The sequence below is a fragment of the Salvia miltiorrhiza genome, chromosome 6 (genome assembly GCF_028751815.1).
Source record: "Salvia miltiorrhiza cultivar Shanhuang (shh) chromosome 6, IMPLAD_Smil_shh, whole genome shotgun sequence".
In the NCBI taxonomy this organism is placed as follows: Eukaryota; Viridiplantae; Streptophyta; class Magnoliopsida; order Lamiales; family Lamiaceae; genus Salvia; species Salvia miltiorrhiza.
The window spans coordinates 41,275,583-41,347,671 of NC_080392.1; the positions used below are offsets into that span (position 1 = coordinate 41,275,583).

General features: G+C 35.3%; 5 protein-coding genes across 14 annotated transcripts; 3 read left to right on the plus strand and 2 right to left on the minus strand.

Moving 5' to 3' along the window:
- The first annotated feature begins 8,306 nt into the window (after positions 1–8,306).
- On the plus strand, positions 8,307–15,339 carry LOC130989596 (CSC1-like protein HYP1). Of its 4 annotated transcripts, none has more exons than XM_057913579.1 (11): positions 8,307–8,508; positions 8,914–9,342; positions 10,193–10,345; positions 10,925–10,988; positions 11,081–11,290; positions 11,759–11,947; positions 12,694–12,992; positions 13,196–13,472; positions 14,218–14,496; positions 14,587–14,820; positions 14,944–15,339. In XM_057913579.1, exons 2-11 carry the CDS (start codon positions 9,062–9,064, stop codon positions 15,103–15,105), a joined length of 2,148 nt encoding a protein of 715 aa, XP_057769562.1. In that variant the 5' UTR covers positions 8,307–8,508; positions 8,914–9,061; the 3' UTR covers positions 15,106–15,339. The 4 variants fall into 4 exon arrangements, with proteins under 4 accessions (XP_057769562.1, XP_057769563.1, XP_057769564.1 ...); XM_057913580.1 differs by having other exon boundaries at positions 8,361–8,508; positions 8,920–9,342; XM_057913581.1 differs by having other exon boundaries at positions 8,364–8,508; positions 8,970–9,342.
- Positions 15,340–17,982: 2,643 nt separating this feature from the next.
- LOC130989598 (CSC1-like protein HYP1) lies at positions 17,983–25,048 on the plus strand. 5 transcript variants are annotated; one of them, XM_057913586.1, is made up of 11 exons: positions 17,983–18,185; positions 18,728–19,163; positions 19,873–20,025; positions 20,908–20,971; positions 21,065–21,274; positions 21,683–21,871; positions 22,415–22,713; positions 22,879–23,155; positions 23,294–23,572; positions 23,725–23,958; positions 24,511–25,048. In XM_057913586.1, exons 2-11 carry the CDS (start codon positions 18,880–18,882, stop codon positions 24,667–24,669), a joined length of 2,148 nt encoding a protein of 715 aa, XP_057769569.1. In that variant the 5' UTR covers positions 17,983–18,185; positions 18,728–18,879; the 3' UTR covers positions 24,670–25,048. The 5 variants fall into 5 exon arrangements, with proteins under 5 accessions (XP_057769569.1, XP_057769568.1, XP_057769572.1 ...); XM_057913585.1 differs by having other exon boundaries at positions 18,034–18,185; positions 18,734–19,163; XM_057913584.1 differs by lacking the exon at positions 17,983–18,185 and adding an exon at positions 18,216–18,412.
- A 5,285-nt stretch (positions 25,049–30,333) lies between these two features.
- On the plus strand, positions 30,334–32,117 carry LOC130989600 (ethylene-responsive transcription factor ERN1-like). The gene has a single exon (XM_057913593.1). The coding sequence runs from the start codon at positions 30,457–30,459 to the stop codon at positions 31,639–31,641; it is 1,185 nt and encodes a 394-aa protein (XP_057769576.1). The 5' UTR covers positions 30,334–30,456; the 3' UTR covers positions 31,642–32,117.
- Positions 31,954–38,714, minus strand: LOC130989599 (SNF1-related protein kinase catalytic subunit alpha KIN10-like). 3 transcript variants are annotated; one of them, XM_057913592.1, is made up of 12 exons: positions 38,344–38,714; positions 38,126–38,202; positions 37,249–37,439; positions 36,496–36,680; positions 36,228–36,410; positions 35,970–36,101; positions 35,183–35,368; positions 34,748–34,837; positions 34,422–34,505; positions 33,993–34,130; positions 32,662–32,883; positions 31,954–32,405 (listed from the first exon to the last, which is right to left on the minus strand). In XM_057913592.1, exons 3-12 carry the CDS (start codon positions 37,433–37,435, stop codon positions 32,292–32,294), a joined length of 1,521 nt encoding a protein of 506 aa, XP_057769575.1. In that variant the 5' UTR covers positions 37,436–37,439; positions 38,126–38,202; positions 38,344–38,714; the 3' UTR covers positions 31,954–32,291. The 3 variants fall into 3 exon arrangements, with proteins under 3 accessions (XP_057769575.1, XP_057769573.1, XP_057769574.1); XM_057913590.1 differs by having other exon boundaries at positions 38,120–38,202; positions 38,344–38,607; XM_057913591.1 differs by lacking the exon at positions 38,126–38,202 and having other exon boundaries at positions 38,344–38,598.
- Positions 38,715–62,529: 23,815 nt separating this feature from the next.
- On the minus strand, positions 62,530–64,979 carry LOC130990969 (uncharacterized). The gene is made up of 3 exons (XM_057915176.1): positions 63,567–64,979; positions 62,941–63,473; positions 62,530–62,869 (listed from the first exon to the last, which is right to left on the minus strand). The coding sequence occupies exons 1-3, from the start codon at positions 64,977–64,979 to the stop codon at positions 62,530–62,532; spliced, it is 2,286 nt and encodes a 761-aa protein (XP_057771159.1).
- Between the last annotated feature and the right edge of the window lie 7,110 nt (positions 64,980–72,089).

Sequence of the window (72,089 nt, forward strand, 5' to 3'; positions counted from 1 at the left end):
AGTACCCCGGTAAATGTAGCGGGGCACTGTTCATCACGTTAGTTTACTCTCTTTTTTTTTGCTTTTCTTTTATCTTTCTTTTTGTTGTTTTATTTTTACTTATTTTTGTTATTAATATGAAATACTTCTTATTTATCTTGTTTATGTGCATAATATATTTTTTTATTTTCTATATTATGAATTTATTTTTGCATGTATTATGTAATATTAGTGTGCTATTATCATGTAATTTATGTTTTTTTACAAGTATTATGTAATGTTATTTTATATGTTGTTAGAAGAAACAATGTAGTCAAATGACCATAATGAAGATTGAAAATCAATTTTTGGCCCATAATCTTAAAACATCAAAATTTGGCCATTAATTAGGTGGTATGCCTAATTTGCCCTTTTTACTCGGCCGTTGGGGTGATTGCGCGATCGCTGGAAGCTTATGGGTGAGTTGCGTGCTCGCGGGGAAAATCCAGCGCCCGCTGCGCGTATGGCACTTATAGTGCCATAAGTGTCATACGCATCATTTTATTACTTGGTTTTATTTTGGATTTCCATTGGCACTTATTACATTATCCATTTAGGGTTTAGATTATCCATTTATGATTTCTTGATTCTATTGACTTATTCAGAACGAAATATAGTTACTTCTTCATAGATCCCAACCCTATAAATATATATATATATATATATATATATTTATATATATTTATATATATATAATATGTAAATTGTTACATAAGAAATCATACTTACTAAGAGTACACTCTCCACGCATTCTAAAAAAAAGAGTACATGTGTGTGCGTGTTGGTCAAGCGTAATGGGTTAATGTCCAATGTCAAAGGTCTTGAGTTCGAGTCCTCTGTAATGCGGTCTTTAAATTTCTTTATTTAATACTGTTAGTTAAAAAAAAAAAAAGAATACACTCTCCGATCTCCACACTCACAACATTTTCCACTTTTCTCTTGTCCTTTTAGGCGGTTTAACGGTAAAATAAGTATTTATGAGATAAATGATTTCATGTTGGAATCTCATTAATATCTGTTTGGATTTGAGTCTTTCACATTTAATTTTGCAAGTATGGTTTCACATTGAATAAATTAAAAGCCATAAAATAAACGAAGTACGTATAAAAGATAGTATTGAAACTAAAATCCAAACTGCATCAGTAATTTTTACTGATCACTAGCCTCAAAATGTAACTTTCGTTTTCAATTTCTACATTCTTAATTCATACAGCCAAAAGTAAAGCTCACGTTAAAGGGAGATTGTAAAAGTCAATGGCACATTAAATTACAAAAATAATTAAGTTTGGATATCATTCAGACAAACCAAAAGGTTTAATTACTTGTTTGTAAATAACATATTCCAGTAGTTGACTTAGCACACAGCCTCCGATTGCCACTAGATTGTTTTGTGAATTGAATTGAATCGATAGAAATTAAAAATTCATGGATGACATTTATATAAATAAAAAGCTGTGTTGCAATTAACTAAAGATGTTGCCTCAAAACCTGCAATTTTATTAGTATTATTGAACACATGCATCTGAATCACAACTTGACTTTTTTCTTTTTTATGGCGAATCCCCCATTTGCATTTGGACTTGCCCAGCCAGCTGCTTCCACATTTTTGGAAGGGCATTTTTGACAAATCCCAGACATATATTCATTAATCGTATATGTAATATGATTACATGATTATTGTATTCATAATTACCACGTAGCGTGAAAATTGATAAACAAAATAATACAAAACTAGAAAAATGTAGAGAATTTTATGTTTAAACGAAATGTTCGTTTTCGTGAGATGCATGACGCAATGGGAAACAGTTTTTTACGCTAGAAATTGCACCATATTGGTATGAAATTTAATTAGAGATGGTCTATATGATCACTTACAATTAAGGTTATAATTGTAGGATGCTTTAAATCTTGACTAAAAAGTCTTATGTAAGTATTAAAAACTTTGCTACTATCCACATGCTTCATGACATTTATAGAGGCTCTCACTTATTGTGTGGCGATTTTCGGGAAGCTTTCGAGCATGCTTGGAAGTATATTAATATATTTTTTATTTTTGTCATGTTAGATGTGAGGCTAATCGAGTAGTTCATGAGCTCGCTTTTTTTGCTCTAATTTTTCATAATATAATAATCTGAAAATCTATAAATTTCTGATTTGACTCTTAGATATAATTGTTCATTCGAATTTAATTTAATATATTATCATTTTCCTCTCAAAAAAAAATCTAGCTACTACAAATATCAAATAATTATGATTGCGAAAATGGTAACTTTCATATGTCTGCTGTTTTCACTATTTTATATATATATATATATATATAGAAAGGTTAAACAGAGAATGCTAAATATTTAGAGGATAGAGAATTCGTGAAACAAAAATGAACAGATCTACAATTTTTACGAACAAATCAATGTACCGCATGAACAGCAATTTGCCCCGGGTTCGAATCCTGTTGGTGGCGAGTTTTTCTATTTTTTTACTAAATACGTATGTTCGTTTGTTATGTTGATCTGTTCGTAACATGTATAGACTTGTTTAAAATGAAATATATAATAATTCTCTGTTTAACTTGAACATATATATATATATAGGGGAAGACTAAAATAAGAACGCTTCTTAAAATATAAATTAGGAACCATTTTCAGCCCTTAGATCATCAAGATCTACGGTTGATTCATCACTTTGTTGGATAAATTCATGGTCCTGAGTTCGAATCCCAAAGGTAGCAAAAAATTATTTTTCGCAATTCATGCCTTTATACAGTTTATTCATGTGTGTTATACATAAAATTCATGCATTTTTGTTGGTTCATAATTCTTAAAATAAAGGTGGTTTATTGAATAACCGCCCCCTATATATATATATACATATATATATATATATATATATATATATATATATATATAGGGAGAGGTTCAAATAAGAACCACTAAATAAAATTAGAACAGAGAACCATTTTAAGTCATTCGATCATCAAGATCTACGGTGGATGCATCATCTTGGTGGATGAATGCATATCCTGGGTTCGAATCCTGAAGGGAGCAAAAAATTTATTATTTTCGGATGCATTAAATTTAACAGCGAATGCATTAATTTATATAGTAGATGCATTGATTTTAATGGTTCTTATGTTCTCACGATAAGTGTGGTTCTCACTATAACCGCACCCTATATATATATATATATATATATATATATATATATATATATATATATATATATATATATATATATAAGAGTGGATTTTTAAAATGGCCACTTTGAAATAGTAAACTTAAAAATTGTCCACTAAAATAAAAACATAAAAAATGGCCACTGTTACCAAAATACCCTTCCACATTAAAAATTAAAAAAATGGCCACTTTACATCACCCCTTTAAAAAATCCCGCAATTCACAACCAGTGTGAATTCACAACCAAAAATTTTTGGTTGTGAATTCACACTGAGTTCACAACCAGTCGAATTCACAACCAGAATTTTTTGTTTGTGAATTCACAACTAGTTGAATTCACAGCTAAAATTTAATTCACAACCAGTCGAATTCACAACCAAAAATTAATTCACAACTAGAATTTTTTGGTTGTGAATTCACAACAAACGAATTCACAACCAAAATTTAATTCACAACCAGATTTATGTTGGTTGTGAATTCACAATCAGTCGAATTCACAACCTGAATTTAATTCACAACTAGAATTTATTTTGGTTGTGAATTTGAGTTTTTAAAGTTTGAATTCACAATTAAAACTGTAATTTATTTTGATTGTGAATTTATAGATTTGGTTGTAAATTCAAGAATATTAAGTTATGAATTCATCGAGCTAGTTGTGAATTCATGACCTGGTTGTGAATTCTTAAATCTAGTTGTGAATTCTTAAATCTAGTTGTGAATTCATAAATGTGGTCGTGAATTCAAGAACATTAAATTGTGAATTCATAAATTTGGTTGTGAATTTAAGAACATTAAAAAAATAATTGATGTTCTGATATATGCAAATGTTTATTAGTAGAGATAATTAAAATTCGAAGACATATAATATACATCCAACTAATTATACATATACTTTCCTGATGTGAGAGAGAGAGAGAGGAGATACTTTCAAAACCACCATATAAGTTTCTATCGGCAACTACATAGAAATAGTAATCAAATCTTAAAAAAATGAAGATTGAATAGTTAATAGACAACAAATACAATTAAGCTCGAATCAATTCCTATTTGCCACATAAATCTAAAATGATCAAATTTTCTATCTCCACCGTCGTAAAGAGCACGACACTGAAATTGAAGACTGAATAATCAAATCTTCATAAACTTTTTTTTAACTCAAACTACTATATGCACAGATCTCCAATAATAAAATTGGGAGATGTTCCGCTACCAGCACAGATCAGTCTCCCACGACACGCCGCGCCGCGAGCAGGGGACGTTGTTCCTCTGCAGCGCTCCGTTGGACTCCGAATCGAGCTCGAACTCGTCGCTAGGATGCGCTTGTTGGACTCTGAATCGAGCTCGAACTCATTGTCTCCGCCAGCCAGGCACTCGGCGATGGTCCCCACTGCAGCCGGATCTCACTGTCGGCATCATCCATCCCGCGGCGGAGGGATCGTCGTCCCCAAATTCAAACAGATCTGCAGGCAGAAGAGGTGACGCGACGACGATCTGCGCCCAACCTGTCTTCCCCTAGATCTCTCTATCTCGTCTCCTTGCCGTAGCTGCCACAGCATCGCCGGCGTCACGCCATCGCCATCGCCGCCGCCGCTGCCTCCCAGCCAATCGCCTCGCCCTCTCCGGCCGACGGCGGAATCCGCTCCCAATTCTCGGATCTGAAGCACGGGAAATTGCAGCAGCAGCCACCGCCAAGGTCAGCGTCGCCGACGACGCCATCTCCCGCCGAAGCCTGGGACCGCGAGCCGCTGTCAACTCCGACGCCGCCACCGCCGCGTAGCTACTGGAGAGAGAGAGAGAGAGAGAGAGAGAGAGAGAGAGAGAGAGAGACAGAGAGAGGGAGAGAGAGATGAGCGTTTCTGGGAGAGAGAAGATTAGGGGTGAGAAGATTATGGGTGGCTAATTTTTTATATTTTAAAGTAAGGGGTAATTTTGTACTTTTACACAAAAACTGGCCAATTTTTAATGTTTTTATTTCATAGGCCAAATTTTAATTTTACTATATGAAATTGGCCATATTTATATATTAACTCTATATATAAAGTGCTATTTTCACTATTTTTGGTCTGAAAAATCATATTTATATGGTAATCTAAAACACTCATAACTTGATATAATCAAATACTATAATTGTATGAGGTAAGCTATTTACTATGATTACTATTTATTATTATTATTATTATTATTATTATTATTATTATTATTATTATTAAAAATACTATAATTTAAGATAAATATATTTTAGTTTAATATATAAATAATAAAGAATAATTCATATTAATAAAAATTGATATTGTAAAAAAAGAAAACAATATAAGTTAAAAGATAATTGAAAAAAATAGATTTATTCAAAAAAAAGAGGAGAGAGGAGAGAGAATTTTCTTAAGTTTTTATCTTTAAATAAACGTATTTTTTTATATTTTAAATCCAATATTTACATAACATATATCAAATTAAAGCTCTTGTCATGATCTTTAATTTGATATGCATATCAAATATTTAATAATTAGTCGAATTTTACAATTTTAAAGAAGAAATAAAATAGAAAAATAAGAAGTTAAAGAAAAAAAAGATGTATAGCTTATAAATAAACCTTCAATTTTATTCTAACTACAAAATTGCCACTCAATTTTCAAATTGAAAACTCCCTTTTTAACATGCATTTAATATTGCATGGATATTACTATATACTTATATGACATAATTAACACATATATATATATATATAGGGGAGGGCTAGAATAAAAACACTTTTAAGTGTATAAAATATGGATGAATCTCAGCCCTTAGATCATCAAGATCTACGGTTGATTCGTAACCCTCCTGGACGAATTCGTGATCCTGGGTTCGAATCCCAAAGATAGCAAATATTTATTTTTCATAATTCGTAATCATGTTGGATGAATTCGTAACACTGTTGGATAAAATTCGTAATTTGAAAAAACGTTTATATTTATACACTTAAGAGTGTTTTCATCCTAGCCCACCCTATATATATATATATATATATATATATATATATATATATATATATATATCCCCAAAATGTTACATATGTGCATGTGGGTCCATGCATCTGAAAATTTTCACAATTTTCATCACTATCTAATAATATTAATAGATTTAAAATTATTGGTATATATATATATATACATATATATATGCAAATTAAACTTAATTATAATACGTATAATGTAAATTAAAAAATGAAAGAATTTTAATTTAAGAAATACAAAACTATAAACTAGTAACAATTAATGGTGATTAGAGCATCCGCAATGGATTTACTTGATAGCCTACTTGATAGTGGGGGACCACATTGAGTAAGTAGTGCTGCATTGAGGTTACTTGATAGTCCACTTGATAACATTAGTTTTGATTTTTATGTTTTTCATTTAAATTTAATTGCTCAAATTTAAATAACATATGTTTCTAATAGTTAAATACGTCATTAAACTAAAACATCATTAAAAATTACATAAAATTTAAAAACACCTAAAACATCATAAAAAATTACATAAAAATTAAAAACACCTAAAACATCATAAAAAACCATCATTAAAATTACATAATTAAAATCCTAGTCTAGACCACGACGCCTGAGCACATCGGCGACCATGGACGCGTGCAATGCCCTTCGTGCGTCCGTCATGTGCGTCGTATCCGCGTTCAGGAGTTGCATATCGAGCTTCCTCTCCTTGATATCGTTCATCCGCGTGTACTGGGCGGTGAATGCCCTCATCTGTTGGTCGGACCTGTCCAACCTCTCCACTATTTCGGGTGGAGGCTCCGAGCTCATCTGCGATGCTGACGCCTTCGCCGCCTTGTTGCCAATGGGCCGGGAAGAAGAGATCTCCTCGCCCGACGCCGAGGTTGTAAAGCCGCCCTCTTCCGTAGTCTTTGTCCTCTTGGAGGCGGGCAAGTCTCCGGCGAGGTACATCGACTTGAACTTGGGATTGTTCCGGAGAACTTTCTACGCGTTCCAATAGTTGAATGCGGCCTTTTGTGGGCTTCGACCCTTGAAGAGGATTTGGGCCTGGTCCCGGAGCATATCGTCGGAATGGCCCGAAGGCCAATTGTTGCGCGTCTCCGTCCAAATAGCTTCCCAGAGACGCACATCCGCGCTCACTCGGGCCCAGTGGCCTTGAAGTTGCCGGATCTTAAGGTCGACGTCGATGATGGGGTTGACACGTTCGCGGATCCGTCCCCAATACGCCTCCCCCTTCTGATCCGTCCCACGGATGGCGTTGTTCGTCTCCTCCGCCCAAACTTGGACGATGAGATCCGTATGCTCAGGAAGGTAAGTATGACGGATCCTTACTTCCTTGTCGTGCTTGATTTTGTTGGCCATTTCCTTCCTCCGGCCGCCCTTCTTTGGTTTGGAGGCACTTTGCTCTGCACTGACTGGTTCCTCCTCGGCTGGGGTCTCCTCCAAGTTGATTCCCCCCATATCGGGGTGATAATCGGCGGAGAGATCGGGGCACCAATTAGGATCATAGAAAGGGTTGTGTGGATCCATGAAGGAAGAAAATTACAAGAGAAATGGAGGAGAAGAAAATTGGAGAAGAAGAAATGTGAGGATAAATGGAGGAGGAGGGGTTTTTTAAAGAGGAGAAGAAGAAGAAAAAAAAAATTATGAAACGGTCGGTCAAAGCACGGAGATTGAGAAAAAACAATCAAAATTTGAATTTAAAATTCGAATTTCTCTATTTTTTTTTATTAAATTAATGCACGCGCCTTCCCTCTACCCCATCGTGCATATTTGAAGACTCGAGTAGCCCCCACTGCAACGCCCTACTCCAGTAGGCACTCGAGTAGGTGGGTTGCGGATGCTCTTATAGTTTGGGAACAGGTCGAATTGTAAACCTTCGTTAGCATTAATTTTATTAAACATTTGTCATTTATTGACTTTTGGAGAAGATATGTTTTAGCCACACACACATATCACCCTTTCAGCTTCGTATGTCGACCATCTCAAACAATGAAGTTGGTGAAAGCATACTAAATTTATTTCTTTATTTTTGAGAAGATATTTTGTAGCCACGTATTCCTCTTTAATGTCGACCAATTTTTATAAAAAAAGAAACTAAAAAAAAAAAAAAAATAGAAATATGTTGGCTATGATTAGATATAGTCATCAAATCGTCAGGCGTCACTATCACGTCATGCTTTTTTTTCTTTTCTTCTATTTTTGCCTCTTTTCTTATATTGGTTTTAGCTTAAAATGAAGCTCTATGACAGTTAACAAAACAGAAACTGAAACCAGCGAAAGTATACTTAACTTTTCCTGCTTCAAACTTCGATTTCTCTGCACAAAAAGGTACTTATAATTTTTTTCCGACTATATTTGTTAGGGTTTTGGTTATCCTAGTCAATTCCTAGTTCATCTTGGATGCTGACTCCGCAATCTACTCGTTTTGCTTCTGATAATCGAGCCGATTTAGTTTTTGTGAAGTTTTGCTGTAGAAATTGATGTCTCAAATCATATATAGAAGTACATGTTTGTGTGTGTGTGTGCGCGCGCGCGCGCGCTTTTTTTATGTTTCGAATTTCTAAAACCTTGTTCATCAATTTAAAAAAAAAAAAAAAAAAACCTTGTTCATCAAATGATGTTGGACTTGAGAATGAACTAGACCAAATATTTGACATTTCAGTAAAAATAAAATAAAAAATGCAATTGACTACTTCGGTTCGAGTTTTTGGTAACTGTATGCTAATTTTTCAGCTACAGGCATTTTGCTGCTTTTTGCGCTTATCTGATTAAGATCTGCGTGCTTGAAGCTGAAAATAGAGTTTCAAATGGGATTTTGAGCTGGCGGTTGCAGCTGTGGAGGATAAAAGGTTTAAACAAGTTGATTTGAGAGTTTGGAGGGATGATTCTTTCTGCACTTGTAACTTCAGTGGGGATAAACACATCGCTGTGTTTCCTTTTTCTCATCCTCTACACTATACTGAGAAACCGGCCAAGTAATGCTGAACTCTATTTACCGCGCTTGGTTGCTGAAGGGAAAATTCAAGAGGACAATGCATTTGGCGTGAGAAAGTTATTAACTTCTTTCAGTTGGGTGAAAAGAGCATGGGAGGCTACTGAAGCCGAGCTTTTAGAAAATTCTGGATTGGATGCTGTGGTGTTCATGCGCATTTTCGTCTTTGGGTGAGTTGAATTAATGAACTTCTTGTATATTTTGGGATCTGCAAAGATGAATGAAATGTCATCTTTTGTAGAACAAGTGCTGGTGTCTAGGTGGTTAAGTTCAGTTCTAAATTTATGGAGCAATAATTTGTGAAATTTTGTTTGAATTATGTCTTATTTTGCCAATTTAGTATTTGTTGAAAGGAATGCAAAGATACCTTAGAAATAAAGAATATAAAACTTCTTTTTTGACAGGGAAATAGCATAGGCAAAGCAAACTTTTGCAAATTTTGGTATCTGCCTAGAAGAATGATATATCATCTTTTGTAGAACATAGTGCTGGTAAGTGTTATCTAGGTGGTTAAACACAATTCTAAATCTAAATTCATGGAGCAATAAGTTGCAAAATTTTGTTTGAACTATATTTTGTTTTGCCATTTTTTGTAGCAAAGGAATGCAAAAATACCTATGGAAAATTGGAAATAAAGGACATAAATAGTTTTTTGATAGAAAATACCGTATAAAGCAAACATTTGCAAGTTTTGATTGCATAAGATTCTGGCCTATGATCTTTAATTGTCTGAATCATAAACATTTCAGTATTGCTTATTGCTTATGAGGGTCATATTTGCTTTGCCCCTACAACTAGGTTAAAGCGGTGGTTTCCACTTTCTGAAAATTTACATGAAGAGCTCTAAAAACGTAATGAGCTTGATAGATTTATTGCTCGAAGTCTCGGACTAATTCCTTGATTTATTCGGCTTAATGTTCATAAAGGCGCCCTAATATTCTTTGTGATGGTAATTTTCCTAGTTGTCTATTTATGCAGATTGACAACATCACCATACATGTTTGCCCTTCTTGTATGCAGGCTAAGAGTATTTCAATTTGCAACGATTATCGGCATATTCATTCTTCTTCCATTCAATTACATGGGGAACCAGCTAAATATTGACTTTACTGACTTACCAAACAAGTCGCTGGACACCTTCAGCATTTCAAATGTCAATGATGGTTCAAACAGGTTTTTGCTGTAGTATTTAGTTAATAAAAAAAATTCATGTAAGAACTAGTTTGGGTTGTGCGTTTATATAAGTAGAAGAGAAGACTTAGTATATTTCAATTCTATATGCTTAACTAAATCCAGTCAGATGCAATTCAAGTAGACCATTGAAATTATATCCCGGGTCAATTAGGACATTCTAAGAGAATGAAATTATATCCCGGGTCAATTTGTTGCTTAAAGCGTATTTATAAGGACATTGAACGTACTTTTTGAGTGTTTAAATACACGCGTGCATGCACACACACACACATACTTATTAGCACTTCTAATATTCCCGGACAGCTTTGTTATTAAATATATTTAGATAGAGATATGATCAGAGACTTGTAGCGTTGTGCTCGCTGGTGGGTTGTTTCATGCTAAGTTTAATTGGGGTTGTTTCATGCTAAGTTTAATTGCTAGTAGGGTAAGCTAACCTCACCTCAGAGAAACATTTACATTTTGCTTTAAGCATTCACACCTTTTGTTGGTAGTCATTAACTCATTATTAACTTTCCATCTGCTCTATAAGTGACATAATTTTTTGAATTCTCAAAGGTTGTGGATTCACTTCTCTGCTGTTTATATTTTCACAGCTGTTGTCTGCTATCTACTTTACTCTGTAAGCATATTATTTTCATCTGACTCCTGATAGATTTTCTTCATAGTAGGTAGAAAAGTTAATGGTTCATAAATTTACACATTTCTTTGCAGGAATATGACTATATTTCAGCACTGCGGATTTCTTACTTCTACTCGTCAAAGCCTCGGCCCAGCCAGTTCACTGTTTTAGTTCGAAGTATTCCTGTTACTTCTGGGAAGAGCTTCAGTGACAGTGTTGAGAGCTTCTTTAGTGAATGTTATCCTTCCACCTATCTTTCCCATTCGGTGATTCATCGAGCAGACAGGCTGAAAAGAATAATTGTAAGCAAAGAGTCAACCCCTAACACTTTGACCATATATGTTATGGTAGATAAGGGTTAATTAGTTTCTTTTACTTGTCCTGTTTGATGCTTCATTGACTTCAGTTATCCCTCTTGAATACGTCAACAGTGTTGTTACTTGCAGAACAATTTATAGTGCATGTATGTAGTCTCCCAATTCTTCTCACATATCTATTAATTATATAAATTACATTCTTGTCTGTTTAGATGCATGTAATGAAGTCATGTGATAAGTCAAATGTATACTTTTGTCATTAAAGGTATGCTAGTGACCAAAGTAAACTTCTGAGGTTAAAGAGTTGGCAAGAACCCTTAGCCTCTACATCTAGATGAACCTTTATATAATCAAGTGCAGAAGTCAAGCTTCATTCTTTGATGCAATATAAGTTATAACATCTACAATGTTACTTTTTTGCTGATATTGTTAATTTGTTATATATTTATGTAGAACAAGGCAGACAAGGTCTACAAGGGTCTTGTTCAACCGAAATCAGAGGACTCTACTAAAAAAATTTCCAAAAGAGGTTGTTGTTTCGGCATTTTCGGGCGAAAAGCTGAACCTGTAGATCAGTACGAGGAGGATCTAGAAGATATAGAGGGTAATACAAGAGCAGAACAATCATCTGTTACTGGAGAGGTGAAGATCATTAACTTCTGCTATTGGTTCAGAATCTCTCTCTCTCTCTCTCTCTCACACACACACACACACACACACACACACATTTATATAAATTTTGTCTGGTTTATCTAAATTGATTAAAATTTTGGGGCCACTTCCTATCAAAATTACAAAATTAATTTTCACGTCTTAGTTTACAAATGGGAGTGATTTATGCACAAAGACAGCAATTAAGATAAGGTTGCTCTTGAAGACATATACCATATCATGATCTTAGTCATCTTCACATGAATGGCTTGTAAGAATTATATTACTCAAGGTCATTGCGGTGAAAAGAATAGAATTTATCAATAAGCCGAAGTGTCACAGTACATATTAACATGATAAATATGTTCTCGTTACCCATTCCACAACATTTATACTGATGAATCAATGCAAATGTGCTTGATCTTAAATATTGTGAAGCTTTTGGACCTGTGGGGTTGATATCAATAACATCAAAATCCTTCGAGTTATGTGGTTCTCTGGGTTGCACACGCTGGATTCTGTTTGTTCTGTCATATAACGCACAGAGCATGTACCTTCGATGATGAGTCATATTGGTTGTTTACTTTCTTAAATACCTTCTATAAGTTGCTTCTCAATTGGCCTAGTACAGAAACTTCAGTCTCATAATTACTGGTCTTTTTTCATTTCATATTTTATCAGTTCTACATTGTGATTTTGGACACCATCTGATGCTCTATCTTCTATTTGTTATATAGGAAGTTCCAGCTGCATTTGTATCTTTCAAGTCTCGTTTCAGCGCTGCAGTAGTTTCACACCTCCAACAAGGGGTTAGACCCACAGATTGGCAAACTGAACCAGCTCCAGATCCCCAAGATGTATATTGGCCCTTCTTTTCTGCATCATTCATTACAAGATGGATGTGCAACGTTGCTGTTATTTTTGCATGTCTTATTATAACCATTATGTTCATTGTACCTGTTTTCATAGCCCAAGGGCTTGCTAATTTGACTCAGTTGGAGACCATGCTACCCTTTTTGAGTGGCTTATTAAAAATGTAAGTTATTTTGTCGAAATTAAAATTCTTAAACCCGAGTTATCTTTTGACAAAATCAATAATGTGTTAAAATACTGATCCAGACAGTACAAACTTATAAACTTTTATGTGTATGCCTGATGGCTATCGGTTATGAATATAATGACAGCTTATCCAAGCTTTTAGTATTATGACATGAAATCTTATGTGCCAAATGAATGCAGGAAAATCGTTACCCAAGTGGTTACAGGATATCTTCCGAGTCTCATCCTTGAGATGTTTTTAGTTTTAGTGCCACCAGTCATGATCATGCTTTCTTCCATTCAAGGACACGTTGCCCTTAGCCAGATTGAGAAAAGTGCATGTATCAAAATGGTATGGTTCACCGTATGGAACATCTTCTTTGCCAATGTGCTATCCGGATCAGCGCTATACAAGTTTAACCTTCTTCTGGAGCCTAAAAAAGTTCCTGAACTATTAGCCGTGGCTGTTCCTGGACAGGTATTTTTCATTTTGACTGTTAGCATCTCATACTTCTAATTACATATATTCTGAAACTCTGATTCCTTGTATAAGAATTCATCAGAGTTTTGATTATTTTGTGTAAGAATTCTGTTTCGTTTTAATGAGGTGACTTTTGTAGAGATGTTCTGAGTTCTTTCATGTTGATGAAGTTGAATTTCTTTGTCGGCCCTTCTTAACTTTTTTCTGTGAAAAGATTCTATGATCAAATCTTCCTACTTCAAATGCTTATGTATATTGAGTGAGAGATTCCATGTGAAAACAAATCCATTGCAGAGAAACAAATATGTAAAAATCTTATGACTTTTCAATGCTAGTTAACCTACACAATCTTTTTGTCAATGTACATGAATTCTATCAAGGATCGTTGTAGCTTAAGTGGTGTGGAGTCAGCGTGAAAGTGACCAAGAGAGGAAATAATAATTTCCCATATTTTCGTTCCTTCAACTATATAATTGTTTGTCAGCATGTCTTCGTGTCTGTTTTAGTGTGGGTGTATAAACTAGGGAACACACCTTTTCTTTTCAAAATCTTATTATAGATGTAATTGACTCTACACATAAACAAGTAGGGTCTGCATAAGTCCCCTCTTTCACTCAGGCATTTATAAGTAAAATATTGTGTCACTCCTTCTCTGTAGTTCCCAAGCAGCATATATTCGTATTGCAAGAATTTCTGGACCTCATATTCTAAGTCAATAAATATTTTGATGTTTCTTTTCCAGGCCTCATTCTTCATTGCATATGTTGTAACATCTGGATGGACCACTACATTTTCTACAGAGCTTTTTCGGCTGAAGTTCCTCGTTTGTAGAATTTTGAAAGGAGGTATGTGTTGCTGCTCTAATGAAGAACTCGAGGTCCTTTCCAACCCTTATCACAGACAAATTCCCAGAATTCTCTTTTTCAGCCTTCTTGGTATAACGTACTTCTTCCTCGCACCCCTCATTTTGCCATTTGTACTGATTTTCTACGGCCTCGGATATATCATCTATCGTAACCAGGTCAGACCATTTTCTCATTTATCCTTTAATATTTCACGTATTGGTGTCGCGTACTGGCAGCTGATTTGTTTTATTGTTCTTCCTGGGCAGCTATTGAATGTTTACGCACCAAAGTATGAAACAGGCGGAAAGTTTTGGCCCGTGGTTCACGATGCAACCATAGTTTTCCTAATATTGATGCATGTTATCGCCATTGGGGTATTTGGTATAAAGAAAGTTCCTTTAGCTTCAAGCTTAACGATTCCCCTTCCAATTCTCACTCTCTTATTCAATAGTTATTGCCAGAAACGGTTCTTACCTAGCTTCAAAGGTTATCCTGCCGAGGTAAAATGGCATTCTAGCTTCACTTATCACTTGATTGATACATAAAGTAATATGAGCACCGCTCAGTTTCTTGACTGCTTGTTGTATGACTATCATCATCAACTATCCGATTTTGTGATGCAGTGCTTGATTAACAAGGATCGACTTGATCAGAATGATCCCTCGATACTGTCTTTCCATGAGAGACTAGCCACTGCCTATGAATATCCTGCTATGGAGGCAGTCATAGATTCTGAAGCCAGTGAAACTAGTGCAACTACTCCTCTTATGCGTGGTTATCGCTGAAGATAGTAAGATTGAATTTGTAGTAATAATATGTGTAGAGCAAGTAGTGTATGCTGCAGGTTCTCTTTTCAAATGGTTTTCTTCATTGATTTCTGAACATACACAATCATTTGTCTTTCTACTGTCTGTCTGTATAAAAATTGTGATCTGCACCTCTCTCTCTCTCTCTGCTCTAGATTGTATACAACTATCCATGGCTATGGTTTTATTAAAAATCATACATGTTTACACTTAGCTGGTTTCATATTGGTTATGCTGGAAATTGTATCTTTGCATGATGAAGTTTATTTCTAATTTCAGCCAATTCTTTGGAAAAATTGTTGATTGTATTTCTTTGCATCTTTACACACACAATGATGCTATCACTACATGAACCCATAGACATGTGTCAGTTGGATCTACTCTTTTTTTATGGATGGAAAAGGTGAAAATGAATTTAAAATAAATTATTTATGATCATTTCAAGTTTCTACTAATTAAATATTTTTATTTCTTAGTTTGTTTGTTTATTTTATTTTTATTTTTTTTTGCTGGGAGGAGTTTAGAATGCTGACATGCTTAAGTATCTTTGGAACTTTTTTCTCTAAATTCCTTTTTTTTTCTCTCTTTTTTTATGACATTTCAATTTTCATATTATGTAGTCCTATTTATTTTAAATTGGAGATTTGTTATTAAGGTATAATGTTGCTATTATAAAGAAATATCTTGTTATATACTAGTATAATTTACTTTAAGAAGGAACTTATGAAATTATCATGTTGTGAAAGGATATTTGTGAACATCTTCAAGATACTAATAGTGTGACCACAATAATAATTGATCCATTTTTGTTGACTTGGTTAAATAAATAATAATAATAAGTTAATTTGTCAATAAAAATAATTACGAACAATTAATTTTTCAAAACATGGAAAATAGTAGTAATTTTTTTTTAGGGGGTAGTGATTAATTATATACTTGTTAGTTTTCAAAACATGCTGAAAGTTAATGAAATTGAAAACGAAATAGAGAATGTAATCCGAAAGTTCTTTTTCTTTCTTGAACAAAGGTTATGTGTAAGTTATTTACATCACAAAATTTTAAAAATTCGTTATTTTTTATTTTGATTTTAAGTTTTAATATTGGTTGGATCTTCAAATGATGGAAAGTTCAATTCAACATTCAATAATAGAATGAGATTAGTAAGTAAAGATTATTATTACTATTGAATTGAACGTGGATCGTAGTAATTTTTGGGTAAGTAAAGAATATTTATGTATTTGTAAGAGTGAAATATAAAAAGAGTATATGGAGTCATCTTTAAAAAAAATAATAATATATTTTTTATGAACGCCAACTAAAGTAACACAAAATTTTCTGTACAACTGGTTGTATGATACAACCGGTTCTTACGTGCTCAAATCCAACTCACTTACTATACGTATTTGGGTTTGAATAGTCCAGAACCTCTAAGTGGGTAAGGATATTGATCTTGGATGACTTGGTTGTATGATACAATCAGTTGTACATGAGACCTCCTCATAAAGTAATTATTATATAGTATTTTTATGGACGGAGATAGTATCAACAAAAGTACATAATCCGTTGTAAAAATTCTCTACGTCTTTCCCCTGAAAAAGAAAGAAGGCTTTGTAGTATTGTTACGCTTTTTTTTAATATATAAAAATGGAGCTTTTCCCTCCAATTTTTTCCTTCTTTTTTTTTTTCTCTTTTTTCACCAATTTTTTCCCCACTATTTTTCTCTTTTTTTTTTCCTAAACATTCATCAAATTTGATCCATGAATTTTTTTTAATATATATCTTAAATTTAAATTTGTGAAAAGATCTTTAATATGGAATAAAAATAATCAAAAACGAATTTAAAATGAATAAATTATGAAAATTTTAAAACTTAAAATATTTTATTTTTATCTCTTTATTAAAATTTTACAAATTTTTTTATTTATATTTTTTTATGAAAAATATTTATTTATTTTTTATTACATGTAATACTCTATAATGTGTAATGTTAATTTTCATTATCAAATAATTTAAATTTATTTAATAACTATAATATCACTATCCTTTATACAAAGTTAAAATATATGTTTTTAATCTCATGATTTTATTGAGTAATTGATATTATTTTATTTTATTTTTAAAATTATTTATATTTTAATTTTATTTATTTATTTATATTTATTTATTTAAATATTATGTCGTTTAATTTCGATGTCCATCATGCAACACACGGATGGACGTATTATTAATTATAATATCGTAGCCTTTTGAATGATCTTTGGATTAGGTTTAAATTTAATTAACTAATATATATTCTAGATTTGTTCTTTCTTTGTAGTGTTATGAAGGGCTTGGATTGGAATTTTACACATTAATCTCTCGCCCTCGCAAAATGAAGATAATCACCAAACTATGGAGGTAATACATTCTAAATTTGGATATAGTCACATAAAGGATAAAGCTACTTGCACCCACATTATGTTTTTTTATTTAAATTTTTAGTCCATATTTAATTATTAGTAAAATAAAAATAGTATAAAATTCTTTAAATAGTTACGCAAATATATTTATAAATATTAAACTATTTAATACTACATGATTATTGTATTTATTAATTTTCAGTACTTATCGTTTAGTGTGCATATTGACCGTTAATATTATATGACACATACAAAAGATTATTCTTTTTGTCATATATGCTCGCTTACAATTATGGTTAGATTATACTCTTTTAGTTCCCTTTTAGTTCCGACTTCTGATCTAATTTGAAATTATAATTATAATTAATTGTTACTTTAGTTGTTTCAAAAAAAACGTTATTGTTTACTTTAGGTGTAGACTACAATTAAAAATAGTGATTAAAGCATATAATCACCTGGCACTATACAACACATTACACAACTCCTTTTTTATTTTTATTTTTATTTCTTCTTTTTCGTCTCCTTTTTACTTTTTTCCTTTTTCTTAAAATGAAGGGAAACTTCGCGACAGTTATAAAAACAGAAAATAAACCGACTGTTTCACTCTGAAACAAGCGAAAGTCTTCTTCTGCTTCAAACTTCGAATTCTCTGCTAAAAAGGTATGATTCTCTTACCACTGAATTTATTTCTCAAGTTCTATTGTTTATGGATTAGGGTTTTTGATTCTCCCAGTCAACCCCTAGATTCATCTTCGATGCTGACGCTGTGCGCCTGTGCTGCATATTTTTATAATGTGAACTATTTGAATTGCTCAAAACTCAAATTGAGCTGGCATGAGAAGTGAGAACACTGCTTGCAATAAATCATCTTGATCGTTTTATTTTTGGTAATCGAGCTTAGCTTTTCTGAAGTTTTGCCGTTGGAATTAATATCTGAAATCATATATACGTACGTATATATTATTTATGTATGTGTGTGTTTTTATTTTCCTCATCATGTGATATTGGACTTGAGAATGAACTTAGATCAAAGATGTACTTGCGTGTGTGTGTGTGTGTGTGTGTTTTAATTTCTGAAAACTTGAGAATGAACTTAGATCAAATCTTTGATATCTCCTATATAGCTGAGAATGAATAATTTGTTCAAGCAATTTACCTTCACTTCTGGTAGATTTGTGGGTAACTTTATGCTAATTTTTCAGCAACAGGCATTTTGCTGCCTTTCGCGGTTATCTGATAAACAAGCTGGTTAGTTGAAGCTGAAAATAAAGTTGCAAATGGGCTTCTGAGTTGGTGGTTGTAGTCGTGGAGGATAATAATAAGTTTGAAAAAGTTGATTTGAGAGTTTGGAGGAATGATTCTTTCAGCACTTTTAACTTCAGTGGGGATAAACGTTGCTCTGAGTTTTCTCTTTCTCATCCTCTACACTATACTGAGAAACCGGCCAAATTATGCTGAACTCTATGTCCCACGCTTGGTTGCTGAAGGGAAATTTCACGAGGATAATTATGCATCCGGTGTGAGAGGGTTCTTATCTTCTTTCAAATGGGTGAAAAGAGCATGGCAGCCTACCGAAGACGAGCTTTTGGAAAACTCTGGATTGGATGCTGTGGTATTCATGCGCATTTTCATCTTTGGGTCAGTGGAAAAGAATGAACTTCTTGTAAAATTTGGTGTCTGCATAGAACCATGAAATGTTCAGTTCTAAATATATGGAGCAATAATTTGTGAATTTTGTTTGAATCATGTCTTGTTTTCCCAATTTGGTAATTTGTTGCAAAGGAATGAAAAAATACCTATAGAAACAGAATATGAAACTCTTTTTGACAAGAAAACAGCATATGGAAAGCAAACATTTGCAGTTCTTGCTATCTGCACAGAAGAGTGATATGACATCTTTGGTAGGCCATAGTGCTGGTATCTAGGTGGTTAAAATCAGTTCCAAATTCTTGGAGCAATAAGTTGCGGAATTTTGTTTGAATTATGTCTTGTTCTGCAGAAATTTTCTTTTTTAGACAGGAAAATAGCATATGCGGAGACATTTGCTAGTTTTGATTGCATAATATTCTTCCCCATGATCTTTAATTGTCTGAATCATGAACATTTTGGTATCGCTTATGAGGGTTGTAGTTTTGCTCTGCCCCAATGACTTTTCACTTTGTGATAATATAGATAGAGAGCTCTAAAAATGTGATGAGGTTGATAGATTTATTGTTTGGATTAATTCCTTGAATTATTCTGCTTATTGTTCACAAATAAAATTCTGATTGTTATGGCAATTTTCTTGTAGTCTTTTTTCCTGCAGATTGACCAGATCACCCTACATGTTTTTCTTTCTTGTATGCAGGCTAAGAGTATTTCGATTTGCAGCGATTGTCGGCATATTTATTCTTCTCCCATTCAATTATATGGGGAACCAGCTCAATATTGACTTTACCGACTTACCAAGCAAATCGCTGGAGACCTTCAGCATTTCAAATGTTGATGATGGTTCAAACAGGTTTTTGGCTGTATTATTTATTTAATCTAAATATGCCATGTAAGAACTAGTTTGAGTTGTGCTTTTATTTAAGGGAGAAGCCCTTGATCTATCTTTCAGAGACTTTTTATCACACTCTCATTTCTGTCTTTACATTTGTCTGAAACTCACCACTCTGAATCCGTTCGTCAAATATTTTCTAATTTAAAAAAGAAGCTTTTCATCTTTTTGTGGTGCTTCTAAGTTGTTGTTGGTGTCTAGAATCCTTCTTTATTTCCTTCAGGTTAGAAATTTGGTGTTGTGATCCATGGATGATGATGAAAATAGGTCCACCTTGCAGGTTTTCCTGTCTCGCCTTGTCATCAGTTGAGTAAACGACCTGTTTGACACATTGTAGGAAATTAGTTTTGTTACTATATAGAATTTATGATAACTAAATTAAATATTATTTCAAATATCTAACATTAAATTAGAAATTATAAGAAAGAGAATGAAAATGTGTATCTTTATATGCTTAAAGCATGTTAGTAAGCACAGTCAAAGTACTTTTTGAGTGTTTAAACTCAATATAATCAATTAATATTATATAAATACTATATCTCATTATCATTAATATATGACCTGTAAAAAATGAATTACTACTATTATGCAACTGAGTTTACACACGCACGCTCACATTTAGTAGCACTTGTGATGTACCTGGACGACTTTGTTATCAAATTTGTATAGACAGAGATATGATTAGAGCCTTGCAGCATTAACGTTATGTGCTAGTAGAGTAAGCTAACACTCACCTAAGAGAATCATTTATGTCTTGCTTTAAGCATTCGTACATTTTGTTGGTTGTCACTATTAACTTATATGCTTGGTCTATAAGTGACATAAATTTTTCGATTCTCAAAGGTTGTGGATACACTTCTCTGCTGTTTATATTTTCACAGCTGTCGTCTGCTATCTTCTTTACTCTGTAAGCATATTATTTTCATATCACTCCTGGTAGATTTTCTTTCATAATAGGTAGAAAAGTTATTGGTTCATAAATTTATACTTTTCTCTGCAGGAATATCACGATATTGCAGCACTGAGGCTTTCTTACTTCTACTCTTCAAAACCTCGGCCCAGCCAGTTCACTGTTTTAGTTCGAAGTATTCCTGTTACTGCTGGGAGGAGCTTCAGTGAGAGTATTGAGAGCTTTTTCAGTGAATATTATCCTTCCACCTATCTTTCTCATTCGGTGATTCATCGAACAGGCAAACTGAAAGGGCTAATTGTAAGCAAAGAGTGAAGCTCTAATGCTTTAACCAAATATGTTATGGTAGACAAGGGCTGATTAGTTTGTTTTACTTGTCATGTTTGATCATTGAATTCAGTTATCACTCTTGAACACATCACCAGTGTTTTTCATGCAGAACAACTTAGACCTATTGCAGTTTCTTAATTCTGCTGGCATATCTATTCATTTTATAAATTGCATTCTTGTCTATTTAGATGCATGAAATCAACTTATATGGCGAGCCCAATGTATCGAGCCCAATGTATGCTTTTGTGATGAAAAAAACAAAAATAATCTTCCGACGTAAAAAAATTGGGAAGCACTTTATATAATCAAGTGTAGAAGCGATGCAACATAACATCTATTATGTTATTCATTTGCTGATATTGTTCTATTTTTATATAGAACAAGGCAGACAAGGCCTATAAGAAGCTTGTTCATCTCAAATCAAAGAAATCTACTCAACAAAATTCCAAAAGAGGTTGTTGTTTGGGTATTTGTGGGAGAAAAGCTGAACGTGTAGACCAGTACGAGAAGAAGCTAGAAGATATGGAGGGTAATATGAGAACAGAACAATTATCTGTTGCTGGAAAGGTGAATATCATTAACTGCTGTCATTGGTTCAGAATTGAATCTCCTTTTTATTTGTCTGTAAATTGATTATAGTTTTTAGAGTCCGCTTCCAGTCAAAATTACTTTTCACTGTCTTACAAGACAGTAATTTTAGGGTAAAGGTTTGTAGGAAATATGTTACTGAGGTGAAAATAATCTTAGAGTTAGTCAGTTAGCCGATCTGTCACGGCACATATTAACATGATAGATATAATCGTGTTACCTATTTCACAACTGTACATATTAATCAGTAGATATGTGATTGATCTTAAAAATTGCGAAGAATTTCCAATTCCACCAATGAGGTTGATACCAATAACGTGCTCTTTCATATGACTCACAGAGCACTTACTGATGAACAGTCATATTCTTACTCTCTTAATTTTTTTAAATCTAAAATTCCATACAATTCTCAGAAGGCCTTCGTATCATGACGAATGGTCTTTTTTCTGTCATATTTAATTTTGTTAATTTTACATTTTGATTTGGTACACCATCTGATGCTCTATCTTCAATTTGCAATAGGAAGTTCCAGCTGCATTTGTATCTTTCAAGTCTCGTTTTAGCGCTGCAATAGTTTCACACATCCAACAAGGGGTTAAACCCACAGATTGGGTTACCGAACCAGCTCCAGATCCCCAAGATGTATATTGGCCCTTCTTTTCTGCATCATTCATTACAAGATGGATGTGTAACGTTGCTGTTATCTTTTCATGTCTTCTTATAACCATAATGTTCCTTGTACCTGTTCTCATAGCCCAAGGGCTTACTAATTTGGCTCAGCTGGAGACCTGGCTACCCTTTTTGAGTGGCATATTAAGGCTGTAAGTTACTTTACCTATTAGTAATTTATATATAAAATATGATCTAGACAGTGCAAACCTTATAAACTTTCATGTGTATGTCCAATGGTTATCGATTATGAAAATAATCACATCTTATCCTTGCTTAATTGTATGACATAAACTCTTACGTGCAAATGAATGCAGGGAAATTGTCACCCAAGTAGTTACAGGATATCTTCCGAGTCTCATTCTTGAGATGTTTCTATCTTTAGTGCCACCAGTCATGATTGTTCTATCTTCCATTCAAGGATACATTGCCCTTAGTCAGATTGAGAAAAGTGCAACTATCAAAATGTTATGGTTTACAGTATGGAATGTCTTCTTTGCCAACGTGCTATCTGGAACAGCACTATACAGGCTTGATGTCCTTCTTGAGCCTAAAAGAATTCCTGAACTATTAGCTGTGGCTGTTCCTGGACAGGTATTTTTGATTTTGACTGTCAGCATCTCGTATCTTTCACTCCTTTCCTGTAGTTTTCAAGCAGCATTGGGTTCATGGCAATATTTTCTGGACATCATATTCTTCTAAGTAAATGAATATTTTGACATTCTTTTTCAGGCTTCATTCTTCATTGCATATGTTGTAACATCCGGATGGACCAAAACATTTTATTCAGAACTTTTCCGGGTGAAGCGCCTGATGTTGAGTATTTTGAAAGGAGGTTTGTGCTGTGACTCTGATGATGAACTCGAGGTCCCTTCCAATCCTTATCACAAAGAAATTCCCAGGATTCTCTTTTTCAGCCTTCTTGGTATAACATACTTCTTCCTCGCACCCCTCATCTTGCCATTTGTAATGATTTACTATGGCCTCGGATATATCATCTATCGTAACCAGGTCAGCCCATTGCTCTTTGCTATTTCCAAGTTGATATTATGTTGTCAGCTTGTATATCTCATTATCTTGTGAATATATTATGACAAGAATGCTATCTTTTGATATTTCAAATATTAGTGTTGCTTATTTGTTTTATTGTTCTTCCTGGGCAGCTATTGAACGTTTATGCACCGAAGTTTGAAACTGGCGGAAAGTTTTGGCCTGTGGTTCACGACGCAACAATAGTTTTCTTAATATTGATGCATATTATTGCCATTGGGATATTTGGTGTGAAGAAACTTCCTTTAGCTTCAAGCTTAACAGTTCCCCTTCCGATTCTCACTTTCTTATTCCATAGTTATTGCCGGAGACGATTCTTACCTAGTTTCAAAGGTTTCCCAGCTGAGGTAAATCGACATTCTAGCTTGGCTTATCACTTAGAGTTCATGATCTATTTTCATTATGTGATACGTCATAAATGCGCAAATCAATAGATGAATACGCAAGCATATTCACATTATATCACACATGGTTTAACAAGAACAATTGTGCACCTTTCATCAATTTTCTAAGATCTTTGAATTCTGACGTGTGGATAATTTCTGTTGTCCTATTCATTTATCTTTCATCTAATGTTTTCCACGATTCCGAGTTCTTGTCTCCTTCCAAAATAAAGCTCGATGTATTTTTGACTACGGTACTTGTGTTGTGCATCTAAGTGAAAAACTCATCAACTGAATGCAGATAGAAATGGCTCTGAATACTGATGTCATTTTTTTAATTTTTCATTCTTTTAGGAAGATCACAATTTCTTTAATTGGTTAAATCTTTCTAATTTCCTTGGTAGTTACTTGTAGTAGCAAATTAGGATGAGCATTGCTGAGTATGTATCTATCTAGCTGTTTGCTTTTATCAGTTTCTTGACTGCTTGTCATAAACTATCCAATTTTATGATGCAGTGCATGATCAACAAGGATAGACTTGATCGCAACGATCCCACCATATCTTCTTTCTATGAGAAGCTAGCCACTGCCTACGAAGATCCTGCTATGGAGCGAGTCAGATTTTCTGAAGCCAGTGAAAGTAGCACAACTCCTCTTCTGCGCAGTTATAGATGAGGTCCAACTCGTGGTTTTTTCTTACCACAAGTTTGAATTTTTGAGCATAGTTTCTGTAGAGCAAGTAGAGACTGGGTATGTATATGCTTCTATTTTCAAATGGTTTCTCTCCTTACTTTCTGAAAATACACATTTGTTTGTCTTGTTACTGTCTCTGTCTCTGGTTTTGAAACATTAGGAGGTTCACACAACTTATACTTGGTGTTTACAGCTATGAAAATTATGCTTGAAATTGTGTGCTTGCATAGTGGAGTTTGTTAGTAATTTATTTGAGTCAATTATTAGGGAAAACAAATTGTTGATTGTATAATGAGGGAAGAAGACTGGTGGGTTTTTGATGAAACTCCATGTGGAGCAATCAGAATTGATGGTTGACATATTCCTTGTGCTTATTTTTTGTATATATCAGGCGCCTCTCTCTCTCCCTCTCTCGTCATATTTCTTATTTATTTATTTATTTCTATTTATAGCACACACACACACACACACACAGTGATGCTATGAGAGCAACAGGGGGAGATGGAGAGAGAGAGAGAGAGAGAGAGAGAGAGAGAGAAGGTGTTTGGTTTGAATTCATTTGTTGCGAAATTATTACCATCTCTTATCTCAATTATTGGATTATCAATATTACTATGTGTATTTTGAATTTTCTACATTCTAATTGTGACTTTATAGAATGTATAGGAATTCTAAAATTTTCCTGAAATAAATGTGAATGTATTATCGAAGATGGACGCATATTAACTACAATAGTTAATGAAGATGGGTACCTGCAACTGCAAGTACGACCACCTTAGTATTATTCACCTTGTTCCGTACTCGCATGTATACAATTATATGCAACTGTATATTTAATTCCACTAAAATTATTAATACGTACCATCCATTTTATATATAAGTGACATTTATTTTGAATGAAGACGATAATTCTTATGAATAAAGTGGTTATTCCGAAGAAAAACGACAATGGTTTTAAATAAAAGTGATAGTTATTATGATTAAAAGTGACAATTGTTTTGAAAAGCGTGACACTTCTTACGAATAAAATTAACACTTATGTGTATGCATGTGTGTTGGTTTAGTGATAGAGTGGTTAATGCTTTAAGTTAAAGATCTCATATTTGAGTCCATCGTCACACGATCTTTAAAATTATTTGTTCATTGATAAAAAAACAAGTAACAGATATTCTGAATCAAAGTGATACTTGTTCAGGAACAAATTAACAAATATTCTTATCGATCGTCATATAATATATATATATATATATATATATATATATATATATATATATATAGGGGAATGCTAAAATAAGAACGCTTCTTAAAATATAAATTAGGAACCATTTTCAGCCCTTAGATCATCAAGATCTACGGTTGATTCATCACCTTGTTGGATAAATTCATGGTCCTGAGTTCGAATCCCAAAGGTAGCAAAAAATTATTTTTCGCAATTCATGCCTTTATACAGTTTATTCATGCGTGTTATACATAAAATTCATGCATTTTTGCTGGTTCGTAATTCTTAAAATAAGGGTGGTTTATTGAATAACCGCCCCCTATATATATATATATATATATATATATATATATATATATATATTATAATGAGAACCACACTTATCGTGAGAACATAAGAACCATTAAAATCAATGCATCTGCTATATAAATTAATGCATTCGCTATTAAATTTAATGCATTCGAAAATAATAAAAATTTTGCTCCCTTCAGGATTCGAACTGAGGATTTGCATTCATCCACCAAGATGATGCATCCACCGTAGATCTTGATGATCAAATGGCTTAAAATGGTTCTCCGTTCTAATTTTATTTAGTGATTCTTATTTGAACCTCTTCCTATATATATATATATATATATATGTTAGACTATAAAATAGGAACCATTTTCAGCCCTTGGATCATCAAGATCTACGGTTAATTCATCACCTTGTTGGAATAATTCATGGTCCTGAGTTCGAATCCCATAGGTAGCAAAAAATTTAATTTTCGTAATTCATACATTTACACAGCGAATTCATGGGTATTCTACATATAATTCATACATTTTAATTAGTTTATAGTTTATTGTCTAAAAGGAGTTTTCTGAATAGCCCTCCCCTATACATACAATTATAACAAAAGTCGCATTTTTCTAGTGTAAGTGACAATTTATATTGTTGATTTGTTATGAATAAAACTGACAATTTTTAAGTGACGATTGTCTTCCTTTTATATTTTTAAATCTTTTATGAAAATACGATTTCAATAAGTGACGTTTACTTTGAGTGGTATGATAGATTGATTAAATATATGATTGGGTATTTGAATGATAAGATGGTTAAACAAGTATAAAATTAATCAATTCATCAAAATAAATGATAGACTAATTAGAATTATTTGTCAATCTATCATATCACTCAAAGTAAATGCCCCTAAAAATAGCTTTATTCTCAATAAACGTAATTATTTTTCTGAATAAAAATAGTTGTGTTTGTGAGTAAAATTGACAACGCTTATAAATAAGAATGAATAATTAATCAGACTCTGAGTGGTAAAATATCCGTGCATATATATATTGTGGTCACGCTTACATTGCGTCTCAGTAAAAATTTATTTGTAAACCGAATTTTGGTTGTGTAATTATGAAGTATGGAGTAATAATTAAATAAAACAGCACAAGAAACAGAAGAGTGATGCATTGTGCAAGTCTTGTATGTTTTTTCCGTTGTTCAAAACAAACCCCACAAAATCTCTTATGTCTCTTCCTTTGACTCTTTTCTTTCCTTGTTTGCATGAAAATTCTTATCAATTTTATTAAATATTATTTGTTCGTCCATTATATTTTTGTTATATATGTATCATCTTGTATGTTTTATAATACTAACATTTAATATGATATTCAATATGCTTGGCTCGTTCTGTATATGGTATGAGATAAGGTGGGATATGTTTGACTGTGATATTTTTTACTATATGTCATATTAATATTATTTTTGGTAGAAAGTATTAAAATATATGTAAAATATAATATATTGTTTGTTATGATGTATTAAGATTATATAAAGTTAATAATGATTGTAATTAAGATTTGTATTACGTATAGTCGTATACCACCTTCATAGTATACAGAATTCCTCAAATCAATATAACATTTTCGGGCTTTTAATTTATAAAGGGTCATATATTTGATAATATTTCTTACCAAACAAAATATTAGAGTGTCATAGGTATATTATACACCCTAATCACCCGTACCAAACGATATATATAAGTATATAATAAGTACTATATCAACAATAAGAACGATATATAAGTATATAATAAGTATATATCAACAATAAGGAAAATATATAAGTATAATATGAATCTTACACCGCATATAATTATATTATCCTTTTTTCTTTGGGGCTATGTCATAAACTATATACTAATTCTATTTCTGGATTAAGGCTATTCTCGGAGACTACAAGAATAAGAGTTTAATGGTTTAAAATTTTGGAATACATTTAAATAATTACAAATAGAACCCCGATGAGCTAAATTCAATATAACGATCATAGTATTTGAATTATTAAATTTATTATTTATCCATTGATTCACAGAAATAATACTCGCGTGAATGTAAACAATTTCGGGAAATAAATTTGCAATTATCCAAATTATGAAATCTCAGTAGATAAACACTTTTCAGTTTAATCGAACTAATAATAAAATTATAATACCCCTAAAAAAAATACTAATAAAATTATAATAATTCAAAAGCATTTTACCCTTGTGTCAGCATCAACTGTTAAAAATATCAGTGTCAATAGCCTTCGGTAACATCGCTGTAAATTGTCATTAATAGAGTATAACCCAAATTATCTTGTTTAGTAAGTTAATGTTATGTTTCATACTATTTTACAATTTTGACCCAGAAAAATAGCATTAACTACTTTTAATTTTCCGGTTTCCTAATGAATGTAAATTAATAAAATAAATAATCATTTGTGAAACTCAAAAAAGGGCCGAACTTTTTAAGAATCTTTGAGCCATAATCCTAAGAAACAAAAAAAAAAAATTGATAGATGAAAAGGAGAATCGTCTAATAAACATAGTGTCAAAGTTGAAGAGCTGCAAAAGAAATGTTGGGACGGTTCTCTTTGGCCAAGGCATCAACTATACTTGATTTCCTTCGTGAAAATTTTAGAAAATAAATATTTTTAAAAATATTTTTTTTTCTTTTATAGTGTTTAGTGTAAACTGGAGTTGAGAATATTTTTAATGCTAAAACTGAAACATTTTGGTTCAAAATTCCCACTAAAATGGTGCTATCACTGCTATCATGCTATGTATTTGGAGTATAACTTAATTTTTGTGATTGTGAATATGAAAGTTCAAATGCCCTATCAAAAAAAATAAAAATAAAAAATAGGTACGGCTGTTCAATTTAAAATAAATTGGAAGTACAATGAATCAGCGTCTTCGAATAAAGTAAAGATGCTCAATCTATATCAATATAAAAAGAGTATTTTTCATAAAATTTAAGCTGCCTATTATAGTATTTAAGTTAAGATCCATATACTCCTATATTTATTTATGTATTTATTCTTTTCTATAATAAAAATATGTACTCTTGTAAGTTTAGACTATACCTACAAAATCCTTTGTTTTTTAAGACGGTTTATTGATTCAGTATAAATAGATTTTATATACTTGATAATAAGACAATTAATAATCTTCTTGTATCTAAAATTATTTATGTGATGAATTTATAATACTTTTCACATAATTCAATACTTTTACTTGCATTTCACGTTATCATGCACTACCCAAAAAAGAAAAAATCGAAAGCATGAAAAATCAAATATTGCCTCTTTTTTGTATTAGCTAGGGTGCGTTTATTTGGATGAAAAATGAGATAAAAAATATGTTTTTTTTTAAAATTATTTTTATATGTTTATTATGATAGAAGATTTTCTTTAGGTATGATGGAATATTTTCATGGACAGCTCATTTTTACTTATTTTCTCTTCAATATTGAATAATACTATTATTTTTAGATAGTGGTGTGAAAATATTTTTCAATATTTTCTCATTTTTTTCATCTCTAATAAACATATAATAGCAAATGAAACAAGTATAATATTTTTCATTTTTTTTATTCATCATTTGTTTAATAAAAAATTTACAATCGAAATAAACCCACTTTAGCGGATAACATTTTCCACTAATGAATACGATGTAATTAATTAGCGGATAACATTTTTCACCAATAAATCCGATGTATGTAATTAATAAGTATTTAATATCTTCACATTAGCATTATTTGTACGCCTCCACCATTATTGCCCGGATCCTAAAAGCCAATACAAAACAAATAGAAGCTTACCTTCGTTAATATCAACTTCATCTCTACTTAATCTAATAGGAGTATGTCATTTTCAAATGAATTGATAATTCCGATGCCTTTTACTCTTAAAATAATCACACAATCATTGTGCTGCCTCCAAATCTCACAAAATTAAATAATCAAGTTGATTTAGTTTTTTTAAAATAAATAAATTAATGATCAAAATATTTAATATTAATAAAATCAAGAAAGCATTTTCAGATTACATTTTGCACTTGCAAAATCTGCCTCATCTCAATACTGACATTTGGCCGAGTCAAATAGATTTCCCTTTTGTCTCTAAAAAACTAACAAAACTGTAGCAATAAAAAAAATGAAAAAAATAAGAAAAAACTTAGACCATTTCAACTCTACAGTCTCTCATATTTTGCATATAAAACCAACCATTTCTCACATCAAATGACAAAAATCACTAAACTCTCACACTCCAAAATCAACTACTCCAAAAAGAAACAAATGGCAAGAAAGAGAAAGGCTTGTGATTTTGTAGATGATGAAGAAAAACTCAACCCCAGAGAGAAAAACCTATCGCCCAAGTGGGACGAGATGGTGAAGGAGGCAGCCGCCGCGGCGGCGGTGGGCGGCATCAGGCGGGCCCGCAAGCGGTTCGTGGGAGTCCGCCAACGCCCCTCGGGGCGCTGGGTGGCGGAGATAAAGGACACGATACAAAAAATAAGAGTGTGGTTGGGCACATTCGACACCGCGGAGGAGGCAGCCCGAGCCTACGACGAGGCAGCCTGCCTCCTCCGTGGGGCCAACACTCGAACTAATTTCTGGCCCACAAATTCAAATTCTTCCTCAACTCCCGCCCTCTCCTCGAAAATCACCAACCTCCTCCTCAGCAGGATCAAAGCACGGAACAGTGCCTTGATCACTGCTAATTACATAACTACTTTGCATCCGTCCTCGTCCGTGTCCCTGACTCCGCCTGTCAGCCAGGAACATGCGGCGACAGGGGACACAGGGGAAATCCCCGACTTCTCAGAATCAAGCTTCACCGACTTCCTCAACGATCCCGATGAGAATTACACCATCGAAAACAACATGATCGATCACAAATATTCGAGTTTCGACTCATTTGCAACGCAGGCCGATGAGAAGTCGGATGAAACAGAGGTAGACGATGAGATGATGGTGATGATGGAGCCTGTGGATTTCCAGTTCGTGGACGAAATCGGATCGTCGATCGAGTACTCTGCTTTCGAGATAGCTGAGGAGATTTCAAGGCCAATGGTGCAAGAAGATGAGCAGTTAATGCTGAGTGAAGCAATGAAGAGGATGAACTATGAGAGGAAGTTCTCTGCTTCTTTGTATGCCTTTAATGGGATCAATGAGTGTCTTAAACTGAGCTCGAGCTCGACTCGATGTGATAGATCCGAGCAGCTCACGAGGCTTAGGAATGCTTGTAAAATGAACCGAGAGGAGGCAACCAACAACAACAACAACAACGACAACAACAACAGCAACGACGAACTAGCGAGGGAAAATGAGGAAGATGAGAATGCAGACGTTGGGTCCAATTTTGATGGAGAATCAATGCTGTGGAACTCCATCGACCTTCCAACTATATGCTACGTTAACTAATTCGATCGTCATTATATTTTGATTGTGTTTTCGTGATAATTTAGGTTCTAATTCAGATGTTTTTTTTGCTTGTCTTCCTAATTTTGGGCCATTGTGTGGACTCAAAAAGGAATGGCATGTTGGTGACTGCCACGTAGACATTCTTTGATAGTTGATTTGATTCGAGCTTCAAATAGCTCTAAGAATTGCACTTCAATCATTTGGTATGTCGTATTGTTTAGTAATTTCTTATATTAAATCGAGAATTGACTTCGTCCAACATTAGTTAAACCAAACTTGAAAAACAAAGGAGGAAACTAAAGCCCAATTATATGATATGAAAAATAAGACTAATTAACAAGAAATAAATATCAAAATTACACTAGAAAGAAAATGTTTGATGAATTAGGTATTGCATCTAGCAACCTGCAGCTGGCTCATATTAACTACTTCTAGAATTGAAGGATCAAATTCATAAAAAAAAAAAAAAAAAAGAAGTTACGGTTAGGAAATGGGAAGAGAGAACTCGCCGCAGAAGCCAACTCCGAATGCCGGCTTGGCACGACATTGATCTTTGAGAGATTTGGCTCATGGCTTGCAATAATTATGTACAGCATCAAGCTCTAACTCACCACACAGATCAAAAGGAGTTTTGTGGTTGAAATCCAGTTTCAAAGTACGCGAAGCTGGGCGAGAAAAGCCGCACAAAGATCAAGGAAGAGCAACTGCGGCCCCTGAACTCTCTGCAGATCGAGCAGATACTTGTCTTCGCGAGTTTTGTACAGCTGAAATGAAAGGATAACATTTATAGTGACAAGCATCAGTTTTACGTGGTGAATGAACCTCGATTTCATGAATAAATGGTGATAAAGAAGAGGTCCAAACCTATGGTGTGAAGATAAATAAACAGGGATCTGTATTATAGAGTTATATCATTGCTCATATAGCTAAACATGTCTACTTATCCTCTATTCTTGACACAGTTAATATGTATTGAAATCAGCAACTATGATGGTAGAATGCAAATATCAAAAGATTTACCTGCACTTCGAACTTGACCACATTTGGGGTTCCGATATTTCCTTCATTCTCAATAATGGCAGATTCATCTCCGAAATAATTAAGGGTCCCTTGATGGTGGCCGGGAGCGCCAGGAACCCATCTGCATTTCATGTTGTAATGTCCAATCTTTTTCCAGTAAACTTTCAATTCTTGCAGAGCTTTGAGAACTTCCGTCATGATCTCACGGGGATGGGCTCGAGACTGTCAGACAAGTCAAATGAGTAGAAGAGTAACTACCATCAACTTCAAAAGATTGATATATACACAAGGATTGCATGTATATTTGTGTGAGGTAGATTGTTGTCTCTTTTTAGATTTTGCTTCCCAGAGAAAATAAAAATTAAAAACAAGTGGAATTGATGAGATTTAAGAACTGAAATTATAACATTAAAGAAATTCAATTTATGCAGACTGATTAAAAACCTAGAAAATAGGAGTTCACTACATTCTTCAACAGTTTATATAAATATTTGGGTTAATGATCAAATCTATCCTAACTTTAGTTGGTTTTATCAACCCTATCCAATCTTTGAAATTTATGAATTATTTCCCAACCTCTAACAATTTTATCAATTATATCCTAACTTTTAAAGTTTATCAATTATGTCCTAACCTTTTCAACTTATATCAATTTTATCATTGGAGCTTCCCTCCAAAGACTGAATTATGATGTAGCGAGCCGGATGAGGACTTGTTAGATCACCCAAAAAATAAATTATCCACGAATTTCTCAAAAATAAAAAAATTCATGTAAAGACACTAATTTCTCAAAAACGTTTGATAATATTGATACAGGTTGAAAATGTTGGGATAGAACTGGTAAATTTTAAAGTTGGGATAGAATTGATAAAATAGTTAAAAAGTTGGATATATTTGGTAAATTTCAAAGGTTGGGATAGAATTGATAAAACCACAAAAGGTTAGGATAGATTTGATCACTAACCCTAAATATTAAATAATATGATAACTTTTTTTATATAAATTTAAAACCTATTTTGTATCATAAAATATATTTATATTCAATGATTTATATCTGAAAACTAAAAAAATAAAACCTTAGTCACAAATTAAAAGTTAGATCCAGTAAAAAATTTATATCTTGTCTTTTTTAATATTAAAATTCAATAAGTTATCTTATATAACAGAGGAGAGAAAAATATTTCCAACATTTTCTTTTTAAATTATTATCTAGGCTTCCTTCATAGTTGAAACGGCCCTATAAAGCAAACTACCATAATCTGCCATTGGAGCTGTCTATGTGCTCATATACACATCCTCTCACCAATGGGATTATAAAGCAGTCAACCAACCTGGAGTCCGAGTGCCCATTTTCTGTCTGCTGGAAGTTGCCTCCCTCCAAATTGTTGATGATCAATAACCCCAGGAAGGCGCTCCCCAACAGGAGATGCTACAGGTTCACTTGGATTTGTGCAGTTATACCCAAATTCCTACGAGTATATAGAAATTCATGCAAGCATGTAAGGTTGGCAGGAACTTGTGCGTATGAACCAGCACGAAAGAAGATAATGTGTGAAGTTCAGAAAAAGGAAATCAGCAGTAACAATAACTCATAGAACCCGTGATACTGGTAACTGGTGATCAACAGTAATCAATAGATAACACAGTGTTCTTCCATTAACTTAAAAAACAGCATGTGGCAATTGGTTGTGTGACAGTAAGCTCTAATTCCCTTAAACATATAAGAATGCGCATCTTCTCTAGTTAACAGAAAAGCATACCACGGTCTCTTGGAACTCAGCTCCAAGGTAGCCATTGGCAACACGAAACCGATTGTCCAGCAGCAAATAGTATGAAACAGTCCCCTGATAAACAGTTGAGAATTAACAAACTTCAATAACAATAAAAGCCATGTCAAAAACCAACAAAATGTGCAGAGTTCATGATATTAATATTGATGTTATAATTGCAAAAGTTGTTAAGGTTGTGTTATTGGGTGTAAAGATTTTAAGATCATGTTGCAACCCAGAAAACGTGTAAAGGTCATGTTATTAGATGTGATTATCCCATATTAACAATATTAACAAGATAGAATAACAAAAGTTACCTCGTTTTGGACCCTGTTTCGAATAGATTCAACAAGTGCAACCCTGTCAAATCCCATCTTAATCACTTCCTGAAGAATATCTTCGTCAATCTGCACATTATGAAGTTTCTTGACTATAAACTTCCATATTAATGATTCTGAGCATTAAAATTTCAGGTCATGTAATACGCAAAAGTTGACGAGTAAGGAGAACAATGTGAAGGTCACATCAACCGGAAGGTAAACTAAGAAGGAGAGGACAAATGGTGCGGAAGCAATACTAACGCCAGAAAACCATTGGATAGAGATACAAAGAACTGGAAAGATGCTCAGAATTTTACTCTCATATCTTGGTCTTCATTGGACAATCATTGAGAATCTTGTAAAAATTTCTCAGTGTTCATAGAATCGGCTACATCTATTGTAGATATTGACCACACTTTAAGCTCCAGTTACCTTTTTAGCTTGTTGGGTTGTATCCGGTGGTGGCACAGCCAGATAACGTGGGAGATGAGCTTGGAACCAAGGGTGGGCACGAATCTCCGGAATACTCATTCGTTTCATGGGATCAACTATAAGCATCCTGGGAATCAAATCTCTTGCACAAGCAGATAAATGGCTGGGAAGAGTGTATATTCCACCCTAGAGACAAATTGAACAGATTAGCATTAAGTGCATCACGATATGTGAAAGTTTTCCTTCCATTTACAGCTATTTGCTAATGCTCTGAATAGGATTCAATCTAGGTTTCGTGGAATACCTATGAATTAATTATTGAGTTGACCAGCTAACAATTTTGGAGAACATTATAAAGCTTCAGAACAACAATGATATATGGTCTATAGGGAGCTCAGAAGTCAAATCTGAAGGGGCGAGGTAGTCTAAATTTCATATAAGCATATAAAACAGCTTGAGAGTAAGACAAGCAAAGCACTAAAATATTTTCAAGCTTGCACAAATTCTTAACTTGGCAAAAATTTAGCTACTTGAAGTCATAAATATTAAATCATGAATGAACTAACTAGCACCCAGCTCAATATCAGTGTAAATGATAAGTAGCAACTTAAGTTCAAATTTGGTCATTACCAATCTCAACTAAATTCCTTAAGAGCTTAAAATTGTAATGAACATTGTTATAAGCGATGCAGTGGTTCCTATGCTATTTATCACTAAGCTTCCAAGCATGAAAATATTTGAAGAGGAACTTACGAACATATAACAGCACGAGTTTATATGGATGCACCTTTATTTTTTTAAACAGGTTAGGAATATTCTCGTCATCGAATGGGAGGGTGCCACAGAGAAGTGCATAAAGAATTACACCACAGCTCCATACGTCCACCTCAGGTCCCGCATATAATTTACCTGATATAACCTATGGTAGAAACACATATCAGACTCTTTGAATTGCCCATTTCTGAAACACTCAAAATCTCCTCGACTCCAGTCTCTTTGTTTAAATTCTAACTACATATTTAGCTCATGAGTTTTCAAAGAGTACCTCCGGAGCAGCATAGTTGGGGCTTCCGCAACTGGTCTTCAGAAAATGACCGTCACGCATAATGTTACTCAAACCAAAATCAGCAATCTTCACGTTGTGCTTAGAATCTAAAAGCAAGTTTTCTGGCTTCAGATCTCTATGAACCACCATATTCCTGTGGCAGTACTCCACTCCAGATATTATCTGCAACCATTAGCACCACAAAGGCATTGCTATACTCACCATGAATGAAAAAATATCTTGATGAGTCTAAAAGGAAGCATCTAACCTGTTGAAAGAACATGCGTGCCTCCTCTTCATGTAACCTACCTTTCTCCACAATATAATCAAACAGTTCACCAGACTTCACAAATTCCATCACAACATATATGTCGGAATTCGTCTCCACAACCTCATAGAGACGTATGATGTGGGGATGCATAAACAATCTCAAAATTTTGATTTCCCTTCTGACTGCAAGAGGCAACCAACTGTTAAAAAAAACTAGCGTAAACTCGATTTAACTAACTTCTGCATTATTAGAGAAAAAAAAAAGTACAGAATAACATGAATAAAATACCTCAAACACAACTAGACACCAATGGAGTCTCATATATTAAAGAAAAAATTTACAGTACTGTCACATTAATAATTACCATCTTCACTCTGAGAAATGTTGCATGGACCTTACAGGCCTGATATGATACCATGGATTCACATTAAACCATAATACATATAGCAACTAATACATCCAAATTCAAAAAGGAAATGGCTGCTGCTTAGGATTTAGTGTAAATAAAAGAGAACAAAAGATAACTACAGTTTTATATTGCTGGAAGAATTCTATTTTGATTAAATATTGAAAGCATGATGAGTGAAAGAACCGCAGTTCCTCACAGAATAAAATTGGAAAATGAACATGGTTTATGAAGGGGAGGAGTGACAGCACAAAGACAGGAGCCGCACACTAAAATCATAGATGACGAGCACAGAAATTGGAGAAGACGTATAATAAACATATAGAGAATATGGTTTGCCTAACCTTTTTCGTCCATATCCATATTCTTTATCTTCTTACGATTTAGAATCTTGACAGCAACTTTGTGCCCTGTCAGTGCATGTTCAGCAATTTTAACTTTGCCAAATGAACCAATCCCAAGAGTCTTCCCAAGTTTGTAGTTCCGTAAGAAAGAATCCACACTGTTGCCATCTTGGTTTAATCCATCCATAATCCTAAGACGACACAATTTCAGATATTTGAAGCAGTGTGTATAGATAGAGCCATGCATATGACCTTAATTCATAAACCACATCTCAAGAAAGTAACAGCTACGTTAAGATTGATAGCAGCAAGTAACTATCCTCAATAACATTACTATGGGCAAGACATCAAGCATAATTGGCAATAGAAAGAGATGTCACAATAAACCACAATAAACCATCAAGTAAATTCATGTGTCCAGAATCCATTTCCTTGACACATATAAGCATAGAATTTTGGCCGGTCGAAAAACAACAGATTATCACTCGAAGGACAAAAACATTCAGTAACAAAAAATCGGCATAAGTTATCGCTGTGTTCAAAAACTTAATAAGCCAAACAATGTTACTTATTCAGCATGCTAAGCAAATTCCGCCAGATTTTCCATTTTACCTCATTCCTCTTTTCAAACAGGTTAATTAAAACACCCCTCAAGAAGAAGGGGGAAAAAGAGGTCAATACGACAATTTCTTATCAAGACAAATAGGATTGGAAATGCAAATTAAACGATGACATGCAAATTGAGAAAACAAAGGCAATCAACAAACCGAAAATCGCGAAAGGAACAACCATAAAAAATATCCCAATATTCCATACAACCAACTAAACTAAAATCACGACGCCCTATTACACCGTATCCTAAAGCTCAAACCTTTACCAACAACTCAGAAAAGTCCTTCAAAATCGCAAATGCAAAAAATTCATAAACTCGCAATGCTTCTCTCCAACGCAGATCTGCGAAACCCGCCGGAAAAGAGAGAACAATAAATATAATGTTAAAACAAAACCAGCTTCCTCAAATTAACCGCAGGATAGTCAATTCCAAATCAATGAATTCCAGCCAATAAGCTCAGAGATTACGAGAGAGAAACTTACACAGAAACTGCCCCGCAACAAAATCCCGAAACTACGAATGTATTATCCCCAAAAATATAGGCGAAGCAGGGATGAGAAAAGAGGAAGAATAAAATGACAAATTGGAGGGGATTTGATTCAGTACGAACGAAGTGTGTGCCCTCCTCCAATGCAGGTTGAGGAGATGATGATGATGGTGATGATGGTGATGGTGATGCTGAAAGCTAAGTTTGCTTTATTATTTGTTTAATTTTGATTTCTGGGTTTAATTAAGGGATTAATTAGAGTTGATTAATTAGACTTTTTATTGAAAATACAGTTACACAAATGGAAGTTTAGTTGGGTGGGGAAGGAAGATCCAATTATTGAGAGGAAACCGTGGGGCCGACATGTGACAAGCTTTGTTTGGTGTTATTTTGACGCTATGTCTATTTCAAGAATTATTTCATTTCTATTCTAATAATAGTATTACTATTATTATTGCCGCAAAACATAAAAGGGCTTATTTTTTTTTTTTTTGATCAATAAAAAATTCATTAAAAAACTGGGGTGGTACTAGGAGTACCAAAAACATCAAACAAGTGGTGCGAACTCGTTAGAGAACCACAAGGTAAAAGAAACATTGAACTCGACAATATGGAAGATTTTGTTCCAGCTCCAAAGCCTCCCTTTGACCTCATTAACAAGATTGGACACCTCCCAATTCTTGTTCTCAAACCTACTCTCATTCCTATACTTCCAGATCAGCCAAACAGTCCCAATCCAAAGAACTTTAAGGAAGTTCTTGTTTCTTTTACCTCTTCCTCCTCCAATGAAAGATATGAAATGATCTTCGACTTTTTGTGGTTTAGCCGTTTCCATTCCAATCCATTGATGGATTTTGTCCCACACGCGATCGACTTTCGGACAATGGAGAAAAGAATGTTCAGCTGTTTCCTCCCTCCACACACATGCATTGCACCACTGTTCTTCGGCTGGGATGAGGACATTCCTTTTGAGAAGGTTTTCGCAGGTTGGCAGCCTGTTACAAATGCTTCTCCAAGCTGTCACTCTGGCTTTGTGAGGAGCCGGTGCCGTCCACATAAAAGGGCTTATTTGCCTATGTTAAAGAGTGGATCCATTTCTAATATTTCTAAAAGATTAAGAAAGTCTTTTTTACACTTAAATTAACGAATCAATAGTTAGTTGTGTGACATATAATTGTCACAATTTTTTTTTTTATCTCAATTTTAAAAGTTGGGGGTCGGTCTCAAAGAGATAGTGGATAGCTTTTCACTTGGATTTTTTGTTTTTCTTCTTGATGTATTTTCTGATATGGCGATCGGCCTTGGATGGTTTTAAGCTCTATTGGTGTTGTTTTTATATAATAATAACATTTATTATTATTATTATTATTATTATTATTATTATTATTATTATTATTATTATTATTATTATTATTATTATTATTATTATTATTATTATTATTAGAGGTTGAATTTAGGGTTAATTATCTATAAATTATTGAATTTTTTAGCACACTCTTAACATATTGTGTTTGTGTTTGATTTTATTGTGTTGCTATTTTACCGTGTTGATACAATAACAACATAACACACGTAAATTGTGAGGCCTAGCTACATGTCTTATCTTTCCCCCGCCTTCATTGTTGCCGCGACTTTTGGGCCCACATTCGTCTATTATCTTTCTATGCCTTGGTCATGCTATGAAGACATTGTATTAGTAATTTACACGCCATTTTTATATTTTGGATAAAAATAGCAGTTGAGATGTACGTTTTTTTATTAACGAGGCATTTACTTATGAAAAATATTATAAATAGATTTTAAAAAAATAGTACAAGTTAATTCATCGTTTACTAAGATAAATATAAACTTTGGAATATTTCAAGGACCTCGATTACTTCTATTATTTGAGCCAATTTTATTATCTTCATTAAAAGTGTTGAATTTTTACAAATTTTAGTAATGAAATTAAAAAATTATCAATTATATATATTCTTATCAATTATGAAAAGTAAACACCTCTAAATCAATATTGTGTAGCCATAAGTACTTCAAAACATTTTCGAAATTGTTCAATAGATGATAAGGTCATAAACAGTCAATTGCAATAATGTCAATATTTAGATTTCAGAGTGCTTTTGGCAGCTATTACTTTTATTTTATAAATTTTTAAATTTCTTATTCCCTCAGTCCATGAAATGTGTTCCCGTTCAAAATCCCTTCGTCCCAATTCAATAGGTCACATTTCTTTATTTGGACGTCACAATTCAATTGACCTGTTCCGAAAATAGAAAAATAAATGTTTCCTCTGTCCACAAAGATCGTATGTTTATAGAATACTAAACTTTCAAAAAATCACATATTGTACACCATCTTTACTCAACTACTCCATACGTCCAGGTAAAATAGTTCATTTTTGAATTTTGGTACATCTTCAAAAAATAATCCATTTTCATTTATAGACACTACTCCACAAAATTAAGTTTACTAATTTTTTTGGTTATATCATGAACTTTTTTTTTTTTGTCAAAAAAGACATGAATTTAAGATTTATTTGCATCGTCCCACAACTGACAATTTCGTCCAAATTCAATTTGAATAATCTACTAATTAGGGGGCTTAAGTAAAGCTGTAGATCAATAATAGGCTGGGATAAAGCAATTTCATCCAAGTCCAATTTAATATAGTCCCACGACTTGCAATTTTTCACTGCGATAATAGATTGGATTTGAGTGAAATTGTACGTCGTGAGACGATTCAGAAGTAAATTTTGTATTTTTTTGGGCAAAAGAATAGGTCATGATATAAACCAGAAATTAACAAACTTTGGTAATTTTTCAACAATAACCCCTAACTTATTTACCTATCCTACTACATATTTGACCCATTAATTTATTCACTCACAAATACAAGTAATCGTCATTATTAACACTACCATTTAGGTGAGACTATTTCTCCACTCACAATATACTTAACCACTTTTATTAAAACTCGTATTGTTCTCTTCTAGAACTATTTTTTGGGACCCATGAAGTACTCCCTCTGTCCACAAAGAGTGTGTGGTGGAGTGTAGGGCACGAGTTTTAATAAAAAGTTGGAAGATGTGATTTTAATGTTAAAGGATAATATTGGGCCCACCAAAATGTAAAAGTATAGGGTGAACATTTTATAAATATTGAGTGTGAATGAGGTTTAAAGTATAAAGGATGTTTCTGAAAAAGGAAAACACACAATCTTTATGGACGGATGAAAATATTAATAAACACACAATCTTTGTGAACGGATGGAGTATTAGTTTTTCTCAGTTTGCTATCTCGTCCATTTTATGGTTAAACTTAGTGATGAAGTGATTGTGTGAAATGGTGCTATCTCAGCCATTTTGCTATCTTCGCAAACCGACGTCGTTTAGTAATCAACATATTTGGACACGTAGGATTTTAGAGGATCACTTCAACACTAATTCTGGCCGAAAAATGGAAAAGATAGCAAAATGAGAAAATAATAATAATTGAGTAAGTATAATACAAATTTTAAAGTCAGTGTGCTTCTCTGAAAAAAATAAGTCGCTGCGTAAAAGTAATTTTTTGAAAGTTCAATATTTTTACATGCAATTAACCCTGAAAAGTAAGAGGTATGTGGTAGGCTATTTATGGTAAAATTATAAATAAGTTGAAAAATGAAAATAAAGATATAAGATATTCATGGAGTAATGTCTAAAAAAAATACACTTTTATAAGACGTACTAAAATAACAATAATATATATTTTTAAGGGACCAGTAGAGTAATTATACAACAAAATAAAATTTACGGGCCATTGCCCATTCTGGATGGGCTACAACACGTACCTCAATTTTCCAGCCCTTTTCTAGCCCGTAATATTTCTCTCATGTTAATGGTATATGCTCATTTAAACTTTAAATCCACATAAATATAGTTTTTGGAGCTTTGGACATATAATTCATATTAAGTACTATATATTTACCCAATGTTTTGTATTAATTATAAATACATTTCTATTGTTTATCTATAAGTTTTTTAATGACATTCCATTCTACATAGTCGTTCTATATTTCAGCATATATAAATATGACATTTCTTTAGTTTTGTATACGAGTACTTAGAGCATCCACAGTCGGGTGCTCTAAGCACCGAATCGGTTGGGTGGGGTGGGGGCTGTGGGGCTTTTAAAATTTTCTTTTTTGATTTTGATTTTGATTTTAATTTTAATTTTCTTTTAAAATCCTAATTTTTTTAATTTTCACCTAATTTTTAGTTGTTGTAATGTTTTTAATTTTCAAATCTAATGTTTTATTTTTATTGCAATGTTTGAATTTTAATTTTAATGAAAATTTGAAATTTTAAAATTAATGTATAGAATTGAGGATTTTGTGAAAATGAAGCTTTAAGACACAAGGTAAAACACACGGGCTGTGGAGGACTGTATTTTAGGTGAGGACTACCACCTAAGACACGACCTAAGACACAAGGGCCATGAATGCTCTTAGATAACATATTTTAGTTGACAATATACAAACAGAAAAAGTTAATGAGTTCAGTATGATTTTTCTTTTTCAGGTTAATTATGAGGCCCATATCATATGAAATTAAAATGAATTTATGGAATAAAAAATTAATAGTTTAACCGTGTTAAAGATTGAAGATGCGATTAAATTTGCATTAAAGTTATTGATGGGGGAATTATTTTATTTACTTTTTAGGGGCAATAAGATTTAATTTTAACCATTCAAAAATTACAATTTAATTTAATGATAAACTTCCAACATTTTGCAATTCAAGTTATTATAAATTATGGCATTCCAAAATGATATCGTGCAATACATGACATGTACATTTGGTCACGAAATTAATTATGTGCAAATTTATGAATTGAAAATTTAAATATTCTTTCTTTTTATCGTAATTTTTGAAACATTTTTTTTCTAAATCACATAATTTTTGAAACATTTAATAGAAGTTTCAAACAATCTTAATTGCGATTAAATTGGACTATGTAATATGTTTGGTATTGTTCGATACTTCGATAAATGTAACATTAATACACTATTATAATTAAGTCCAACAAAGTAAAAAACGCACATATTTGATATAACAATGGCCAAAACTACTGCACAAAGTTTTCAAAGGGGAGAGAGAGAGGCTCTAATACTAATTCACGCTGGAATTGTTTACTATATACTCTCTCTCTCTCTCTCTCTTTTGAAAGGTGAAATCAAATAATATTAAAGGAGGAGGAGTACAAGGGGTACTCAAGCCCGTACAAAGTGAAAAGAAGACAAAAACCTCACAACGGAGATAGTAAAAACATCTACGCCATAAGACAATAACAAGGATCCAAAGACCAGTCATGGGTCGAGTAGCCAAACTTGTTTGGATAAAAAGCCTTCAGCCATCACCACGTACTAAACATAATACCATCCACCACTCTATGAGCATTGAGATTTTTATCTTCAAACACTTTCTCATTTTTAGCTTTCCAAATCTTCCAACAAACACATTGCCAGATAGTGTTGCACATCAGTTTACATTTCTTATTCTCACCTTGCTAAACAAACTCATTGAAGTGTTCCAAAAGCAAAACAGAAGAGATGGGAGAAATGTTCATCCACTTACAGATAAGCTCTCATACTTTAACTGAGAACAAGCATAACAGTAGAAGGTGATCGGTGGATTCCAAAAGGCAGGAGCAAAAAGGGCAGCAGTGATCACCATTCCCTAACAAAATTCCTCTTTTCAACAAATTTTCTCTCGTTGGAATTTTGTCAAGAAAAGCTCTCCAGGCAAAAGAAGAAACTTTCATGGGAACTCCTTTAGCCCAAATGTCTTTGAATGCAGCCAGTGAGTTATCCGTGGGGAAGATAGCTTTGTGGATGTTTGAATACATCTCCTTAGTAGAAAATTTTCCAGCATTAGCGCCATTCCACGGGATAGAGTCACTCACAGAGTGACGGAGAGAAACCCTGCAAAGAACAGACCACAACTCCACAAAATCCACAAATTCAGAAAAATTAAAAGCTCTTTCCCACACAAAACTCCACACCCAATCACTCTCTCTAAACATACCCATCTCCCTAACCTTACTCCCCTTTTGAGAAGAAAAGCAATACAAATTCCAGAATCTAGTTTTAAGAGTATTCCCCCCCTCAGCCCATGGATCCTCCCAAAACAAACAATTCATTCCATTACCTAAAGAAAGGGAAATGTTATGGCAGAAAATGTTCCCCTCCAACCCTTTGAAAATAATTTTCAAGTCCCTCCACCAAAAAGATTCCAACTTACCATTAGTCACAGCACTTACCCCATCAACCATCATCCCGTATCTAGATATAAGGATCCTCACCCAAAAAGCATTTTGATACTTGGAGAGTCTCCAAAACCATTTGCAAAGGAGAGCCGAATTAAAGGCTTGTAAATCTCGAACCCCGAGTCCACCATCAGATTTGTTACGGCAAACTCTATCCCAACTCACCCAATGATTTTTTTTTACAGTTATCACTCCCCTCCCAAAGGAAATCACGCTGCATTCTAGTCAAGATTTTGATTATGTTCACTAGGGCTTTAAAAAAAGAGAGGTAATACAGTGGTAAAGCTGAAAGAACCGGTTTTAAGAGAGTGATTCTACCACCGAAAGACAAAGCTCTTTTATCCCACCCTGTTAACTTCTTTCGAAACCTCTCAATGACAGTTTTCCAGATTTCTTTTCTCCTATGATTAGCACCAATCGGAAGGCCCAAGTAGATAAAGGGAAAACTTCCAATTTTGCAACCCATGATGTTAGCAAAAGAGATAATTTGTCTGATATCCACTCTAATGCCATGAATAGAGCTTTTGAAAAAGTTAACTCTAAGCCCCGAAGAGATCTCAAATAACCTGAGAATACCTTCAGTCGCCATCACATTGTAAGGAGTGGCCTTACCAATAATCACCGTGCCGTCCGCAAACTAAAGATGACTCACAATAACTTTCTCTCTTCCAATTTCAACACCCTCAAAAAGGTTGCAGCTGATTGCCTTATGCATTAAACAGTTCAATCATTCAGCCGCAATGAAGAAGAGGAATGGAGAAAGTGGATCACCTTGTCTAATACCACGATGAAGAGAAAATTCGCCCGAAGGGCTACCATTCACTAGAACAGACATAGTAGCAGATGAGAGGCAGCTTTTCATCCAAAGTCTTTATTTTGGGCAGAAGTTCATCCCTTCCATCATTTCATCAAGATATTTCCACAAAACCGAGTCATATGTTTTCTCAAAATCAACTTTAAAGATCAAACTGCTGATATCGGACCTCTTGAGAAAGTCAACCGATTCGTTGAGAATCAAGATGCTATCCAAAATCTGTCTATTCCCAACAAATGCACTCTGGTTATCAGAGATAATTTTGCTCATCACCTTCGCCAATCTTTTTGCCAAAATCTTCGCAAGAATCTTGTAGGAACACCCAATAAGAGAAATGGGCGATAGTCAATCACCTGGAGGGGACAACTCTTCTTAGGAATGAGAGTGACGAACCAAGGATTAGCGCCTCTGACAATTTTTTGTTCTGGTGGAACTCAATTAAGAATTTTGTGAACTCGTTCTTAAGCACCTGCCACATTTTCTTGATGAATTTGAAGGTGAAACCGTCTGGTCTCGGGCTTTTGTTTCCACCGCAATCCCAAACAGTCTCCTTGATTTCATTTTCTGAAAAAGGGACGATGAGCATCTCGTTGTCAGCTTGGTCAATCATTTTCAACACAAGTGAGTTGATGGCAAATCTCTTTTCATTTCTCCTTGAAATGATTCATAACCGCACCTTTAACCGACTTCACATCATCTTCCCAAGTACCATTAATCATCAAACCCTCGATCGTGTTGGTAGTCGATCTAGACTTAACACATCTGTGAAAGAATGCAGAGTTAGCATCTCCTTCTTTAATCCAATGGACTCTCGCTTTCTGGTAAACATAGCTCTCTTTGATTTTTCTCCAGTGCCAAAGTTCAACCTTGGAATCCCTGAGTAACTCCACTTCACCTTCATCAAGGTCTCTATTCTCTTGAAGTTTATCCATCTCTCTCCATGTTTTCTGGAAAACTTCAATTTTGTTATCCAGCTCACTATAGTTTTCCTTGCTCCAAATCTTAATGTCTGATTTTAAGAGTTTAAGCATATCTTTCAACTTGAAGCTTCCCCATCCCTGAACAGAGTAACTCTCCCACTTTTCCTTGATAAAGATGGGGAGCCTTGGATTGTCGAGCCAAGTGTTGAAGAACTTGAAGGGTTTAGGCCCCCAATCCTTGAAACTGTGATAGAGAAATAATGGGCAGTGGTCAGAACCCAACTTCGGAAGACCAATAAGTTTACAATCGCCCCATTCATCCATCCAAGAGTCGGAAACAAGGGCTCTATCGATTCTACTACAACATTTCTCATCGAGTCTGGACCATGTGAATTTCCTACCAGAGAGTGGAACATCAGAAAGGCCCGGATCAGTGATGAATTCCTCGAACTTCTTAGAACTAGATGTGGATCTGCCACTCCTCTCACATGAGTTTCTAACTTCGTTGAAATCACCAATAAGTATCCAACAATCAAAGTTGTCATTTTTGATGAGGTGGGTGAGATTATTCCACAGCTCAGTCTTTCCACTAAAAGTACATGGACCGTAGATGTTAACCACATTACAAATATTTCCTGATCCAATCCATTCGCCCTTAATACCTACCGCCCCTTCCAGACTCTTGAATTTGTCTTTCTTCCAAGAGATCTATATTCTCCCTAAAAGCCCATTGGCATCACGAGCAATCCAACCAAATTATGTACTTCCCCAAAGACAATTGAAGAAAGTGTTATTGTGATCTTGGATTTTTGTTTCTTGAATGCAAACAAAATCTGGACAGAATTTTGCAATCAATTGCCTGACTTCCTGTTTCTACAATCTCCCTCCCAACCCCCTAATATTGTACGAGAGTATCTTCATAAATCCATATTGTTGTTAACTCCGCCCCTATTACCTTCAACATTAATTCTCCATTTGCTTTATAATCTTAATCTAAAATCATTTTCTTCAGAAATCACACCCAAATTTTTCCCCAACTCCACAATATACCATAGTAGTGTAATTTAAAGAACATGTTCCTGACCTATGTTTTCCTACTTCCTCAGAAAAAATATTTTCCCCTTTACTTGAACTAGCCACACAATGTGTATTCTGCAACCTTTTCATCTTTCTTTTTCTTTTTTCCTCATTTTGGGCTTTCTCTTCAGAATTCATCATCTCTCTCATTATATATATCATTCCTTAAAAATAAATAGCACATACACAAATTAAGTAGTTAAATACCTACGAAAAATCTCTTAATTTAAACTTTTGTCAAAACACAAAAAGCACATCCATCCAGATATTTTAAGACCATTATACATATAAACTCTGAACTTATTAAAATTTGATGTATGGTAATAGCACACTATCAAACGAAATGACACTATTATGCGTATCTTGATCAAATTCACGAAGCGATTCTCATATAACCCACGTCAAAAATACATTATTTCGAATTATTTTATTTTGTGCGAGTTTTTAAATAAAATGAAGCGATCGTGTCTTCTTGTACATGATTGGCCTAACAATTATTTGGTGTTAATTTAAAGATAAATGGTGGGCCTATGACCCTAAATTATTTTGCACGATCAACACTTGCTTTTAATTATGTCAATACTAGTCCCTCAAAAAAAATAAAAATATGTGAATACTAGTATACTGAACCCAACTTGAAAATATACTGAATATATAAGAGATATATATAAAAAAACACCCTTTATCGCAAATAAATTATGAAATCTTTTTAGTACGACGCGATAGTTGTACAAAGTGTTGAAAAAGCAATTACAATTATTTTGGATGAGTTAATGTATGAAAGTATTAATTTTCATATAATAAAAATAAAATAAATGATGAAGTTAGTCTTCGTTTGATTAATGATGAAGTTATACGGAAGCATGTCAGACCTGATATTATACTTAATTTATCTTCAAAATGGGTAATAGTAATATAAATACTAAGGGTGACTTTGTTTTTTCATTGTATTTTGACTAAAAAATCACGTTTTTTTTTATATTTATGATTATATAAGAATCCAACTATATATACGAGATTGGTTGTTTATGTCTTTCACCTTTTTATTCTTATTATCCACAATTTATCAACAATTTTCTCATGTACCTAAGCCCTTTAAATTAGCATCAAATTAATGAGGGCTAGGTTTGTAGTGATCGATGGGTCACAACCACTCAATTTTTGAAAGTTTAAATGGGAAATGAGTCAAAAATAGCTAGAATTGACCATTTCAGGTTTCTGATATTCTTGAAAATCAAGAAGAAGAAGAAAAAAAAAAAAAACCCATATATCTTCGATCCCCAGAAGTTTTTTTTGAATGAAAAAAAGCTTATGAATGGACATTTAGTTGATCATTCATGACGTTCGTTCTTTGTTGAATTTCAAAAGTATTTTATCTTTTGCAATTTTCATTCACGTCCCAATGTATATTCGATCATTTGCAATGAATTGTTTATAAAATAACCCTTAAAATTTCAATTGGCAGTGGCTGCTTTCGAAAAAATGAGGCATGCTCCTATCCTATGCATCTGAATCTCTGGTCCAATATTCATCTTGATTTTAATATAATTATTATTAATAAATTTTAATTAAAAGTTATAATTTTGATTGAGAAATGATAATTTTAATTGGATCCCAGTGAAAAATTAAGTTTTTTCGACAAATAATAAAGGGATGGAATTTAAAGTACCCACTTTGGTTAGTTATCTTACAAAATTACCCACCCATATAAGATGTCTTATAAAACTACCCACTTTGCAATTGATGGTGATAGGTTTGCATCGTTTTCCGTAAAAGTTCTTACACTTTTCTTACACAAGTACACTTGTGTAAGAAAATGTGTAAGAGAGGTAGTTAAATATGACTCTAAATCTGAGGAAATGGCATTATTTGTAACCCTAAATGCCTTAAGTTCGAAAAAATAAAGACAGGTATTCATGTTATTAAACATGTATAAGAAAGTTGAAAAAAAATTAAATGTAGCGTATTATGAAACAAGTTTTTTTTTGAAGCTAATACAACAATTACCCGCCTGTTAATCGTAGCCGTTAGACGTAGCCGGCTGGAAATGGATCCTAGCGGCTACTGTGACCGGCTAGGATTAACAGGCGGGTAAATACTTAATTAGCTTTAAAAAAAATTCTAGTTTCATAATAATCTTGATTTAAAATTTTTAAACAGACCTAATTTTTATTATTATTATAAACTTAAAGGGTGATTGGACAATTCACGGGTATAATGCAGCTTTATAGGGGGCAATCTCTTTGCAGTAAATTCACGAGAAGGAAATTGACAAAATAAACTCAATAAGTCTAAATTTATATAATTGAATATGAATTAATATTGTAACACATAAAATAATAGCAAATAGTCGATAAAAAAATTAAAAAACCATATATTATGAATCAATGAATCATAATACACCTTACAACCCATTACCCGCCAGAAATATGTAGCCGGCTGCCGTAGCCGTGGGTAAGAAACTACTCACGGCTACAGAGTACGGCTACTAAGTACTGGCGGGTAAGTTATTAAATGTCTTTAAAATATTTTTTCATATCACTTTATATAATGTTAGTATTTTTTACCCTTAATTTACTACTATTTCTTCTATTTATACACGAAAACTTAATTTTTTTTTTAATTATAAGCTTAAAGGGTGATTGGACAATTCATACGGCTACAATGCAGCTTTATAGGGTCTATTTCTTCTTTGCAGTAAATTCACGAGAAGGAGATTGACAAAATAAACTCAATAAGTCTAAATTTATTTAGTTTATTTGATTGGAATATGAATTAATATTGTAACACATAAAATAATAGCAAATGATGGATAAAAAAATTAAAATATCATATATTATGAATCAATGAAACATATTACACCATAACACCAAGTACCCGCCAGAAATATGTAGCCGGCTGCCGTAGCCGTGTGAAAGAAACTACTCACGGCTATATCGGACGGCTACACTTTAGTGGCGGGTAAGTTATTAAATGTCTTTAAAATAATTTTGCATATCATTTTATATAATATTCGTATTTTTTACCCTTAATTTACTACTATTTCTTCTATTTATACACGAAAACCTATTTTTTTTTAATTATAAGCTTAAAGGGTGATTGGACAATTCATACGGCTATACAGATAGGCGAGAATCGCGGAAGCTTTATTGGGGGGATATACACGGCTGTATCTCAAATTCACAAGGCAATTTAAGGCTTGTTTGACCAAGAAACCCATTTACATGTATAAGAATTAGAACTTTTAACCTAGCCGCATTCCATTTTGAATTCACGGCATCAGTTTATTTTTTGAGAGAGAGTGAGAGAGAGAGGCAGCCGAGAAAGAGAGAGAGAGAGAGGAGAAAGAGCATCGGGTAAATTTTTGAGAAAGAGGAGAGCATTCCAAACCGAAGGTAAATTGGAATGAATTTTTTTTTTTTATTTGTTTTCTTGTTTGTCCATGTTTGAATGAGAATCATTTTTTTTGAACTTGAAGGAGAGCATTCACGATTTTTTCAACGTCCGAAGGCATACACATGGCTTCTTCTTCAAATCAAGTAAGTATCCTATTTCATTGATTTTAAATTCGTGAATTGGGTTCGTGAATTATTTTGGTGAAATTGTTTAATTCGAATTACTTGTGTTCGTGAATTGGGTTCGTGAATTGGGTAGTTATTTTGTTGTAGTCATTTTGGTTGTAGTTATTTTGTTGTAGTCATTTTGTTTAATTATTGGGATGGAATTTACTTATGTTGGGACGAAAATAATTAATTATTGGTTGTATATTCATTTTGGTTGTAGTCATTATGTTTAATTATTTTGTTGGGACGAAAATAATTAATTATTTTCGTGAATTACTTATGTTATTTTGTTGTAGTCATTTTGGTTGAATTAGTTATGTTATTTGTGAATTAGTTTGTATATAAATTGATTTAGTTTAATTTTAAAATCATTTCAATAATTTAAATAAAATACACAACCAAAGAATTGAATTGGGTAGTGCATAAATTGAAACTAACGAGAACCATTCTACATGTACATAATTATTTTCGTGAATTATTAATAAATTGTTTAATTCTATTTGGTTGAATTACTTATGTTATTATTAAATTTTGTGTTATTTTTCTTAATTAATTATATTTTGGCTTTTTAATTGATATATTTTTGGTATTGAATAGATCGATTATCGGAGGCCCAAAACAATAAATCGCCCCGGGACGCAGATCAGTTCTTACTACAAGACCAGTTATTTGTCCCGGGTACCCGAGCGACTGAGGGAAATTGGGGGCGACGCACTGGAGAATACGTTCAGGCAGGGTTGCTTTGGACATTTGTTGGATTGGGAGCCGGGCAACAGGTGCAACATGGCATTGCACCATATTGTCTCTCGTCATCTGCTGGATAGTGACGATGTGATGTGGTTCTACATCAACGGCAAGAAGGTTTGCCTTGATCACGCCGCTTTCGCTCTTGTGACCGGATTGCCATTTGGGCCACATCATTTCGATCCATTAGCCTCCCACAATTTGAGAAACAATGTAGCCTACACACGAGTTTGTGGCGGGCAGCGCTTGTCAGTTCAGGAGTTGGCAAACATTTTTTTTGATCAGTGGACGGAGATTGTCGACCCCGACGGCTCGGTAGCACTGCGTGTGGCCCACCTGTTGGTGCTACACGCATTTGTTTTGGGCGTGGATTTGCCACGACCCGTGGAGATCTGGACGTGGGCTTTGGTGGAAGACTTGTCGGAGTTCTCCACATTTCCTTGGGGTGCAGCGGCATATAATCGCTTGAACTACAGGATGAAGAAGATGTCGAAAAAATAGAAGTACCACTTCTATGGGCCTTCTTGGGCTCTATATACTTGGGGTCTTGAGGTTGTTCCCGGCTTGGGCAGAGCCGTCGCTCTACATAATGCCGGGATAATACCTAGATTCAAGAGGTGGACCTTCTTGAGTAAAATCAGTGAAGATTTGCAGCCCCTATTTGAGTCACCGGTAATAATTTAAGTGTTTATTAGTTAATTATATTTGATGTTATGAATATTAATCATCATGTACATATATTTTTTATTGTAGGAGAACGATCTTTATGAGTTGCAGCCCGAACAGCAGGAGGCGAGGACGCAGTGGTGGCTATCGGTCGCGAATGAAGGAGATGTCCAGTTTCCAGGTCCGGGCGTCTTCGGCCAGAGGAATCCTCGACCGGATGTGAGTGGTGGGGACCGCTCTGAGGCATCTATTCAGGTGGAACCCCGACGTCGCAGTTCGAGGTGCGAAGATCGGGGAAAGCGGCAAAGACCACAGGTGGTTTCGTCCTCGTCGAGCAGTGGCCAGCGGGATCAGACTGGCGGCGGCGATCGCCCCGTGACTTCCGGCCGGAGGTCACAGAGTCACAGGAGGCCCAGATACGGGGGAGAGAGCAGTGCTGCTCATGGGCCTTCTGGTTTGAGCGAGCAGGAGTGGCAGCGCATGGAGCAGATGGTGTGCGAGAGTGAGGGCCGGGTGGCGAGGCGTGTGGAGGAGAGCCTATTCACGAGGCTGAAGAATTGGGCAGAGGAGACCTTTGGGTGTATGCGTTGCCGATGCTCGCATAGCACCGATGTACGTCAGCCCATGCCTGCTCCAAGACCTCAATCGGACAGGCGACGAGAGCCCGAGGCCGAGACGGAGCCCGAGACGGAGCCCGACACGGAGGATGCGCCATCACAGCAGAGGTCCCCTGCACACGAGTCGCCTGCTAGGGACGCGGGTCACTCCGGCAGTGATGATTATCAAACCCCACCGGGCCCGCATACTGGTTTTGGTGTGCCCACGACTTTTGGGGCTGGCCTACAGTTGACCCCATATCTGGGGCCACGCTACTCGTACACTGAGCAGCCCTCGAGCTCAGCACACCCATTCGAGCCGCCTCGTTCTTCGCTGCCGATTCTGGCCGAGGCTGGATATTCTCAGGAAGAGATGGAGCGTTTATGGCAGCAGTTTAGTGGGGTAAAAGCTCAGTATTTGTTTTAAATTTTACTTCTAATTGAAATTACGTGTCATTTATGGACTGTTTATATGTTTAACTTGTGTTGTTTTAATGTAAATATAGGGAGCTTCTGCTTCTGGGGCAACACCTGCCATTCCCCTCAGTGTTTGTCCACCACCACCAGAGGATGCGCAACTGCGCCGAAGCTACCGTGAGCGGCAGCCTTCGGCTGCGCTGAGATCCCCATACGTTCACAGCAACGAGCCGAAACCCGTCGACAACAAGTATATTCAGGGATTTACTCGTATGGCGGAGCGTCTCCGTGGTGGGAACTACAGGAAGTTGGTGGTGACAGAGAGTGGGCACCCGATCAAGAGGCAGTTTTGGGTGACTCTCATGAACAGGACTAAAGAGCTCGAGCCCGAGGTATCTAATATTTTTGATGCACTTGTTACATGTTGTACCCTCAGTGTTTACTTAATATTAACATTAAAGTATGTGCAGCATGTAGATGCGTACATGATGACGCTGAGGCATAGGCTGGTGAGCGGTACAGACCTGCTTCAGGACATCGATCACAGGAGCCATATCATATTGGATGCGGAATTCTTCGTAAGCATTAACATATTTTTAGTTTATAATAAAGTATTATTTGAAATAATGTTTTTCTTCTTTGCAGACTTATTTGGATAGAGAATACAATGAGCTTATTGATAAACATGCATTTTTACCTCTTAGTGTGTCATATTTGATGGTTAGTTATGAGGTTTTTGTGTGTTTGATGGTTTATTTTGAGCTTATATTGGTTTTTGGTCAAGAACTTGTCACTCGCTTGTGTTTGAACGTATTTTCAGAAATAAAGAAGAAGAATTTGGAAGATTTGGCTGAAATACAAGTTGTAGTTCATCTCGAGAGGAGTTCGTGAGCGCAAACGGTTCGTAAATCGGAGTTCGGACGAGGGAGAACGAGCCAAAACAAAATCACTACGCAAGACCGCGCGAGGTCGCGCGGTCCAGGCGCGCGGCCGCGCGACCCGACCGCGCGACGATGGCAGAAGTTGCTGGACTGCTCACGCGGGCACAGCGCGCGGGCGCGCGAGAAGGCCGCGCGAGCTCGCGCGGGTCCAGCCATGCGGCCGCGTGACCCGGCCGCGCGAAACGCCGAGTTCTGCCCAGTTTTTCCGATTTTTCACTAAAAGCGCGTTTTTGGAGTATTTTCGGGCTTAGACGACCTAGGGCTCATAAATACCATCTTTTAGCTTATCCCAGACACCTTTTATCATCTTTTATCATATTCTGACTTTTCCTGAGAGCTGTGAGACACGGAGAACACCATTGGAGCAAGAACTGAAGACTCTCGAATTCTACTACGGTTTCATTGTTGAATGTTTATTTGTGTATTTGAGATATTGATTTTTAGTCATATGTCTATGTGTGGCTAGAATCCTTTTTCCCAGGGTTTAGGGAGTAGACATGATTTGAATTTCTGACTGTTTGATTCAATTAATTGAGATTGTTTTTCCTTTTTATGTTCTTGTTACAATTGTTTGCTTTATTGATTGGCCACCAATTTAGCATAATCATAGGTTTTAATTTGAGATCGGGAGATGATAATTATTACCTGAACTAAGAACATAGAACACATATATTTAATTCTAAAGGGAATTGATATTTGTGAGGGCGTTAATCCTATGAGCTTTTAGGAGTTGCATGTTAGAAGTGCGATCCGGGGACGGTAGCCTTGCATGTAATCAACGGTTTGTATGCCACGGGAGTGGGTATAGACTAGTTTTGAGATTGCCTTAGGAATCATCTTATTAATTGAACTGAACATGTTAGTTAGGAGAATCTGTTGAAACCTTTGCCTTGGGAAATCTTCTCTTATCTGTTTATCTGTTTCGCAGCTTGATTTATTTTCTTTCCTGCTGTTTATTTATTTTGTTCTTTACAACAAAAACTCTTAATTTCGTTTGTCCAGATAGAGTAGAATAATTTAGGATAGGAATTGATTAAATCAGTCTCTGTGGAATACGACCTTGCTTGCTACTGTACACAATTGCACCCGTACACTTGCGGCGTGTTAAATAAAATAGCGAACAAGTTTTTGGCGCCGTTGCCGGGGATTGATTTTTATCAGTACTATTCTGTTAATTGTTTGATACTACTCTGGATTTTTATTTCTGTTATTTATTTACGTTATTTACTTCTTTCTTGTGGTTCTAATTTGAAACTGGTGGATTGTTTAGGTAGTATATGAACACGAGATCTAAAAATTTACCTTTAGTAGATTTTGATCCGGAGATTGAAGCTACGTGCCGCCATAACAACAGCCAGACGACCAAAGTCAAATTGGATCACATGGCTACTGCGGAAGAAGTCCGTGCTTTGAGAGAGCAGTTGCAGGCGGTGTTGGATGCTCAGAAAAATGCTGCCGAGCAGAAACAGCCGCCTATTGATGAGGCATTTACTCCACTGTACCAGTACCAAGAGCCGCCCAGAGTCAACGCGACTAACTTCGAGCTAAGGACTGGGCTGATCACGATGGTGCAGCACAACCAGTATGGAGGCAAAGCCGTGGAGGACCCAAATGCGCATTTGGCGCAATTCCTGGAGCTGTGCAGCACTGTCAAAATGAACGGAGTCCCTGATGACATTATACGACTCCGCCTTTTCCCATTCTCACTCAGGGATAAGGCAAAGTCGTGGTATCAAACTCTACAGCTGGGAGCTAATCCTGTATGGGGGGATTTGGCTGATCTTTTCCTGCGGAAGTTCCATCCTCCCGGGCTCACATTGAAGTTGAAGATGGACATTCTTCAATTTCAGCAATTTGATGGAGAGACTTTGGCTGAAACATGGGAAAGATACCAGGAGAAGCTGAGGAAGTGCCCGTCCCATGGTTTTGATGAGGGGACTCTGGTGGTCATGTTTTACAATGCGTGTGGTGAGCGTGCGAGAATGTTTATGGATACAGCTGCAGGGGGCTCATTGCTCAAGAAAGGGAGTTCTGAAGCTATGGAGATCATAGAAAGTATGGCAGCCACGAGCTACCAATGGCCGTCCGAGAGAGTTCACTTGAAAAAAGTTGCTGCTACCTCCAGTTCGGACCCTATGGCGTTGATCTTGACCCAGCTGGCAGAGATGAACTCGAAGATCAATGCCATGACTGTTGGCAATCCTGAGCCGGCTGTGGAGATCCCAACAGGCGTAGAAGACGCCAACTACATCAATGGCAGAAACTATGGGAACTATCAGCATGGACAACAGTTTCATCATGGAGGGCGTCCACATCCCAATTTGGCTTATGGGAATCCGAATAACGCGCTTCATGCTCCACCTGGATTCTCTGTCACCAATGGAGTCATCAATGATGAAAAGAAGCCTAATTTGGAAGAAGTGATGATGAAGTTCATCTCCAGGGCAGATGAGAGGATGGAAAAGCTGGAGTCCAATGCCGTTGCTGTGGGGACTCAAATGAAGATGTTCGAGACCCAATTGGGTCAAATATCCACCGCCGTCAACAAGCTCCAACAAACAGGAAATCTCATAAACAATGCCAAGGTGAACCCAAAGGAGCAGTGCATGGCCATTGGGTTGAAGAGTGAAGTCACTTCTGAAGGCAGCCATGGTTCTCATGAGATGGAGAGACCAGAGTTATCGTGGAGAGTCTGGGAGGAAGGCCGACGACTTCCACCTCACCTGCGTCCTCCTGGGTGGTTGCCGTTTCCCCAGCGTCATTTTAAGATGGTTGGTCTGCCGAGCGGGACTACACAGGAAGGGGCCATGACGGCAAAAGAGGAGAGCGCACGGCTGATTGAGGAAAAAGCTGAGGAGGTCACTGTTGAGGTTTCTGGCAGAAAGAAGGATGAAAAGCAAAAAGCTACTTCGCCAGCAACTGTGACTATACCTTTCCCTCAGCGCCATAAGAAAGAGAGGGTGAAACAGCAATTCTCCAAGTTTTTAGAGATCTTCAAGAAGCTGCACATCAATCTTCCATTGGTAGAGGCGTTGCAGGAGATGCCTCAGTATGCGAAGTTCTTGAAGGACATCATCTCGAGGAAGAAGAGGCTGGGAGAGTTTGAGACGGTGAATCTCAATGAAGAATGCAGCGCAATCTTGCAGAGGAAGCTGCCGGCGAAGGTCAAAGATCCGGGCAGCTTCACACTTTCCTGCATTATTGGAGGCCAGCATTTCAGAAGGTCACTCTGCGACCTGGGGGCGAGCATAAATCTTATGCCTCTATCTGTTTTTCAACAGCTGGAAATTGGAGAGTTGAAGCCAACATCAATGAGGCTGCAGATGGCGGACAGGTCGGTCACCTACCCTCGTGGAATTGTGGAGAACGTGCTTGTGAAGGTGGGGGATTTTATTTTCCCTGCAGATTTTGTGGTTCTAGACATTGAGGACGACAATAAAATCCCGCTGATTTTGGGGCGCCCGTTCCTTGCAACGGGAAGAGCTTTGATTGACGTGGAGAAAGGAGAGCTCACGTTGAGAGTTCATGAGGAAAGCCAGACTTTTCATGTCTATGAACCATGCCACATCCAAGAAGATGAAGTGCCCAAGAAAGCTAAAGATCCGGGCAAGGTAAGTGTGGATATTTTTAATATTTTTGATACGGACCCTTTTTCTTGGCAAGACTCAGGTGATCAAAAGTTGAAAGGAGGAGTGTTGGCTGGCAAGAGTGGAGCAGGGAGCAGCTGTTCGCAGCACTGCTTGTACCAGCCTCCTTGATGAGTTTGCTGTTCTGTCGAGCTAACGACGTTAAAAATAGCGCTTATTGGGAGGCAACCCAATTTCTGGTTAGTTTGTTCCTTTTCGTTGGTTTGTTTAGTTGTTTTTTGTGCCCCACAAATCCTTTTCAAACTTATTCTCCTTAGTGGTGAATAAGTTTGGGGGGATGTGTCTTTGTGGGTGCACTTTTCTTTTTGTTTTTCTTGTTTGTTTTGTCGTTGAGTTCCGTAGTCTTGCTTTGGTGGTTTCTTCGCGATGTACCTTGATGATGATGCGAGTTGTGTAGAGTTTTGTTGGATAACTGGCTTATGATGATTTCTGTTTAAAACTTGTGAAAGTGCATGCGTTTGTGTTGATATCGTTGTGATTGAGCATGAATGATGAATGATAAGCATGGTTTCTATGTGTTTGCAATCAATGAAATAAGCTGTGAGTTTTGAGCCTTGACTGTCATTATTCTTACAGTCTTATTTCTTATTCTTGAGTGTTTGTTTGAGTATGCTTGTGTCTCACTAGAACTTGTCTTGGTTTCTCCCTCGAGGTCACATAGTGTGCTTAATAACTTTGAGATGATAGAAGGCCATCTTTGCTAGCCTATTTATCCCATATTTGTCCTATATCTTTATATGATCCTAGTTCAACCCCTTTTAGCCTTATTTTTCCATATTCTTTGATTTAGCTATGGATGAGAGCTTGGAAATTGTTAATATGGAATAGTTGGTTTGTGGAGATGAATGATCATGAGTTATGTTTTGTGGTTTCAAATTGAAAATCCTAGTACCCTACAAGTTGTTGAAAAAAAAAAGAATGGTGGAGAAAAGAAAAAAAAGAAAAGAAAAGAGAGAGCAAAAGAATTGAAAAAATGGGTACATAGGATGCATTAGAGAGACATAATGTTATGAGAAATAATTGTTGAGTTGTGATGATTTCTCGCATTGAAAAATCTGGTTTTGTGAGAGGTGGAAGATGGTATGGTTTAAGAATGTTATAAGGTTGGTGATCGAGCTACATTGAGGAGTATCTTTTAGTCACTCAGCCAAATTTATCCTACCTTACCAAAGAGCCTACATTACAACCTTCAATAAAGACCTTTTTGATCTTGGTTATAGGAGCACACATTTAGTGGTGGAGAGGTGAGACGATTGACAAGCTTATGGATGAGTACTTGTTTAGCTTGAACTGAGCGTATACACGTCCTTTTTGAATTGATACACTTGAGAGTTGAGAGTTCTTATATTCTTTATCTTTTTGGTGAGGATTGCAATTCATTGAGACCATAATTTGAGTTTGTCATGATTGTGATATTGTGATGATAGGAGATACAAATGCATGTTGGTATTTTGTTGACAAATCTGAAGCCATAATGTTATCCACTTTTCTCGGCGCTCTTGTTGATTCATTCTTGGTTCATCTTTGTTTTGTCCGAGGACGGACAATAGTTCAAGTTTGGGGGGTTGATAAACATGCATTTTTACCTCTTAGTGTGTCATATTTGATGGTTAGTTATGAGGTTTTTGTGTGTTTGATGGTTTATTTTGAGCTTATATTGGTTTTTGGTCAAGAACTTGTCACTCGCTTGTGTTTGAACGTATTTTCAGAAATAAAGAAGAAGAATTTGGAAGATTTGGCTGAAATACAAGTTGTAGTTCATCTCGAGAGGAGTTCGTGAGCGCAAACGGTTCGTAAATCGGAGTTCGGACGAGGGAGAACGAGCCAAAACAAAATCACTACGCAAGACCGCGCGAGGTCGCGCGGTCCAGGCGCGCGGCCGCGCGACCCGACCGCGCGACGATGGCAGAAGTTGCTGGACTGCTCACGCGGGCACAGCGCGCGGGCGCGCGAGAAGGCCGCGCGAGCTCGCGCGGTCCAGCCATGCGGCCGCGTGACCCGGCCGCGCGAAACGCCGAGTTCCGCCCAGTTTTTCCGATTTTTCACTAAAAGCGCGTTTTTGGAGTATTTTCGGGCTTAGACGACCTAGGGCTCATAAATACCATCTTTTAGCTTATCCCAGACACCTTTTATCATCTTTTATCATATTCTGACTTTTCCTGAGAGCTGTGAGACACGGAGAACACCATTGGAGCAAGAACTGAAGACTCTCGAATTCTACTACGGTTTCATTGTTGAATGTTTATTTGTGTATTTGAGATATTGATTTTTAGTCATATGTCTATGTGTGGCTAGAATCCTTTTTCCCAGGGTTTAGGGAGTAGACATGATTTGAATTTCTGACTGTTTGATTCAATTAATTGAGATTGTTTTTCCTTTTTATGTTCTTGTTACAATTGTTTGCTTTATTGATTGGCCACCAATTTAGCATAATCATAGGTTTTAATTTGAGATCGGGAGATGATAATTATTACCTGAACTAAGAACATAGAACACATATATTTAATTCTAAAGGGAATTGATATTTGTGAGGGCGTTAATCCTATGAGCTTTTAGGAGTTGCATGTTAGAAGTGCGATCCGGGGACGGTAGCCTTGCATGTAATCAACGGTTTGTATGCCACGGGAGTGGGTATAGACTAGTTTTGAGATTGCCTTAGGAATCATCTTATTAATTGAACTGAACATGTTAGTTAGGAGAATCTGTTGAAACCTTTGCCTTGGGAAATCTTCTCTTATCTGTTTATCTGTTTCGCAGCTTGATTTATTTTCTTTCCTGCTGTTTATTTATTTTGTTCTTTACAACAAAAACTCTTAATTTCGTTTGTCCAGATAGAGTAGAATAATTTAGGATAGGAATTGATTAAATCAGTCTCTGTGGAATACGACCTTGCTTGCTACTGTACACAATTGCACCCGTACACTTGCGGCGTGTTAAATAAAATAGCGAACACTTATGGAGAATGCGCGCCGTATGTTTAGCTCTCATTCAGAGCAGCGTTTTATAAACTCTGAGGCAATTGTGATGGGGTGGCAGCCGCACGCCAACCGTATGTATTCAGTGTATGGCAGGGGTACCTCATCGAGTCAGGGAGATTGGATGGATGCCATTGCGGTACACAATTACACCTACATCATAAATAACTTTGACTGTTGATCAATAATGATTGTTGATCAATTATTTCTTCATGTACAGGTCATTGTTCCTGTGTTTGTCCTTCAGCGTTTCGTTATCTGTAGCATTGATATGCTCACGGGTAAATGCCGCGTCTTTGATCCGAACTTGTATCGGATCCTGGCACAGGAACGCCACGACATGCTGCGCGCTCTTGCTCCTTTGGGCCTCCTTTTCTAACGGGTGCTTGAGGTGTCCCTTTGGTTCGAGCGGACACGCATTGTGGAGAACCCGAGACAGAATCTCGAATGGCGTCAGCTCCAGATCGAGTATGCCGATCCTGCCGAGCAGTTCACACAGACTGACCGATGGAGCTCTGGTGTTTTCGCGTGCATGGCTGTAGAGCGTTTGATCGCAGACTCGCCGAGCCTGTCATGGGGCAATGACCATGTTCAGGAGTATAGGCACAAGATAGGCAGTGCCATCTATGAGTTCTGCACGACCCCCAATACACTTTGATAGTGTATTTTCATCCTTATGACTATTTTATTTAACAACATTTTTATATTACATTCTAGTATCATTTTATCTATATTTACTGCCATGATGACTTGTGATGCATATAAAACTGTAAGATAAGATGAAAAAACTAATTAGCCGCCACAAAAGTGCAGCCGTGTGGATTAGCCGTGGCAATCTTCATTACCCACGGCTACATCTTTTAAAACTAATTAGTGGCGGCTAAGTCGTTTTTCAAACTTAAATGACATGTTTAATGCATAATCACATAATCTCAAACTCTGTAATGGTATATTCTAAAATTATTAATACAAGTTGTTCGTTTTCCCAAATTCTCATTCATAATTCCAACTCATAATTGTAGTGACATGTAAATGGTGATCATTGTTAAGTAAGTCTGGATTATCGTTTGAATTTGTCAAATATTACAATTGAATATCTTTATCAACGTCAAACAAACCAAAATAGAACAATTAGCCGCCACAAAAGTGTAGCCGTGTGGAGTAGCCGTTCTAATGTAACTACCCACGGCTACTCCCTTTGTAGGCACATTTTGTGGCGGCTTTTAAATCATTTTAGTTCCTAGTTCATTATAAATTGTTTAACTCAAACTTAATTTATCGAATACATTCAAATTACAACTTTATGATTTAATCCATCAATCCGGTCAACTTATGATATTTTTCTCAAAATTATATAGTAATTCATTTCTATTTCCAATGTAATAATAATAATTATAGAATATAGCGAGTCTATGAGTTATATATAAAAATTATAAATTATTATTTAATATTTAGAAGAAAAGAACAATGAAATTGAAATAATTTCATAATAATTAGAATAATATAATAAACTATACGACTACGCATCGGTGGCCGTACCCTTGCACGATCGACGTGTGTGACCAGACCCGCCACAGAGACCACACGTTTTGGGTGCTCGTTTCTTGCTACTAGTTGATGCCTCCGCTGTTGATGTGTTTTGAGTCGGCCTTTCACCTGCAGATCGAACTCGAGTTTCCTTTGGACGACCAGCTTGTCGTCGAGAGAGATTTGGTAAAACAAGCTGAGATGCAATTCGGAAAGGAATATTCCAATTCTCTATGGGAGGCAAGTGGTTAACGTCACCAGAGTATGTGTCAACCAGTGAACTGTTCCAGTAGTAAGAGTGCACGTAATCCTCCACTGACTCGTTCGCCTCACTGCAAGACAAACGATTATACTTTTTCTTATTTAATAATGGTAATTGAGGTCATGAATAGAAATGACATACGTAATGGCTGCAATCGCATGAGAACACGACATCTGGTCCTCGTTGAATTCGTTGCATTCACAGCTCTGATTTTGAAGGTCAACCATATAATGGCGACCACTAGCACGAACCCTGTATTTTCTCTCGGTGGTCCTCTTGGCTGTGTAACGACGACTTTTTACAAGTTCTGCACTGAGCTTCTGTTTTGCCTCCGGAGTCAGATTTTCATCGCTCTCTTGTGCGGCCGCAAGCCTGTCGTTGAACCACTGCTCGACAACTAATCTGACTGCCTCCAACATCGAGCAGATTGGAAGACGCCTAGCCCACAGCAAATGTGCATTAAAACTCTCGGCGGCATTGGATGTAAGGAAACTGTAACGGGACACAGGACATTGTGATCGTGCCCACTTCTCCGGGCCTACGCGCAACAACTTCTCGTACGCCTTTGGCTTCAGAGCAGCCATGGCTGACATTGCACGCGTGTAATCTGATTGCTTGTAGGCGTATGCAGCTTGGCGGAAAAGCTCAGCAACACCGGGCCCGTAACCCTTCATCTTGTTCAACAAGTGGTAGTAGCAAATACCGTGAGTAGCATTTGGAAACTCGCTCTTCACAGCATTAGCGATGGAGACATGCGCATCAGATACAATAAGTAAGTTATCGGGCTCGCCGCAAGCACCTCTCAGATGTGACATAAACCACTTCCACGACTCATCATTCTCGATCGGACCGACACCGATCGCCAAGGGAAAAACTGCCTCGTTTCCGTCTTTTGTCACGGCGACAAACAAAATGCCACTATTTTTGCCCTTCAGGTGTGTGCCGTCAACCACAATCACTGGTCGAAGGTGAAAGTAGAAAGGTGAGATGGAAGCCCACATAGCAACAAACAAATGTTTGAACCGGCAGTCTACATCTACGTCCAAATCATATAAGGTGCCAGGATTCGCTTCCTTCAGGGCATACAGATATCTTGGGAGCAGGAGGAACGAATCATCAACTCGACCGTATATCATATCCATCCCGAGATTTCTTGCACGCAGCGCGACATCATATTTGATTTTGATGCCGAAATCGCGTACTAACTCAGCCATGATGGATTTCGGCTTAATGACCTCTCCATCATCGCGTATTCTGTTTGCCACAAACGCTGCCACCACCTTCGAGTGCGCCTTAATTTTTTTAGCTGTGCGCAGGTCCCCTTCGCATGAATACTCTTTCAACTTATGCACTCTCCACATCCCTCGGCCGTGAACAGACGCACGAAGATCGAAATTGCAGTTGTCAGAGTGCTTGCACGAGAAATAGACTCGTCCCGGATCTGAGCGGACAACTTTTGTCTCAGTGCCTCGCTTCATGTTCCACAAACCAACAGCAATGATCAGGTCGTCTTTGCTGTTGTAAAAAGAATTCTTCTGCAGATCATCAACTCTAGAAGGGTCACTCTCGCGAGCAACCAGCGAAGCCGAGGCGTCCACTGGAATCAAGGGAACTAACCAATTAGTTAGATCACCGGTCTCGACTGTCGGATCTCCGTCACGTGTTGTACTTTGTCGGATCCAACCTGCTCGCTCGGTCTCCGTGAAATCAATTAGATCGTCGTCTAATAAATCCTCAGAGGCATCAGAAGCAGTGCCCACCTCGAGCGCAGGGTCAAATTCTTCGTCATCAGAATCATCATCGTCTCCTGATGCAACCGAGCCTTCAGCTTCGTGCTCAGGTTCATCATCTGTCCGCACATCGTTCAATCTCCCACATACTTCATTAAGCCTTTCGGTTTGATTCCATGCAGATTCGTCTAGCGGTTGTCCATCCCATGTAAAATATTGTCGTGGAGGCGAGCTCTGGACACCATGAAACGACGTATGATGATAATACGGCGTCTCATACTGACTGCATTGTGCTTCATCTACGTGTCCCGAAGGTTCAGCAAAATTAAAAGTAGGGATGTAGGCTTCTTCTACAATCGGACCGTTGTAGTGCTCAACGTACACCATGGGATAGTCGGCAGTTGCCAACAAGGCTTCCACGTCATCGTCTGTGGCCAAGCCACATTTCATCTCCCTACCAAATAGATTGGTCGCCAAATAATACAATTGGTAGCTCGAGCTCAACGAATGCGTCCTCATAATATTGTTGACGCTGCACATCAGGCTCTCAATAGTTTCGTTGACGAGGGGAAGGACCTCTGTAGCCCCACCAACATAGTGTATACCATCGACGAGTCCGTTGTATCTCACATATATGTATCTAACGAATTCCATCTATAAAAACACATAAAATGTAGTATTAAAATATGCATAAACACTTTAAAAATTCTCATAAATATAACATAAAACATTCAAACTATTAATTACACAAACAATATATGAGAAAATCACCTCTTCAAGTAGAATTTGAACACCAATTGCACCAACTATCGCACAAACCACTTCTCAAATCTTTGAGGGTTTCAATTTCTCAATTTTTTAACTGAATGCTCTTTCTACGAGTATTTGGATTTATGTTTTCTCATTCACAAGTGTAGCCATTATAGACTAATATTAGATTCATTTGTACAAATTCACGTGAAATGTATTGTTCATTCATTCAGTACACTTCAATCTATTATTCAATGTGCAATCAAATGCATGCAGAAAGTGAGCATTAAAGCCTCATTACAATCCAAATTTGTGCAGTCACCTTATCTCTTATTTCATGTGGACATGTACTTTTTTGACTAAAACATTAACAAATAAATAGAAATACACAAAAAGGGATACATATGTTACTTTCAAACATTCATAACAAGGTAAAAAATTTTACAACCATATGTATTACTTCAAAATGATTTTTTGCTCCCAAAACAAATATTAGCCGCCACAAAATCGTAGCCGGATTCACTACCCGTGTGTGAAAAATTTCACACGGCTAGTACGACCGGATTTGCATTTCTGGCGGCTAATTGTTTTTTTAGAGCTCAAATATTTTTTTGGTTACATTTCATGAGTTTCAAGTGTTTTATTCAAAAATAGCCTATTATTTTATGTGTTTACTGTATTATTTTGTGTTCAATCAAATCATGCATAAAGTGAGTATTATTACCCCACTATAATCCAATTTTTTGCAGATTCAGTATCTCTCATATTTGACATCAATGTATACTTCTTGTAATATAAAAAAATAAAATTAAAAATTTAAATAAAAACTCTAAATTAAGGTATTCGTGTTATAATATAATATTACTAAGAGGGCTCAAAAATTCACTATTATGTATATTATGCAACAAAAAAATATTATGAAACAAATGGATTAATTAGCCGCCGGAAGTTCATAGCCGCTGACCAGTAGCCGTGTATATTTTGGACCGCCGGCTACTGTTCACGACTATGAATTTCCGGCGGCTAATTGTTTTTTTAGAGCTAAAATATTTTTGTGTTTACATTTAAGGAGTTTCAAGTGTTTTCTTCAAAAATAGCCTATTATTTCATGTGTTTACTGTATTATTTTGTGTTCAATCAAATCATGCATAAAGTGAGTATTTTTACCCCACTATAATCCAATTTTTTGCAGATTCAGTATCTCTCATATTTGACATCAATGTATACTTCTTGTAATATAAAAAAATAAAATTAAAAATTTAAATAAAAACTCTAAATTAAGGTATTCGTGTTATAATATAATATTACTAAGAGGGCTCAAAAATTCACTATTATGTATATTATGCAACAAAAAAATATTATAAAACAAATGGAGTAATTAGCCGCCGGAAGTTCATAGCCGCTGACCAGTAGCCGTGTATAGTTTGGACCGCCGGCTACTGTTCACGGCTATGAATTTCCGGCGGCTAATTGTTTCATTGGTTTCTAAATATTTTTTTGTTGCATAATACACATAATAGTGAAATTTTTAGTCCTCTTACTAATGTTTTTATAACGCAAACGTAAGCTAATTTTTTTATAAATTTTCAAACATACAGTATACATTAGATTGTGAAAGTGACGTGAGTTGGGCAATTATTGTCTCTTCATCACATTTTTAACTTGTGAAATTGACGTGAGTTAGACATTTTACAAAAACCGAAGCATGTCAGGTCTGCTTTTCCAAAAAACCAAGCATGTCGGCTTTGACTTTTTAGACTTTGGCTTGGGTGGGTACTTTTGTAAGACAAGTTATAAAAGTGGGTACTTTCGCCTATTCACATAATAATAAAACCCGACAAGGAACAAAAAGTTGATTTGTACTACCAACAAATGAAAAATGGATCATAAAATTTGATGGGTAAAGAAACTTAATGGGTTTTGAGATGTCTGTTTTTTTTGGTGGGGTTTTGAGATGATATTATTTGCACATTAAATAAAGAAAAAGTTGGGGTGGGGGTGATGACATGAAATTAAGTGTTACACCAATTTAAACTTTCGCCAAAATAACTTATCTATTTCGTTTATTATGAAATTATAACTCCTCGAACGTGAAGTTAGTTTTCAAGAAAATTCCTAAATTTTCTTAATTCTTTTTTATATATCTTCCTATTTTTTTGATATAATAATCTCGCTAAACATCACCCTAAAATTCCCACATATTTAGATATATTATCACTAATGCATTTAGGTACGTAGATCCACTAACTATTATTTCCTTCGTCCCGACTGTCTTCAGACAAAAATTTTGGACACTGAATTTATGAAATTACTAGTCGTATTTAGTGTGTTAGATGTAATAGGTGAAAAAGTGAAAATATGAATAAAGAAAAAAACTTTTACCATATAATAAAATGTATCAACATAGTTGGGACGACTAAAAAAGAGTACGAATCAAAATAGCCGAAACGGAGGGAGTACCATATTTTCTAAGTAGTAGGGCTCTTCCTCACTTATTAAATATATAACAAAAATTTGTTTAAATCATGTGCATCGTAGCTACGGTATATGAGGATTCCCTTTATGATTTACAATTTTTTTTCTTCTAAATACTAGCTTTCAAAAATTGAAAAACCGAAAAAATGTTAATTACTACAAAAAGAAAAGGGGACGAATTCTATTCTAATCAACAAAAAAAAAAATCTGAATGTTTGATATTATAAATTAGCTGAAATCAACCTGATCTAGAAAAACATCCCCATAATAACTTCAGTGATTGTATGCTCGATGGTCTATATATAAAATAATAAAAAATTAATTTAATGAAGTCTCGTATCATGTGACACATTGACATAAAAGACACCATACACTTGAGCTTATAATATGATTACAATATTCAAATGATGCTAAAATAAACTCGATTTTGCGTGGAATTTGAGGATTCTAATAATTGAAGCAACTTCGTCACATGGCATAGTTATTGTAATGTTGGATTATAAGGGTAACACATGACATTAATGTGAATCTTGAAATAGTTGCTTCTATTTATCACATGATCTGGTTGTCCTCCACTGAAAATTCCTAAATATTCCACGCCTCTGGATTCCAAAAACATTATAAAATATATAAATTTCAAATTATAAGATTCAGATTAGCTTCTTAAAAAATTATAAATTAAATAAGATGCAAAATAGGACCAGATGATAAAACATGGATATGTCATTAGATTTATCATTGTCTCATCTCATGCAGGTATTCCAAATTCCATGTTAATTTCTTACAAATGTAAACGAGAGTGTACATAATTAGTTATTTAATTTAAGGAAATGTTATTTAATACTATTACGTGCACATCCTTTGAGGACTTACACTGTCATGAAATTGGTCTATATATTTTTGCAAATACTTATCTAAGTCATAACTTAAAATAAACCAGGAGAGTTGGCCTGAAGGGATTTGAGTCTCGTTATATAAGTTAGAGCATCAACATTGGTTGAGTATATATTTAATTCATTCATACTCCGAGTCAATTTATAAAAAAAATATTGTATTGAGTTGACTTTATCATGTTGATTCATATAAATTAATTTTCGGTTGACTCGACTGAACAGACGCCCTTTTTCTGTCTTCACCAAATTGACTACCAGGTGGTTCAATTGGTAATATATATGGCCCCGCTAGACCGCCACACCAAATTGAAAATTAGGATTATTGGAATCCATTTAAGAGGAAGAAAGACATTTTTAAAAGAAGAAAAAAAGATTTGAAGTTGTGATGAAATAATAAAAGAGTATGAGGTTTTTATATAGATGAAACAAGGGAAAAAAGAAAAATTAAAATAAAATCAAAATAGCTATTCTAATACAGTAGTTGACCGTTTGATGATTTTTCAATATATATATATTTTTTAGATGGATACGTGTGAACACACGCTCAAAATTCTCCCTCATCATGTGCCTGACTCATATCATCCCGTCGACGCTCGAGCCACCCCCTCCTACATCGAATGGCTCATTGCCTAGGCTGACTTGAGCCAGCCTGACGTGGGCACTCTTAGTAGAATTGAACTTCATTAAACAATTTCCTCCAATCTTGACTGTATATTATCTTCATGTGTGTATATTGCAGCATTATGATATAACTTCACGTTAGCATTTTTTTCTCATATTTCAAAATAAAATCATTAATGTATAAATTATATAAAAATCAGAGTCCAATTTACTATTTTTGTTAGTCACTTTAAGTTAAGGGATAAAATATTGAACAAGGTTTTGATTAATTAATACGATGATACTAGTCACAATTCCTTATGAATAAGAATATATAAGAAAAATGTTAACGTTGAACTACATGTGCTCGCAGTTACAAGTAGTTAGTTGTTCATACATGATACACGACATCGTCAATTCTCTCCTTATATATATATATATATATTGAACGAAATATTTAATTTTCTTTGGTATGAATATCAATATCTTGAGCTCAATAGAATGTTTTACTGTTTTGTTATCTGTTTAAAGAATATGCATTTCAATTCATGACCAGCTTTTGCTCTTCTCAGATGCATCTTGTTTAGTGGAATGATTAAAAAACTATGCATAGATTTAGAATGAAACTCACATGCTCTTCTCAGTTTCTTTGTTTCACATCATTATCATACTTGAACAAATAATGTTGTTTCTGCTGCAAATCTTTTTTCAGTTATTTTGGACGGTGAAATTGCTTTATTGAGAGCTATGCTGGTTTAAGATGTCAAAATAATAGGTACTTATAAACTGCCTTACAATATTGTTTCAACTAGGAAAATGTGTGTGTCATCTAAATCCATATATTTAACCGTTTATGCGTTCAATGCTCTACTATCTCCCCATCCTGAAATAGAGAATTCAAAGAAAACAAATATCTTAATTAAGGTGATGATTAGTAGGTTGTTAACTCTTAGGCTGCGTTTACTTTGAATAAGGAAGGAAAAATGGTGAGCATCTCTTTTGTGTCAAAGGTTGGAAAAGGGAGGAGCCATTTAAATGCATAAATTTGTGTTATCCATCATTTTTCATAGATAAATTTATCCATGAAAGTAAACGCAGCCTAAGCAGTAGAGCATAATAAACAAAAGAATGCATGCTTGTTCTCTTAGAATAGAAGTAGCAGAGTAGAGACCTCGATTTGTTGCAGTTGGTCCTGGACTCTGCCATGTATAAGCGCGTGCTAGGGAAAGGAAAATGGTAAACCATAAGCATAAGCATTAGATTTATACTTGGATAATAACAGTAACTAAAGAGTTTAAGAGGAAGACACTTTGCAGTAATCCTTCCATTGTTTCTCGTCCAACCCATAGTTAAAGAAGTCTGTGGCGTCGGCTCCAGGGTTTCTCCACATCTTTTCTTCAAAATCATCTAAGTTTATTGCTCTGAACTCACACATTTAATTTAATTAAGCACAACAAGAGAGGTAGCATAGCATAGCATCAAGTGGAAAATGAATAATGTATTTTGTGGAGAGAAATTACTTGTTGGAGTAAAGCATAAGCGCTAATTTGCGAACGAAATCACGTTGGCTACATAAGCGTTTAGATTGGGCAGCTGTAGGTTTAGGAGGGATATTGAGCAAAGCTGGTATATCAATGCCATCTGTGGCATGTCTCAGCACTTTATCATAGAATGTATCTGCAACCAGCACCGGAATTATGTCTCTTTGTTTGGATGTCCAGATTTTGGGATTTTGGTCTGAATAAATGGGAGTGGGAGTTTTCCACTTCTCTGCACACAACTCCCCTTCTTCTTCATCTGCTTCCATTTCTACTACTTCAACTGTTTCCTTTTTGCTTGGTGGAAGATGGAAACGAGTATATATATTCACAAACACACACATTTTGCTTTTTTCAGAAATTAGTACATATCTTCTTTCTCTACAAACTTCTATGCTTGTCCAGTCCTTGCATTGTGTGATGTCTGTGTTAGTACCACTCCATAATCAAAACCCAAAACACAAAAATATCGTGAAAAATTAATATAATTTGGTTTGCAATCTACAGATTATTATTATTATTATTATTATTATTATTATTATTATTATTATTATTATTATTATTATTATTATTATTATTATTATTATTATTATTATTTAATAATAACTCGAATCTAATATCTGTAAGGCCTTTTAAAAGAAGAAAATATGGTATCATTAGAAAATAAAACTAAAAATGTCAAAACATATGTAGAGCAATTCTAAAATATAAATTAAATGAGTTGATATGTCTCTTCACATAAAGATGAAAGCACTTTCGAGCCTTCATACAAGGGGGAATATTCTTTGGGAGAATTCTCTTCCTTAGTCAAAATGAGATAGTTTGTGACTTATATAGCCACCATTTATAAAAGATGACTTTAGGGGTCAAAAGTCATTGAAAGTACATTGCTACCCTTACTAATTGGTGAATAAAAATAAAGAGAAAATAAATTTATTTCACCCACCAAGCTCTTCTCATTCTCTCTCTCTTTCTCCATTAATGAACTCAAAGCTTGCATATTTTCTTCTTTCTTCATTCTTTGATTTTCGCAAGTTGTCTTGGACCGTACAGCTGAATTTAATGTGATAGTAAATGTTAATCTAAGGTAGGTTGGTAAAGAAATGGATGAAAAGTGGGTGTAGGGTTCTTCTTCCTCATTCTTTTCTTTTTTTTGGGTGGAAACCCACGAAAATTTGCTGTAAAAAATTCGTGTTTTTTTTATCTGAAAACACTTGGGTTGGACGAAATTCTTTGGGCATTCTGATTGTATTTAGGTTTGTATGTTAAATTCATAGCAAATGTATCAATTGCATATTTTATTT

Bases quoted from the DNA above. Each gene is read 5' to 3' on its own strand.
- LOC130989596 (XM_057913579.1), top strand. From the start codon at position 9,062: ATGATTCTTTCTGCACTTGTAACTTCAGTGGGGATAAACACATCGCTG. The intron at 10,346-10,924 runs GTTTTTGCTGTA...GAATTCTCAAAG, and splicing joins GTCAATGATGGTTCAAACAG to GTTGTGGATTCACTTCTCTG. The intron at 11,291-11,758 runs GTAAGCAAAGAG...ATATTTATGTAG, and splicing joins ACAGGCTGAAAAGAATAATT to AACAAGGCAGACAAGGTCTA.
- LOC130989598 (XM_057913586.1), top strand. From the start codon at position 18,880: ATGATTCTTTCAGCACTTTTAACTTCAGTGGGGATAAACGTTGCTCTG. The intron at 20,972-21,064 runs GTAAGCATATTA...TTTTCTCTGCAG, and splicing joins TCTGCTATCTTCTTTACTCT to GAATATCACGATATTGCAGC. The intron at 23,156-23,293 runs GTATTTTTGATT...ATTCTTTTTCAG, and splicing joins CTGTGGCTGTTCCTGGACAG to GCTTCATTCTTCATTGCATA.
- LOC130989600 (XM_057913593.1), top strand. From the start codon at position 30,457: ATGACAAAAATCACTAAACTCTCACACTCCAAAATCAACTACTCCAAA.
- LOC130989599 (XM_057913592.1), bottom strand. From the start codon at position 37,435: ATGGATGGATTAAACCAAGATGGCAACAGTGTGGATTCTTTCTTACGG. The intron at 36,681-37,248 runs GTTAGGCAAACC...TGCCTCTTGCAG, and splicing joins TATGGATATGGACGAAAAAG to TCAGAAGGGAAATCAAAATT. The intron at 34,131-34,421 runs GTATGCTTTTCT...ATATACTCGTAG, and splicing joins CTGAGTTCCAAGAGACCGTG to GAATTTGGGTATAACTGCAC.
- LOC130990969 (XM_057915176.1), bottom strand. From the start codon at position 64,979: ATGAAATGTGGCTTGGCCACAGACGATGACGTGGAAGCCTTGTTGGCA. The intron at 63,474-63,566 runs GTATCTGATGCG...TTGTTGAACAAG, and splicing joins AGCCCGATAACTTACTTATT to ATGAAGGGTTACGGGCCCGG. The intron at 62,870-62,940 runs GTATGTCATTTC...TTTGTCTTGCAG, and splicing joins CATGCGATTGCAGCCATTAC to TGAGGCGAACGAGTCAGTGG.